Raw genomic sequence first — 72,089 nt, 5'->3', positions numbered from 1 at the left:
GAAACATAAATTTGATTGTGTTATTATTTTACTTGAAACCTTCAGATGATGTCCCAATTTCACTTGGAATGGAATAGAAAGTTCTTACAGTTCCAAGAAAGCCCTTTAAGATCTGGCCTCTCTTGAAGCCTTTGCACTTGCTATTTTCTCAGCCTGGAGTATTCTTTGAAGATGTCTTCATGGTTTATGTCCTCACTTCACTCACCTTTCTGCACAGATGCTAATTCATCAGCTGATGACTTTCCTGATCTCCATATCTAAAGAGCACGTTTCTTTTGCTATCCTCTTTCCCCTTAGTTTGCTTCATTTTCTTCCCTTTTATTTATGCAGTGCCTGTCTTTGTCCACTAGAACATAGGGTTCAAGTGTACAGGGACTCTCTAAGTGATGTATCGTCAGACCTGAGAATAATGCCTGGCCCATAAAGGAAATCAATCCTCAATACTCATTGGAAGGATTAATGATGAAGTTGGAGCTCCAATACTTTGGCCATCTGATGCAAAGAGCCTACTCATTGAAAAAGTTCCTGATGCTGGGAAAGATTGAGGGCAAAAGGAGAAGGGGGAAGCAGAGGATGAGATGGTTAGATAGCATTGCTGGCTCAATGGACATGAATTTGAGCCAACTTTGGGAGACAGTGAATAACAGGGGAGCCTGGCATCCTACAGTCCATGGGGTTGCAGGACTGGATATGACTACAACTGAACAACAACAACAACATGCTTTTATAGCTTTTCATTTTAAGCCCAACAATTGTCATTTTAGCAAATTACCTTAAAAATCATTGAAAAGAGGCCTCAGAGGCCTCTCTCTTAGGCAGACCCATCCATTTAGAAATTTATTTCTCTCTGGTTACCATCTCCAATGTTATTACTGTTGTTCTTGCTTTCTCTCCTTCCTGGTTCTGTTGTTAGGGTCATGGAGGGTGTAAGGTGATGGAAAACACCTTTATGGGATCTGGCTTGGCCATGAATACTGATCACAAAAGCAATCAGACATCCTGCACTCTGCAGCTTTATGTACCACTAAGATATCTAGGTTTTGTTATATTAATAGAGTGTCTGTCTCTTTCCTAGACATGGGGTTCTTGAGAACCCCATGAACAGTATGAAAAAGCAGAAAGATATGACACTGAAAGATGAACTCCTCAGGTCAGTAGGTACCCAGTATATACTGGACAAGAGCAGAGAAATAGCTCCAGGAGGAACTGAAGAGGCTGAGCCAAAGTGGAAACAACTCCCAGTTGTGGGTGTGTCTGGTGGTAAAAGTAAAGTCTGATGCTGTAATGAACAATATTGAATAGGAATGTTAGGTCCATAAAACAAGGTAAATTGGAAGTGGTCAAACTAGGAGATGGCAAGCATGAACATAGACATTTTAGGAATCAATGAACTAAAATGGACTGGAATGGGGAAATTTAATTCAGATGAATATTTTATCTACTACTTTGGGAAGGAATCCCTTAGATGAAGTGGAGTAGCCTTCACAGTCAACCAAAAAGTCTGAAATTCAGTACTTGGGTGCAATCTCAAAAATGAAAGAATGATCTCTGTTCATCTCCAATGCAAACCATTCAACATCACAGAAATCCCAAGTCTATGCCCCAACCACTAATGCTGAAAAAGCTGAAGTTGAATGGTTCTGTGAAGACCTATAAGACCTTCTAGAACTAACACCCAAAATAGATGTCCTTTCATTGTAGGGGACTGTAATGCAAAAGTAGGAAGTCAAGAGATACCTGGAGTAACAGGCAAGTTTGGCCTTGGAGTACAAAATGAAGCAGGGCAAAGGCTAACAGAGTTTTGCCAAAAGAATGCATTGGTCATAACAAAAACCCTCTTCCAACATCATGAGAGATGACTCTACACGTGGACATTATGAGCTGATCAATACCGAAATCAGATTGATCATATTCTTTGCAGCCGAAGATGGAGAAGCTCTATATAGTCAGCAAAAACAAGACTGGGAGCTGACTGTGGATCAGATCATGAACTACATTGCCAAATTCAGGCTTAAATTGAAGAAAGTAGGGAAAACCACTAGACCATTCAGGTATGACCTAAATTAACTCCCTTAAGATTATACAGTGGAAGTACAAATATATTCAAGGGATTAGATCTGATAGAGTGCCTGAAGAGCTATGGACTGAGGTTCATAACATTGTACAGGAGGCAATGATCAAAACCATGCGCAAGAAAAAGAAATGCAAAAAGCTGAAATGGTTGTCTGAGGAGGACAACAAATAGCTGAGAAAAGAAGAGAAGCTAAAGGCAAAGGAGAAAAGGAAAGATATATCCATCTGAATGCAGAGTTCCAAAGAATAGCAAAGAGAGATAAGAAAGACTTCCTAAGTGGTCAATGCAAAGAAATAGAGGAAAACAATAGAATGGGAAAGACGAGAGCTCTTCAAGAAAATTAGAGATACCAAGGGAACTTTTCATGCAAAAATAGGCACAATAAAGGACAGAAATGGTATGGACCTAAAAGAAGCAGAAGATATTAAGAAGAGGTGACAAGAATACACAGAAGAACTGTACAAAAAAAATCTTAATGACCCAGAAAACCACAATGGTGTGATCACTCACCTAGAGCCAGACATCTTGGAGTGTGAAGTCAAGTGGGCCTCAGGAAGCATCACTACAAACAAAGCTAGTGAAAGTAATGGAATTCCAGCTGAGCTATTTCATATCCTAAAAGATGACGCTGTTAAAGTGCTGCACTCATTATGCCAGCAAATTTAGAAAACTCAGCAGTGGTCACAGGACTGGAAAAAGTCAGTTTTCATTCCAATCCCAAAGAAAGACAATGCCAAAGAATGCTCACATTACCACACAATTGCACTCATCTCACACGCTAGCAAAGTAATGCTCAAAATTCTCCAAGCCAGGGTTCAGCAGTACGTGAACCAAGAACTTGCAGACGTTCAAGCTGGATTTAGAAAAGCAAGAGAATTTCAGAAGAACATCTACTTCTGCTTCATTGACTACACTAAAGCCTTTGACTGCGGAACATCACAACAAATTGTAGAATATTTTTAAAAAGATGGGAATATCAGATCACTTTACCTGCCTCCTGCAAAACCTGTATTCAAGTCAAGAAGCAACAGTTAGAACTGGATATGGAACAATGGACTGTTTCCAAATTGGGAAAGGAGTACGTCAAGGCTGTATATTGTCACCCTGCTTATTTAACTTATATGCAGAGTACATCATGAGAAATGCTGGGGTGGAAGAAGCACAAGCTGGAATCAAGATTGCTGGGAGAAGTATCAATAACCTCAGATATGTAGATGACACCACCCTTATGATAGAAAGTAAAGAGGAACTTAAGAACCTCTTGATGAAGGTGAAAAAGGAGAGTGAAAAAGCTGGCTTGAAACTCAACATTCAAAAAACAAAGATCATGCATTAAGTCCCATCACTTCATGCATGGTAAATAGATGGGGAAACAATAGAAACAGTGACCGACTTAATCTTCTTGGGCTCCAAAATTACTGCAGATGGTGACTGCAGCCATGATATTAAAAGATGCTTGCTCCTTGGAAGAAAAGCTGTGACCAACCTAGACAGCGTATTAAAAAGCAGAAACATTACTTTGCCAACAAAGTTCCGACTACTCAAAGCTATCGGTTTTCCAGCAGTCATGTATAGGTGTGAGAGTTGAACCATAAAGAAGGCTGAGTGCTGAAGAACTGATGCTTTTTAAACTGTATTGTTGAAGAAGACACTTGAGAGTCCCTTGGACTTCAAGGAGATCAAATTAGTCAATTCTAAAGGAAATCAATTCTGAATATTCATTGGAAGGACTGATGATGAAGCTCCAATACTTTGGCCACCTTGTGTGAAGAGCTGACTCATTAGAAAAGACCCTGATGGTTGGAAAGATAGAAGGCAGGAGGAGAAGGGAATGACAGAGGATGAGAGGATGAGATTTTTGGGTGGCATCACCAACTCAATGGACATGAGTTTGAACAAGCTCTGGGAGAGGATGAAGGACAGGGAAACCTGGGGTGCTGCAGTCCATGGGGTTGCAAAGAGTTGGACATGACTGAGCAACTGAACAACAACAGCAAACTCCTTCCTAGGAAAGAAGTTACATTCACAGAAGGCCTCTTCTCTTATCATACACTCAGGAAATGCCTGAAACCAACAAAACGGTTAGTGGTCATAGGGTGAGGAGTACATTCAGTCCCTGAAGAGTAAAGATGGTTATTGACATTAGATCCTGTACTGCTTCAACCAAAGGGCAAAGAAGTACATGCTCAGGAACATGAATATATAGCTAAATGCACTCAGCTGCTGAGAACAGACGTGTCCTACTTCATCAGTTGCATGATATGTTGTGGGATTCCTTTCTCATTTTGTGCACAGATTTTACCATGCTATACAGACTCTTCTGACTCTTGCTTTTAAATTCATCATATTTTGGAATTTGTTTCATAGTATTATATAAAGAACTTCTTACGTCTTTTCAATGGTGCTATAATATTTTATTGTTTTGACATACTATAATGTTTTAAAATATAATCCTCCATTATTGAATATTTAAATTACTTCCAGTATGCAAGTGTTATTTTTTTAGGGTAATGCTCTAAATAAATCCTTGTGCGTACATCTTTGTGTGCATTTGTAAGCGTATTTGTAGCATAATTTCCAGGAAGTGGAATTGGTGAATCTAGAGTATGTGAATAATCATTAATTCGAGAGATTTTGCTCTTCTAGGTTACAGAAGGAACAAGTTCTACCTCAGATAAGTGGTGAAGGCAAAGTTACTTATAATTGACTATGGAATGTGATCTAATAGTAGGTGTGGAGGGGCCACTCCAGGTGTCTGTCACTGGAGACAGAGGTTCCCAGGCTGTGCAGCCTCCTGATTCCAGAACTTCTACTGGACGTAGAAGAGGCAGCTCCCCTGGTGGCTAGCCTGGTTCCTGCAGCTGCATGGGCACGCTGCCTGAAACAGATAGGAACTCTGACACCCCTTGCACAAAAGAGACCTGGGAAGATGAACAGCTACCCGAGGCCTAGAGGTTGTAAGGGTGTCCCCTTGTGTCTGAACCCAGGTTCAAGGACATGGAGAATGGATTCTGAAGCAGAATATTCAAACCCACCAGCACCAACCAGGAGCTGATGTAATAGGTCACAACACCTGAGGGCAGGTGGACTTGACTCTTCCCCTGATGCAGAAACTTAGGAGTTTTGTCTCCCTCTGATGACCCCAGGACAGATATCTCAGCCGCATCTGCAACAGGACCCAAATGACCCTGAGTGTGAGAAGAAGACAACCCTGGTTACGGTGCCCCTGTGATTGGTGAAGGCAATCACCTGTGATACTTTATTGAGTTGATGGAGCCACTGTGAGATTTTCAAGACTATGGTGATCATAGTGTTAATGTTGATGAAACTGATATTGTGATGCAGGTTTGAAAAAACAAAGTAATAGCTTTTAACAAAACACAGTTTCTTCTCATCAGAAAACTGGTACCTAAAGGCAAGGTTTATTGAATTGGTTCCAATGACCACATACACCTGATTTACTCAACTTATATGCTAAACATTCTAACTCCTGGGCATAAGCCAGACTAACTGAGTAGGAATTTCTAGTGATGTAGCTGATTTTGATTAACCCCAAAATCTGGAAGTCACTGGTCATAGGCATTTCTGTCATCAAAGTCTGATGACCAGTTTTTTTTTTAACTTTTTGTATTGGAGTATAGTTGATTAACAGTGCTGCATTAGGTATACAGCAAAGTGAGTTAGTTATACATATACAAATATCTATTCTTTTTCAAGTTATTTTCCTATTTAGGTTATTACATAATATTGAGGAGAGTTCCCTATGCTATACAATAGGTCCCTGTTGGTTATTTATTTTATTATTTGGTCATGCAGTGCGGCTTTTAGAATCTTAGTCCCCTGACCAGCGATCCAACCTGAACCCTTGGCAGTGAAAACTCTAATTCCTAACCACATCAGGGAATTCCCTGATGACCAGATATTTTAATACCTATCTTAAGATATTTTCCAAGGGGTCTGAGGAATGATGAAATGGGCCCAGGCAGTCTTGAATGACTGCTCCAGGGTCTCATATGAGTCAGCTGTCTGGGACAGGAAGCATTTGGGTTCTTACAGCTGCACACCTGTCCATGAGCAACAGTACATCTTATGCTTAGAGGAAGTATATATGCATATATTTATACTCCACTTTATTCCAGTGGAATTTAAGATGTTGGGTTTATCACAATAGATTGTATAAACTTCACTTAAAAACTAAAATAATTAATTTGGAAGAATATTACCAAGTTATTTTTCATTAAGAACATACAAGTTTACACTTCCGTCTACATACACAGGAATACCTGTTTCCTCATTCTTTTTGCCAACATACCAACTGGATATTACCAAATATTTTGATCTCTGCCAATAGTGGTAACTAAATCATGGAGTCTTGCATAGTTTTTTATTTTTATTTCTTATTATTAATAATATTTAACATATTTTTAAGCATTTAAAAGATTTTAATTTTCTTTTCCTTGAACTGTCTTTTCATATCTCTTGTCAGTTTGTGCTTTTGCTCTTCAAAAAAATTAGATCAGTTAGTGGTTTATCTATTTTTGTTTTTTCAAAGAGCCAGATCTTGAATTTAATTATTAGTAATTTAATATTACTAACATGGTTAATTTTTTTTTTCTAATTTCCAAGTCACTGATTGCTGCCTTTATCTGCATTACTTCTTCTTTCTGTGTTGACTTTTTAAAAATATTAAATGAAAGAAGACTGGCAAAAATGAAAATAGCAGAGGCTCAGAGATAAGTACATGGGAGTTTATTATAACATCTTTCATACTTCTGTGTTTGTTAGAAGCACTGTACAATAAGTGAATATCCTAAATAAGTTCTGTACAAATTAATCTGAGAGGCTTACAAACTAAATGATTTTCTTGAAAAAAATTATTGCCGTTATTTAGTCGCTAAGTTGTGTCTGACTCTTTTGTGACCCCATGGACTGTAGCCCACCAGGCTCCTCTGTCCATGGGATTTCCCAGGTAAGAATACTGGAGTGGGTTGTCATTTCCTTCTCCAGGGGATCTTCCTAACCCAGGGATGGAACCCGGGTCTCCTGCTTGGCAGGTGGGTTCTTTATACTACTGAGCCACCTGGGAAGCCTCTTGAAAAACTAATTTGTGTTCTCTCCATCCATTTTTGCCCTCTTTTTAAAAAAAGAATGTATTTACCATAAAAAAAATACTTTTAATTGGAAAAAGGTACATTTACAGAGACGTGGCAAAGATAGTACAGAGAGTTCCTATATTCCCCTTACTCAGTAGCTCCCACTGTTAACATTGTACACTACCATGGTACATTCATCAGAACTAGGAAACCCACAGTGGCACATTACTATCCGTTTAAATAGCCAAATTTATATGAATTTCACCAGTTTTTCCATGAATACCTCTTTCTGTTCCAGGACAAGTTGGGAGTACCACATGTGTGTGGTTGTCAATCTCCTGATTCTCCTCTGGTCTATGACAACTTCTTAGCCTTTCCTTGCTTTTCATGACCTTGACAGTCCTGTGGAGTATTGGCCAGATACCTTATAGAATATTCCCAAGCTGGGTGTATCTTATGTTTTCCGCATGATTAGACTGGAGTTACACGATTTTGAAAAAAATAGCACAGTGATGAAATGCCCTTTTCATTGCATTTTATCAGTTCAGTTCAGGTCAGTTCAGTGGCTCAGTCATGTCTGACTCTGTGACTCCAAGTACTGCAGCACGAGCGTATATTCACATCAGGGCATTCCTGATAGCTCCACGACACCACTGGGAATGTGAACCTTCATTAGTTAAGGTAGTGTCTACCAGGTCTCATTACTGCCCTTTTGCTCTTTTGCTATTCTATCTTCTGGAGGTAAGTCACAGTCTAGGCCCCTCTGAAGGGGGAGGGTAGGTGGGGATTAAGCTCTACTTGCTAGCACCTTGAGGCCTGACGTGGGTGGCCCTTGAGCTCCCCCATCATGTGCTTGGGAAGAACTCTTCCCAGGTTTAACTGCTCCTCCCAGATTGGTGGTGGCTGTTGTTCAGCCACTAAGTCATGTCGGACTGCATCCCCGTGGACTGCTGCATGCAAGGCTTCTCTGCCCATCACTGTCTCCTGGACTTGGCTCAGATTCATGTCCATTGAGTTGGTGATGCTATCCAACCATCTCATCCTCTGCCGCCCCCTTCTCCTTTTGCCTTCAATCTTTCCCAGCATCAGCATCTTTTCCAATGAGTCAGCTCTTCACATCAGGTGGCCAAAGGATTGGAGCATCAGCTTCAGTCCTTCTAATGAGTATTCAGAATTGATTTCTTTTAGGATTGACTGGTTTGATCTCCTTGAAGTCCAAGGGATTCTCAAGAGTCTTCTCCAGCACCACAATTTGAAAACATCAATTCTTCAGCACTTTCAACTTTCTTTAAGGTCCGATTCTCACATCTGTACATGACTACTGGAAAAACCATAGCTTTGACTGTATGGACCTTTGTTGGCAAAGTAATGTCTCTGCTTTTTAAAATGCAGTCTAGGTTTGTCATAGCTTTTCTTCCAAGGAGCAAGCGTCTTTTAATTTCATGGCACCTGCAGTGATTTTGGAGCCCAAGAAAATAAAATCTGTCACTCTTTCTACTTTTCCACCTTCTAATTTCCATGGAGTGATGGGACCGGATGCCATGATCCTAGTTTTTTGAATGTTGAGTTTTAAGTCAGCTTTTTCACTCTCCTATTTCACCCTTATCAAGAGGCTCTTTAGTTCCTCTTCACTTTCTGCCATTAGAGTGGCATCATCTGCATATCTGAGGTTATTGATATTTCTCCCAGCAATCTTGATTTCAGCTTGTGATTCATCCAGCCTGGCATTTCACATGATGTATTCTACATATGTTAAATAAGCAGGTGACAATATACAACCTCAACAAACTCCTTCGTCTATTTTGAACCAGTCTGTTGTTCCATGTCTGTTGCTTTTTGAACTGCATACAGGTTTCTCAGGAGACAGGTAAGGTGGTCTGGTATTCCCATCTCTAAGAATTTCCACAGTTTGTTGTGGTACACACAGTAAAAGGCTTTAGCATAGTCAATGAAGCAGAAGTAATGTTTTTCTGTAATTCCCTTGCTCTCTCTATGAGCCAACGAATGTTGGCAATTTGATCTCTGTTTCCTCTGCCTTTTCTAAATCCAGCTTGACATCTGGAAGTTCTGGGTTCACATACTGCTGAAGCCTAACTTGAAAGATTTTGAACATGACCTTGCTAGCATGTGAAATGAGCACAATTGTGCAGTAGTGTGAACATTCTTTGGCATTGCCCTTCTTTGGGATTGGAGACAGGAACAGCTTGCTTTTCAGTGAATACCTGTTGGTTCTTTTGGGATTCTTGAGTTCTTGGGTCTTTAGACACTTTTCTGTTTTGCCAGATTTCATGGCTGCTGGTGGTTTTTCCCTACCCATTTATATTTTGGCATTTGTGGTTTGTTGTAATTGTTGCCTGTGAATATTTGAGTTTATCATCTACTTCCTCTGTTTTTATGTGGAGATTGTGAGAGATCCAAAAACTTATGCCTCCCTCTTGCTTCAGTGTTGTCTTTATGAGTTTTGTGGATGCTGTATTACTAGGCATAGATACTCTGCCTGCTAGATCTTTATGGAGTGTAACCTTTGCAGTAAGAAACTTTTTAACACTATGAATACATTAAAAATATTGAGATCATAACCTTTTGTTCTTCTTCCTCCCCTTCCTCCCTCTCTATTTTTTTCTTTCTTTTCCTTCTTTCTCTCCACCACCATTCTTTTTCATTTTCCAGGTTTTCTTTTATCACTTTGAAATTGCCCTATTTTTTAAATTAAGAGGTTGAATATTTTACTATTAAACTGTTTCTTATTTTCTTTCATGACTCTTGCTTCACTGTATAAAAATAGCACCAGCAAACACAGTGTAGAGCAAATTTTTTAAAAAATAATTTATTTATTTTTCACTGTGCTGGGTGTTGCTTGCTGCATGGGCATTTCTCTAGTTGCAGAGAAGGGAGGTTACGTTCTAGTTACAGTGCGTGGGCTTCTCATTGCAGTGGCTTCTGTTGTTGCAGAGCACAGGCTCTAAGGTCTGCAGTCTTTAGTAGTTGCTGCATATGGGCTCAGTAATTAGGGTTCCTGGACTCTAGAGCACAGCTCAGTAGTTGTGGTGCAGGGTTTTAGTTGCTCTGAGGCATGCAGGATCTTCCCGGATCAGAGATAGAACCCATGTCTCCTGCACTGGCAGCCATTCTTTACCACTGAGCCACCAGGGAAGCTCCTAGCAAAATTCTGATAGTATTGTTCTTTATCTAACAGCGTGTAACTAGCAAAAACTTCCCTCCACTGCCAGTTATTTCCAATGGGAAGATCATTAAGTATTTTGACTGTAATCCAGGAATGTATATAAGCACGTTACAATATTATATAAGGCTTAAGATAACAGTGTTATCCTTGAATTGAATAATTTTTATAACTGGTTTTTACCACAACTAATTTCAGGAATTCTGAGTATTACAATGGGAGCCTAGCCTAAAAATCATAAGGTACTGTGAAAAAGACTCATACTGTTTATCTGAAGTCATTAGGAATTTAAGGAGTATTTTTTTTTTTTTCTGGTACCATTTTGTTGCAAGTAGTTTCTTTTTGCAAAAGTTGCTTTTAAAGAGACCTCTTTCCCCCACTAATTTAAGTATGCTAGATTAAGTTCTTTCAAATTAGTTTATTTCATTTGTGTAAATAAACAGTCCTAAATAGATTTTGTGTATTTTTCACATGCTTCTTCACTTATTAGTTCTGAAGGGTTAGTGCTATCTTGATCAGTCAGACATTTTCCTAGCAAGATCTGTTGACAAATCCTGAGTTTTCTGCTAGAGCTTCATTGATTTCAGTTACATCTGATAGAGGAGAATAAAGTTCACCAGCAGCTTTTGCACTTTGCAAAGCACCAAACTCCTCTTGTTCAATTTTGTCCCAAATTCAGGCAGCCTACATTAAATGACATTTCCCAAAGCTTCCTGTGCCAAATTGCTGATTTCTATGATTTAACACCTTTTTTTTTGTTGATATCATTCAGGTGTGTGATTTACCCCTGGAGAGCAGAGCAGGCTGATGCTCAGCATCCAGATGTCACCAGTCCTCAGCCCCACAGCCTGCAGGGTATGGCAGAGGCCCATATGTGCAGGCTGACACCACGACCACAGCTTGTGGGCCCTGTTGGCGAGAGTGCCTGGAATGACTGTTTCAGAGGTAGGTCTTATATCCCACTTACGGCTGGATTTTGCCTTGTTATGAGTATCTGAGTGTATTTTGAGTATATAAGATTATAACATGTACACTTATTAATGACATTTTTGGGCTTATTGCTGGTATAGCATTGTGCTGTGTGTGTGCAAAGTTGCTTCAGTCATGTCTGACTCTTTGTGACCCCAAGGACTGTAGCCCACCAGGCTCCTCTGTCCCTGGAATTCTCCAGGCAAGAATACTGGAGTGAGTCATTCCCTTCTCCAGGGGATCTCCCTGACCCAGGGATCCAACCAGAGTCTCGTGCATTGCGGTAGCTTCTCTACTACCTGAGGCACCAGGGAAGCCCATATTATATGGTAGAAAACTTAAAAGTTTTCTTTGTTTTGTTTCTCATTTATTTTCTGGTCTGTTTGCTCTTTGCTGGTTATATATTCAATTCATATGATAATTTGATGTTTTATGTTATTTTCAATTTGTCATGATTATCCTTATAGTTATAGTCTAAAGTGATATAATTAATTTTCACTTTTATGAACAAAGAAATAAGTATTCCTGCAATTTTTATTGACCTTATCTTCTTCCTGAGTACCCTGATTTTAGCTGATTGTGATATCTTTTTCTGTTTTCTTAGTGTTTACTTTGAACCTTTCCATAGGCATATTTCTATTACCAGATTAATCAGAATTAGATTATATATTTTAATTTCTACCAATGTATTTGCACTCCATTCTCCATTTCAGCCCTTATCTCCAAGATTTTGTTATTAAATAAAACCAGAAGAAATTGTTTCATTTTTTACAGGCTAAAATGACAAAATATTGGCAGTTTCATGATTGCTATTTTTGGATCACTACCCAAATAACTATTTCTTTAACTTTAATTACATTACTGAAGTATGTCTTGATATTTATCTCTCTGATTCATTATTCCTTGGTATATGGTATAACCTCTCAATCTGTAGTTCTAACTCTGATTTAAGATAATTGACTAGTTTTCTGTGAGTATGGTTTCATCTTACTTTTCATGACCCAGATAATCACGATGGTGTGATCATTCATCTAGAGCCAGACATCCTGGAATGTGAAGTCAAGTGGGCCTTAGAAAGCATCACTACGAACAAAGCTAGTGGAGGTGATGGAATTCCAGTTGAGCCATTTCAAATCCTGAAAGATGATCCTGTGCAACTGCTGCACTCAATATGCCAGCAAATTTGGAAAATTCAGCAGTGGCCACAGGACTGGAAAAGGTCAGTTTTCATTCCAATCCCAAAGAAAGGCAATGCCAAAGAATGCTCAAACTACTGCACAATTGCACTCATCTCACACGCTAGTAAAGTAATGTTCAAAATTCTCCAAGCCAGGCTTCAGCAATACGAGAACCGTGAACTTCCTGATGTTCAAGCTGGTTTTAGAAAAGGCAGAGGAACCAGAGATTAAATTGCCAACATCCGCTGGATCATGGAAAAAGCAAGAGAGTTCCAGAAAAACATCTATTTCTGCTTTATTGACTATGCCAAAGCCTTTGACTGTGTGGATCACAATCAACTGTGGAAAATTCTGAAAGAGATGGGAATACCAGACTACCTGACCTGCCTCTTGAGAAATCTGTATGCAGGTCAAGAAGCAACAGTTAGAACTGGACATGGAACAACAGACTGTTTCCAAATAGGAAAAGGAGTACGTCAAGGCTGTATATTGTCACCCTGCTTATTTAACTTATATGCAGAGTACATCATGAGAAATGCTGGACTGGAAGAAACACAAGCTGGAATCAAGATTGCCGGGAGAAATATCAATAACCTCAGATATGCAGATGACACCACCCTTATGGCAGAAAGTGAAGAGGAACTAAAAAGCCTCTTGATGAAAGTGAAAGTGGCGAGTGAAAAAGTTGGCTTAAAGCTCAACGTTCAGAAAACGAAGATCATGGCATCTGGTCCCATCACTTCATGGGAAATAGATGGAGAAACAGTGGTAACAGTGTCAGACTTTATTTTGTTGGGCTCCCAAATCACTGCAGATGGTGACTGCAGCCATGAAATTAAAAGACGCTTACTCCTTGGAAGGAAAGTTATGACCAACCTAGATAGCATATTCAAAAGCAGAGACATTACTTTGCCAACAAAGGTTCGTCTAGTCAAGGCTATGGTTTTTCTGTGGTCATGTATGGATGTGAGAGTTGGACTGTGAAGAAGGCTGAGTGCCAAAGAATTTATGCTTTTGAACTGTGGTGTTGGAGAAGATTCTTGAGAGTCCCTTGGACTGCAAGGAGATCCAACCAGTCCATTCTGAAGGAGATCAGCCCTGGGATTTCTTTGGAGGAAATGATGCTGAAGCTGAAACTCCAATACTTTGGCCACCTCATGGGAAGAGTTGACTCATTGGAAAAGACTCTGATGCTGGGAGGGATTGGGGGCAGGAGGAGAAGGGGACGACAGAGGATGAGATGGCTGGATGGCATCACTGACTCGATGGACGTGAGTCTGAGTGAACTCCGGGAGTTGGTGATAGACAGTGAAGCCTGGCGTGCTGCAATTCATGGGCTCGCAAAGAGTCGGACAGGACTGAGCGACTGAACTGAACTGAACTGAACTGAAGATAATTATCTTGAATTATATCTTTGATTGTTTTTCTCTTCAATTGATACTGTTTTTTTCAAGAACAAAAATATTTAAATTTAGGATCTCCCTGGTTTTATATTTTCTGTTTCCTCTCTGCTAAGCTGCTAAGTCACTTCAGTTGTGTCTGACTCTGTGCAACCCCATAGATGGCAGCCCACCAGGCTCCCCCATCCCTGGGATTCTCCAGGCAAGAACACTGGAGTGGGCTGCCATTTCCTTCTCCAATGCATGGAAGTGAAAAGTGAAAGTGAAGTCGATCGGTGTGCCCGACTCTTCGGGACCCCATGGACTGCAGCCTACCAGGCTCCTCCATCCATGGGATTTTTCAGGCAAAAGTACTGGAGTGGGGTGCCATTGCCTTTCCTCTCTAGTCCTATAAAAATCTTTAGTATATACATTTTATTTTGTTCTCCTTTCTCTGTTCTATTTTTTCTGCAGTGTGAATTGCACTTTTGATATTTCCATAACAGTCTTGACTTCTCTGATGGTTTTTTTTTTCTCTTTGACTTCTTTCTTGAGTCCTGGATATTTCATATGTATTTTCCTTCTGATGTCTGATCATTTTTTTCCCTTTTGAATACTTGTATCTTTTCTTTGTGCTCTTGTTCTAAAATGACATTTTTTCTATTTAATTCTCTGAGATCCTAGATATGTATTTGATATTTCTGTCTGCTTCTTTATAATATTTTTTATGATGTGATTTTTTTTTTCTCTCTTTTTGTGTTTTTAAAAAAGTTTTAATTTTATATTGTAGTATAGCCAATTAACAATGTTGTGTTAGTTTCAGGTGTACAGAAAAGTGACTCAGCCACACCTGTACATGTATCCATTCTCCCCCAAACTCCCCTCCCATCAAGGCTGCCACATAATATTGAGCAGAGTTTCCTGTGCCATACAGTAGGTCCTTGTTGGTTATCCAGTTTAAATTTAGCAGTGTATATTGCTGTATCTGATAACAATATATACTACTATATATAGTGTATATATATGTACACTGATCTCAAACTCCCTAACTGTCCCTTACCCCAACCCTCCCCTCAGGTGATCATAAGTTCATTCTCTAAGTTCGTGAGTCAGTTTCTGTTTTGTAAATACATTCATTTATATTATTTCTTTGTAGATTCTGCATATAAGGGATACCATATGATATTTCTCTTTCTCTGAGTTCATTCAGTATGGTACTCTCTAGGTTCATCCATGTTGCTGCAAACGGCGTTATTTCATGGTGGAGTATTTTTCATGGCTGAGTAATATTCCACAGTAAATGTGTACCACATGTTCTTTATCCATTCCTCTGCTGATGGATCGGAGAAGGCAATGGCACCCCACTCCAGTACTCTTGCCTGGAAAATCCCATGGACGGAGGAGCCTGGTAGGCTGCAGTCCATGGGGTCACCAAGAGTCGGACACGACTGAGCGACTTCATTTTCACTTTTCACTTTCCTGCATTGGAGAAGGAAATGGTAACCCACTCCAGTATTCTTGTCTGGAGAATCCCAGGGACGGGGGAGCCTCATGGGCTTCCGTCTATGGGGGTCGTACAGAGTCGGACACGACTGAAGCAACTTAGCAGCAGCAGCAGCAGCTGCTGATGAATGTTTAGGTTGTCTCCATGTCTTAGCTATTGTAAACAGTGCTGCAGTGAACACTGGGATGTGTGTATCCTCTCGGACCATGTTCTTCTCTGGATATATGTCTAGAAGTGGGATTGCAGCGTTATCTGGTAGCTTTATTTTTAGTTTTTTAAGGAACCTCTATACAGCTCTCCATAGTGGATATTTTACTACAATATTTTTGACTAGATCTTTTGCAAATTCCTTTTTATTATCACTCATTTTTGAATGATGAGCCAGATATTTGGAGGTGTTTCGTATTAGCAGTGTTCTGGGGTAGCAGGAAGCCTCACTGGTGCACAGTAAAACTCCTTATGATTTAGGGTTTTGAGTGTCAACTAGTTGATACTTTCATCTCTGAGGCTGACCGGAGTTTAACATCTACTCAAACTTTAGAACCTCTTTTCTCTCCTGTGTTAATACCTTCAAGAAATGATGGCAAGTCCATGTGTTCCCTTTTTATCCCAGTCTTTCTTGTTATTCTTGGCTGCTAAAAAGGGTCCAGGGAAGGTCCCATCATCGCTGCACATCTTGTTCTGTTGCTTCTCCCTTAGAAGGCACCACCTGGTTTGGATTCTGTGACCTCCAGGTGCAATTGTTCCCTAGCATTGTTCTGTGCTCTGGCCTACTGTTCGCTAAATTTGGGAGCTCTTTCTCATACAGTTTGGTTCTCAATTACAGACTTCATTCCAGTTGAGTTCTCTCAAGACCTCTCAAATGTCTTGATTTTAGGTAATTTCAAGGAGGAATGGAAGGTGGAGATATCTTAATTTTTTAAAAATTTTATGATTGCTTACTATTTATTCATTGCATATGTCATAATTTATACATAACTATACATTTGGGCTTCCCTGATGTGTCAGTTAATCTTGCCATTTAAAAACCGGAAATCTTTGTATCATTGACTTGAAATTTGTTATGTGAGTGTAAAATTAGATTGAGAAGGAGATTCAGAATCATTTTCCTAAACTACTTTGAACAGACAGATGACCATTCAAGATTAGAGATACTCAATAAATAGGTCAAACAGCTTTTAACTGAAAAATGGCCTATTTGGCTAATTATGGGATGGGCTAGCATACTTGACTCAGTGAAAGGTGTAAGGAAATCTAATATGGATACATTTTAAAATTTATTTATGAACAGTTTTTAAAAGTGAAGCTTTACTCGAGTTTTAAGAGATATTTGGAAATTAATTTAACTCTCCTATTTTTAAATGGGAAAACTAAAGATTAGAGAGCTTTGTTGTTTCACATCTAGTTAATATCAGAGTGAGTTCTAGACTATCTGTGTTCCTAAATTCAGTTGTAGGTAATAGTTTTATTGTTTCCAACATATCTGCATATTATTTAAAACTTTTTTATATAATATTTTTCTCTAATTTGACTCATACATTTCATTAAAATACATTTATATAAAGAAGAAACTGTGTTTAAATATGGGTACAGAGTCCCAGTGTTTGGTAAACATTAACTTCCAACATCATGCTCTTTCCTCCACATCCAACTATCTGAGAATCTACTCTCTGATTTAGAGTCTGTCTATTCTGGCCATTGGTCACCATGACATTTTGGTTCCTGTGTCCAGAGATGAGGTTTTCTTGGACAGAAATGCTTTATATCCTTTCCATGAAGAATAGCTTTAATCTTTTCTTTTAAATTTATTTATTTGGCTGCATTGGGTCTTAGCTGTGGCATGTGGGATCGTCACCGTGTCATGCAGGGATCTTTTGTTGCGATGCACGGAATCTCCAGTTGTGCTCAGGCTCAGTAGTGACCGTGCAGCCTTAGTTGATCTGTGGCTTGTGGGATTTTAGTTCCCTGACCAGGAATGGAAACTGTGTCCCCAGCATTGCAAGGTGGATTCTTAATCACTGGGCCACCAGGGAAGTCCTGAGCGTCTTTGATCTTTATCTAATGAAATCATCCCACCTCTACTTACTTTCCTCCTGACATTCAATTTATATGTCTTCAAAGGCATTCAGTCCTTTCACTATGGAGCTAGAAGCCATCTTGGAATTCAACTTCCTTCATTTTACAGGTGAACAAACTTATCAGAAGATTAAATTGGCAATAAAGGATCGTGCAGCCTAAGGCTAAGACCTAGGTGCAAATCTCATCCTCTTACTTGTTGTGACTTTACAGAATTTACTTAACCTCTCTATAATTCTTAGTTTCACTACCTGTAAAGTGAGGATAATAATACCTATTTTAGAGGGCTTATTGAGGATTAAAAAATATAATGAATATGAAAACTAAGCATGATGCTTGGTAAATAATAATTGATCAACAGAGTGCCATTTGACTCTCGCTGCTATTGTTATTATTAGTAGTAGTAGTATTTGTATTTCTGCTACTATTGCTGCCTCTACCACCCGGTTTCAAAGTTAGTGTGACTCATTGAACCATACAGGCAAATAACACCTCAGTTTGACATAACATTTAAGAGACTTATGTCTTCTTCTTGACAATGGATTCTGTGATTAAAGGTACCAAATTGACGCCAGAGAATTATCTATAGATGTAATACGAAGCACTCCAAGGTCAGTATTATATAGGGTAATAAGATGTATCTACCAAGTGGTGTGGTTTGAAGTATCTAGAAATATATCTCCCACATTATGTGCATCAACTTGGAAATTGTCCTAGACTTTAGAGAGATAGTCAGGTATAATAATTAAGACATAGGCTCTGGAGCTAGACTGCATTACTTCAAAACCTGACTCATACACTTAGTTGTGTTACTGTAGGCAAAATACTTGAATACCTCTGTGTCTCAGTTTCCCCATCTCTACAATGGGGATGATAATAACCCACTTCATTAGATCTGAGAGATCAAGTGAGCTACTATATGTAAGACGCATGGACTAGATCCTGACACTGTATTCACATATCTGTTTCTCCAGCTTTGGGGGCAATGCTCTGATTGTGTCCTCTTCTCTCTTACGGATCCAGATCCAAGAAGAGTTGCTGATTTTTCAGTCTGTTCAGCTTGTATTTATTGTTCAGACAGTGTCATGCCTTCCAAGCTCCTTACACACAAAACTGGAAACCAGAGGTATTATTAAAGTATTATTATTATGTTTAAACAACAGAATATTATATCCTCATGCATATATAAGTATGCACACACAGCCATACGCACACACCTCTGATCTGAATGTCATTTCTGCCTTGGTGTTCAAAAATCCCTTAGTAAGTGGTCATTAAGCATAATGCTCTGCCTCTCCCACCCTCTTCTTTTCCAATACATTCTCTTGGCAGCAGATGACAGAAATATCCCCAAACTTTTGCACATTTCAAAAATATGCTGTACCCTGAATAAGTCTCAGAAAGAAAATGTTGACAGACTTTGAATCAGGCCCATAAAATTCAAACCTAAAAAAAATTATGGGCCTGGGTCAAAGGAGCTATTTCCAAGAAAACAGTTGGACTCCAAGCAAAGGATTTTTGACATAGAACATACTCTTCTTTTAGACAATCAGTGGGAGACTAGCTGGTCCCCAGCCATGCATAAATCTGTCCATGTACAATTGGTAGCAGTTCCTAATTAGGGAAAAGGAGGGAGGGGTATGGACTGAGCAGAGCAGGCTGAGACTGGCAGGCAGAGAACCAGGAGGAAGTATCCCAGTGCTTGCTGCCACCTTTCCTGAAACCTCTACCACAGGCCTATACCAAGAATAAATCACCACCTTTTCTAGAGTTCAGGAAAATAAGACTATAAATAAATAATGTGTGGATGTGCCCGAGTACATTATGGATGCGCTGGATGTGACAGAAGCAGGAAGAGCAGGTCCAGGCCAGGAGAAGGGCAAATGGAGCAGCATTTGCTAAATACGGTGAAAAGCTGAATGGCCCAATTAATTTTTATGAAAACTCTTCCCCGTACCCTGGCTATTCAGCCTGTGCTCTCTGATAGGGAGAAGAAAATCAATGCCTGTGATGCCTGATGGGTAATAAACTGTAAATAGCCAGGACGGGGGCACTCATGGCTCTCTGGAAGGCTTCTTTTCAGGGACTGGGTTCACTTCCTTGACTTCTCCCCCTGAACTTTCTTTCTCTGGGTTAGAACACAGTACCACCATTGGAAAGCCTTTTTTGTAAAATTTTACTCCATTATATTGCAATTTTAGCATCTCACGCATTTGGCACTTAGGACATTTTTATAATGGTCTTTGGTTTATTTTTGGCCCAGTTTTAGGGCTCTCTGCCAGGCCCAAACTTCTGCTATGTAGCTGACCCAAAATAGTTTCAAAGGCTCAGATGCAACTTGATACCGAAATTTTCTCCTCACATGTTTAAGTTAGCCTTGTAAAATTTGATGACCCCACAAAGTTTCTCTAGTTAGTAATTAGACTCATAGGACATGTCATCTCATTGCTATGCAAGGTGAGACAGTCAAGTGTCCATGTCACTCGCAGGTAAGTCCAAACAAAAGATGCCTCTGCAGTGATGCCTCTGACTTTTTCTACAAGTCAGAAAAAGTTCCAGATGCATAGAAATAGAAATTGGACTGACATTTAAAGGGATCTAAATATGCTCCATAGCTAGCTAGGCTGGGAGAGTCCTCATGAGTCTTCATCGTACCATGGCTCACGACTTCCGCCACCACCAGCTAACAAGGCTGAATATTATTCTCAGATCATGTATAATATGCCAACCTTTTACTGTCTATGATCTTGTTAAAATGTTTCATTAGCTGTTTATAATTGGGACAATTTTCACCACTGTTTTATAGAAGAGGGAATTTGTATTAATAGTTTAGAGGAATGATTTCCAAACCCAATTATAGAATTCCCTGGGGAGTTTCAGAAATCTTGGTGCCTAGGCAGCAACCCATACCAGTACATCAGAATGCCTGGGGGTAGAAGCTGGGCATTAGTATTTGGGGAAAAAAAACAACACACTAATAAAAATGATTCAAATGTGCAGCCATGTTTTGGAACCACTGGTTTAGAGAGATTTAAGAGATTAGTTCAGTGTCACCAGCTAATATATGGTAAAATGAAGGGGCCATTTGAGTGCAAACCTTGTACTTTTTCTAGTACACCAGGCTGCCTTTCGTCCTCCTGCTGGAAAAAAATGTGAAATGTGTACAAAATAGAGTCCATGGACCCTGCTTCAAGGAACTTATGGTCTGAGGCAGAAAAATGATGTAGGTAAAGATAAAATCAATGTTAACCTGTGTGGTGTTGCTTGTGAATTTAGCAAAAGCTTGGGAGCTACTGAGCTAGCCAGTCAAATGAGTGTACTTGGATATGCCTTCACCTCTGGAGACTCAATTTCTCAAGTTACCTCCAGGATGTGTGTTAAGTTGGTAAGTCGTGTCCGACTATTTTGTGACCCCATGGGCTGTAGCCTGCCAGGTTCCTCTGTCTATGGGATTGCCCAGGATACTGGAGTGGGTTGCCAGTTTCTTCTCCAAGTGATCTTCCTGACCCAGGGATCAAACCACATCTCCTGCATCGCCTACATTTGCAGGCAGATTCTTTACCACTGAGCACCTGTACCACCTGAGAATTAAGTGAGTTAACTCTCCAAAACAAAAGCCATCTGTGGTGTCCATATGAAAGTACTTAGGGGGACAGGAAGTTTAAAGTAGCGAACACATAACAAAATCTGGGACACTCAGTGGTTGTGCCCACTGACATGACTAGTTCCTGAAAGAAGGGACTTTGATGTGCTTTGGGTGTGCCATACCTCATACTACATACCTCTGTGTTGAAGATATGGAGGTACAGAGAGGTAAGGAACTTGTCTTCTGTGGTGAGTATCAGAGCTGGAATTTCAACTTGAGTTCTCTTCTCTAACTCCCGTTCTCTGCTCTACAGTGCCTTCTCCACAACCCAGGGGAGACTCTATCTCCATAGGAGGTCAGTTCTTCTCTTCATCCATTGTATGACTGTAGAAGAAGGCTTGCATACACAATCAGGTTCCAACAACATGACTTCGTTCTAAGCATCTGCTCTCACCACCAGGATATTCCTTACCCACCTCACCCCCCTCAGAGTATAATACAGTTCCACCATAATGGTTTTCTGTTCTACTGTAAGAAATTGCTATTAGATTCATCTGAACCATGAAAGCAATAGAAGGCTAGTAACAATAGGAGCAAATCAGAAGGAAACAATAGAATGGGTATATTTATTATGAATTATAATTTATCTTAGCTATATGTTTACATCTCTGAAAAGTTTTATTCTCCCTTTCCTTCACATCAGTAAGACCAACATCTGATCTTGGGAGTTTTAGATGTTCCTTGTTCAAATAAACTTTCTTGGTAGTAAAGGCTACCATTTGAAATGCTACCTAAATGTCGACTATTTCACAAACATTCAAAGCAGTCATATATTCATTTTACAAAACTTCTTCCTATGGTTGTTGCCTTTGTTTCACAAATGAGGAAATTGAGTCTGGGATAGATTAAAAATGTCTACAATTCTTTACTACCCTTCTATCAAGAGGTTGGGTATTGTTCTCTCTTCCCTTAAATCTGAATTGGCCCTTGAGACTGGTTGGTTTGACCAATTATGTGTGATAGAAGTGACATTCCCTTTTCTGGGTCTAATCTTTAAAAGACCTGATAGTTTTTGCTTCTGTTCTAGATGTCATGTAAGAGGTTCAAATACTCTGAGACTGTCATGCTTTGAGTAAGCTCAAGTTAACCATATGGAGAGGCTACCTAGCTGGGGGAGGGGCAATGGGAAGGAGAGAGGGGCAGAGGGAATGAAAGAGGAAGAGTGGGAGAGGGAGAAGACAAGAAAGAGGAGGAAGGGGCAGTAGAGGAGAGAAAGGGTGAGAGACAGACAGACAGACATACTTGGCCAGCACCAATCTTCTGGTCATCTTCACCCAGAAGTTATCTTGGACATTCCAGCCCCATTAGATATTATTTGGAGAAGAATCAAAAAGACTAGCCAAAGCCAGAATCCGGGATCCCATCTGTGTCCAGAGTGGGGTCATCCTAGTCATTCCCAGCCCTCTATGCTGTCCTATCTGAGACCAGAGACATTGTGGAGCAGAGACAGTCTGTCTACACCATGCCCTGCTCTCATCCTAGACCCACAAAACTGTGACTCTGGTCAGATGGTCATCATTTTAAACCAGCGAGTTTTGAGGTGGTTTATTATGCAGCAAAAAGTAACTTAAGCAGTTTTGCCCAATGACAGAGGAAGGAGCAAGTCTGGATGGAAACCCGCATCTGCCTGATTACAGAGCTTTCTTCTCTGTGCGGTCTCTTCTAGGGCTTTAAGACTGGTGTTGCACTTTCTATCCATCTCCTGCTGAATCTCTCTCAGCTTAAATTCTGAGCACATAGGAAAGGGACAGACATGGTTGTTCTCCTTCATCATTACAAGAAAAAATTAAATGACAGGCAAGTTCTGAGGTTAATTCCGGGGCGCCTGTTCACTGTTCTTTTTTCTGCACCTTAAGATGTAATTTGGTAGCAAACGCAGACAAAGTTCCCGCCCTAGCCAGCTCTTCATTCCTGCCACTCCAACTTCTCAATTGTTCAAGTGAGACCATATTTTCCCTCTCTTTCTCTCTTTTTTAAGTTTTAAAGTAAAACACAATGTTGGTAATTTTGCCAGAGGAAGGAGGCCAAAGAAGAGCTGTGCAGAATGAATGATTACCCCCTGTTCCAAATTACCGTGCAATATATACAGTCATTTTTTGGGATCTTTAGGAAACGGCAGGGATTCAGCTTGCAGGATGAATAGGGGATGTTCCTACAGAAGAAGTTCTGTGTTTCTGTGGTAGCAAATGTACCATGTGGTGATGGCCCTGTGAATAGCTGTGTTTATCAAATTCCAAAGTAAATACTCAAGTGAAACTCCACATGAAAGGCCAGACCACAAGCTAGAGGTTCCCCGTGGCACTGGTGAGTTTACAAGAATGTCTGTGGTTTGTGAGTGTGTGTATGTGTGTTTAAACTGCACATCATTTATACATGCCTTTATTTCTGGTGATTGCTACACACAACTAGCCGAACGTCTTACTCCAGGTCTCTCACCTAGGGCTAAGTAGGCGACAGTGGTTAGACCTCATGCAGGTTTTGTTGTGATGGACAATTTTCTGATTTGTAGAAGCATTGTGTTATCTAACTTGTAACTCTGGGCAAGGAAGACATTAATATTGAGATGCAGGGAAACACTGAACATACAAGGAATAAAGAAAGGGTTGGCATATGCATAGGTGTTGTGAAGTAGACCATGCTTGGGTGTGTGTGCAGTCGTGTCCAACTCTTTCCCATGGACTGTAGCCCACCAGGCTCCTCTGTCTAATGGGATTTTCTTGGCAAGAATACTGGAGTGGATTGCCATTTCCTCCTCCAGGAGATCGAACCCCGTGTCTCCTGTGTCACAGGTGGATTCTTTACTGCTGAGCCATAGGTTAAACCCTGTGGAGTAAACCACTATTGAGCAAATATTCCTTCTCTTGCTCACCACTGCCTCCATTGGAGAAATATACTTCCCACACTACCAATGTGGACTTGGCATTGTGATTTGCTTTGGCTAATGAAATATAGTAGGAAATGACAGTGTGTGAGTTCCAGTCCTGGGCCTTTAGATGCCTTGTGCATCCACATGAACCTCTGGGGGCTCTGACCTCTTCCCATGATAATGGCTGCTGCCTCCTCAGCCAGGGACCCAGGATGAGTGCTCATGGAGTTGTCCCACCTGCCTTCAGTCTAGAGAAGAGCCTTATGGTGTAGTCACTAAGTTCTCCTTGGTTTGTGACTTAGCATTATTGTGACAGTTGCTGATGGATACAATCATCAATGTGTCTCAACTTCTGTGCAGTTTTTTTCTCCTGAACTTGTGCTTATAAATTGAAGCTGTTTGGGGAGTTGTAAGTTAGGTGAAACTCTAGAAAAACTGTTAGAATTAGGCCTTTAGTTTATTCAAAACAGTGAATTTGTGATTAGGAAGGAAGACTGTCATCTGAGAGCAGGACAAGATTATGTATAAGGTTGTATTCTTAGTCGCTCAGATGTGTCTGACTCTTTGTGACCCAGTGAACTGTAGCCTGCCAGGCTCCTCTGTCCATGGACTTCTCCATGCCAGAATACTGGAGTGGGTTGCCATGCCCACCTCCAGAGGATCTTCCCAACCCAGGAATTGAACCCAGGTCTCCTGCATTGCAGGCGGATTCTCTACCATCTGAGTCACCAGAGAAGCCCAAGGATATTGGAGTGGCTAGCCTATCCCTTCTCCAGGGGATCTTCCTGACCCAGGAATTGAACCAGGGTCTCTTGCATAGCAGGTGGATTCTTTACTAGCTGAGCTACCGGGAATCCATGTATAAGGTTACAGAATGACTGCATATGAGACAAGTGGGCTCCCAGACCTGCATTACAGGGAGATGGGGCAAATACTCCACTATGGGGAGTTTATAGCCACTGTTTAAATTAGGTCAGTGAACTGACTGTGTGCATTTGAGGAAGAATGCTGTCATGGGGCCTGGTGGAAGAGGAGGATGAGAGCGTGCAATTGCTGCTGCCATGGAAGGTTGTGGGGGGCACTGATCTAAAATGTCTTATGTGAAGGGAGGGAGCTGAGTTTCCTTCAGAGTTGGTTGAATTCACCTGCTTGAGGAGGATCTGTGTGGCTGACTCCCTCTACAAATTTGAACCAACAGAATAAAATATTTTCTAAGATGCCAACATTTTCCCTAAATCCCAAGAGACCACCAGGGGAAGAGTGGCCTGGGCAGATAGTCAACTGTGACCACATAAAAACTCTGCCATTTTTTCAGATCATATTTTCTGGAGGGCAATAACTTTGGTTTTTACTGTGGACACAGCAGTGTCCTAGGAAAAACATCCTGAATTTAGTCATAGACAAGAAATTCATCTTCAAGACCTTTCTGGCTGCTGCTGATTCTCTTGCCTTGGCTGTGTAGCAAGGTTAGAATGCCAGGAGAGTACTGTAGTGCTACTTTGTGAGGTTGAACGTGAAAAAAATGTGAAAAAATAATCCAACCAATATTTACTGAATGACTAACATGTCCTGGGGTAGATGTTTTAAGTGGCTTACTTCATTTTATCTTTATGCAATACCCCTATGAAGTAAGTATTATTTGAATCATTTTACAGATGAAGAGTTAATTAGTTTACTTCTGGCCACTCAGCTAATTGGTAGAACTGTCTTGTTGACCTGGACATTTTCTTTCTCAGTCCTGTCCTCCTTTCACTATGCTTGAGACTTTCCTGAAATTTCACTTTTGGCTTTTGAGATAGAATTTGGTAGAGAGATGGCAGTTGACTCTGTTAGAAACAGATTAGGGTCAAGTCATGCTGTACATCTTAAACTTACACATTGTTATGCATCAATTATATCTCAAAAAGCTGGAAGGAAAAAAAAATAGGGCAATACAAGAGAAGGCAGCTCAGACTGTCTCATGGAATGGGAACAAAACAGGTGGACAGATGAAGCTGGGACTTTTCTCTCAGCCATAGGCTTTCTGCAGGCCCTTGAAACAGGATTAGGTGGATATTTGCAGCAGGAAGAGAGAGGGAAAATGTATCCTCTAGCCTGCAGACCTTTCTCCATCATGTGGTTTATGCTGTGGAGAAGACTCCTGTTGTCTGGCCTCCAGGGACTTCTATGTGATGCTGAACCTCTATAAAACTGCAGAGGCCAACCCAGTTCTGAGCATACATATATTTTCCATTGGCACCTTCTGTTCCAAGTGTTCTGTTCACTTCTCAGTCAAGAGAAGGATGGAATGGACTGGGGCTCAGAAGAACTGGATTCTAACATCTGCTCTGCTATGTGATGATGGGCAAGTCCCCTAGCGTTTTTTCAATCTTCTGCCTTTCTATAACATGAAGCAGTTAGATAATATCAATGTCCTTTTCTTCTTTTTAGCAGCAAAAATCTTAAAAAAATAAGGTCCCCAATGGAATCCTTATAGGTAATGTAGAGTAACTCTTCCAGATTAATCAAGAATTAGGGGTCCTAATCCATGCTCCTTCTGGAAGTCTCCGGGCCACCTCTGAGAAAGCAGGGGCCTTGTGGATGGAGTTCAAAAATGCTGTTCTGGGTGATAAGGGTCTTTTCCAGAAGTAACATCACAGGATTACAGACCTTGGTGGTCTAAATGGTCTTCTAAGTGTTCTCCCAGAGTTAGCATCATAGACATAGCATCATAGACACCCCCAAATCTCCTAGTCTTTGTGGAGTCATCCTTTATTATTTATTTTTTTCTTGTAAGAGTCAAATGAGCTGGCTCAAGCCTTTACCCCTAGGTTTCCCACCCGCCTGCCCCATATCTGAGAATTCTTGAGGCTTGTCCTTACCCGCAATGAATGCGTTACTCTGATTCCACTGAACACACATCTCTTCTTTGGACTCCTACTTCTGCCCACATTAACTCAGCATAAAGAGCAGCTGTCTCGCCTTTGGTTCTCTTCCAGGAACCACCCACATATGGCTGTGTGGGCAGTTGCTTTTACTTATGGTTTGGCACTAATGAGGGGTTGGGGGATCATATCACCTAACAACACCACAGATACTTCAAAATTGAAATTTAGCCATTGCTGTTCTAAATAGCTCCACAGTCATGGCTAGCACTGCTGAGTTCTTTATGGACACTCTTTCTTCCTTAAAAACTTTCCTCCAGAATGCTGGGTTCCTTCCCTGTCCATGTACCGCTCTTCTTTCTTTTAAGGCCACTCACCTCTTTAGAGGCTCCCTGTGCACCATCCAGATTCTATTCATTTTAACAGAAATATAAAAAGGCATTTATTTTTTTCTTTTACTCTCTTTTTCTAGATGACCACCATTGCTCTACCTAAATGGCTCATTAATGTATTTTGCTTAACAAAAGACAATTCTGTTCCTATGAGAAATTCTACCAAGATCCTTTGAAATAATATTCCCCCATTTTCCAACTCTTGGTTATAAAATTTCATAAAGTATTTGTGTTAAGAAGTAGCAGAATGAAACAGAAGCTTTGCATTACTGCCCCTAGGTTGATCAGAAAATTAGTGTTGAACTTACTCTGAAAAATCATCCTTTTAAAGACATGGACTGAAATATAAGTTCTGCTGGCCTGTTCGACATGGCTAAGCTCAACCTGGCTACCTCTCCTCCAGCCTTGTGATGTCTCTTTCTTTAGCTATAAAATAGTCAAGTGTTTCTAAGTTTTGATATTCACCTGAGAAAGAAGATATGTTTATATCTTAGGTGCAAAGTTTGGGGATATTTGTAGATGTTCTAGAATTTTGAACTTTTTATTATTCTTACACAAATGGAAGAAATATTAGTACAGAGAGGACCCACGTTCCTATCACCTGTCCTGATCAATTTTCAACTCATGGCAAATCCTGCTGCCAACTGCAGATGGATCATTTTGAAGCAACTCCAAGATGTCAAATCATTCTATTTATAATATTTTAGTATGTATCTCTAAATGCTAAGAACTCTTTTAAGACAGCATAATCACATTATCATACCTAAAACATTAATAATAATTTATTAATATCAACAAATAACTACTCAGTGGTCACATCTCCCAGATTGCATGACATTTTTTTTAAACAATTGTTCAAATCAGAATTCAAGTAGGGTTTGTGCATTGCAATTTGTTGATATGACTCTTAATTTTCTTTTAATTTACAGGCTCTCCCCTTCTCCCTTTGTTGTTTAATTTTGTAACTTATTCATTGAAGAAGCTAAGTCATTTATTATGTCTAGGCTTCCACATCTTTTATTTTGCTCATTGTACCTCAAGCTATCATTCAACGAAATCCTTTTTCCTTTATATCTATTAGAAACTGAAAGTTAGACCTAGAAACTTTTATTTTTAGATGATCGTGTCTATTTATGGTAGGGGGCACATACCTGGTTATATCTCTTTTGGTGACGTTAGAAGCCATTAATGATATAATATTTTCATGCATTTGCTAGATTATCAGGCTTGAAAAATAATGATAATTTAACTCTAAAACTGCTTCCTAATTTATAAGCTGGAATGATTGTATAAATAAATACTTGCCCTCATCAACTGTTTGGTTATCCCCTAGTAATTTTAGTATAGGAAAGGCAAGGTAGGAATTCCCTGGCTGTCCAATGGTTAGGACTCTGTGCTTTACTCCTACAGGCATGGTTTAGTTCCTGGTTGGGGAACTAAGATCTTGGAAGCTGCATTGTTGTTATTCATTCCTAAGCTGTGTCTGACTATTTGGGACCCCGTGGACTGCAGTGCATCAGGCTTCCCTGTCCTTCACTTGCTCAACTCATGTCCATTGAATTGGTGATGCCATCCAACCATCTCATCCTCTGTCGCCTCCTTCTCCTCCTGCCCTCAGTCTTTCCTAGCATCAGGGTCTTTTCCAATGAGTTGGCTCTTCGCGTCCAGTAGGCAAAGTATTGGACCTTTGGCTTCAGCATCAATCCTGTGAATATTCAGGGTTGATTTCCTGTAGGACTGACTGGTTTGATCTCCTTGCTGTCCAAGCTGCATAGCCAAAAAAAAAAAAAAAAAGAAAAAAAAAGCAAGATAAATGCTTGATTCTGTTTTGTTGTTGTTTAACAGTTTTCAGAGTATTGAATTCATTCCCTAGCATAACAATCTAATGCATTTAAATGTATATGATGTTTTAATGCCTTGAAGTTATAATTACTATTAATGTTCAAATTGTCCCATCTTTTGCCGTGGAATCCTTTTCAAGTTGGCTCCTGGGCCATTTTGACAATTGTGATACTCTTTAATAGTTTCCTTGCCTTCTAGCTTGACAAAATGTTCCAAGTTTATTTGGCATATTTCATGCCATAGGCATAGAATGAACTTTGGTGGGAAAAGGTATTTAGAAACTGCAATCTAAGTGTTAGAATACCTGTTGATGATGGAATAGTGGTTATTTCTAAGCCTTTTCAAAGTATGATAATTTATAAAATTATAGTGTTATAAAAGTACCATATTATTTTTGGCCTGGTATTTTAAAAAGTGAATGTATGCGGAAACTTAAACAATTTGCTGTTGTTTTAGTTCTATTCTTTTGTTCAAATTGTTCTATTTTCTCCTAACTGTATCTGTTTCCAGTTGGCTTACAGACAGAGAGGACCCTTGGTCCCACATGACTTTTGCACTAGACGTGTTTGCGGATTTGTAAATAGTAATGAAGAAGCTGAAAAGCTGAGCAGACATTTCAGCATGCTCACAAGGCTGGGATGAAATAGCTGGAATTAAGGCCTACCAAGAGAAAAGGCTTCTCTGGTGGCTCAGACAGTAAAGAATCTGCTTGCAATGTGGGAGACCCAGGTTTGATCCCTGGGTCAAGAAGCTCCCATGGAGAAGGTAATGGCAACCCACTCCAGTACTCCTGCCTGGAGAATTCCATGGACAGAAGAGCTTTACGGGCTATAGTTCATGGGGTCACAAAAGAGTTGGACATGACCGAGCAACTTTCACTCACTCACTCAAGGGAAAGAGTCTTAGCGGCCACCTCAGGCTTTCATTTTAGATCTTGAAGGACTATATCTTAAATGACCTAAAAATAAACCATCCACCACAGGGACTGTATTCTAGTTCTGATCACCTCTATCCACGATACATTAAAATGATCTGCTCCCCACCCTGATGGCTGGACATTATAAAACAACAAAAATGAAACCACTGCTACACACAACACAGACGTAACAAAGACTGGGTTACATGGAAAGTAGTCAGACACCCAAGCATTTAGTATATTATTCATTTATGCAATGTTTTAAAATAGGCAAAGCAGGGCTGTGTTGCTGGAGATGAGGATGGCAGTTAGCCTTAGAGAGGAGGATGGAGTTGGGATTTGGAGGAGGCATGTGGGGGCCCTCCATGGGCCAGTAATAATTTGTTTCATTACTTGGGTGATGTTATGTTCATTTTGTAATTGAGCTTGACACTTTTGATTTATGCATTCTTCTTTATGTATTATCATACTTCAGTAAAAAGCCTATAAAAGAAAATTTTGTTGATTTTTCTCATTGGACTCTGTTCCATTTGCATATTATTATCTTTTAGACCTATATACTAGTTTATTGACCTCAACTCTAAAAAAAACTCTGATAACTGTCAAAGATAACAATAATGTCAAAAGTTTAGAAGTTACTATTGAGAAAATAATAACCAGAAAGATGAAAACCAGTTAGAGGCAGGTAAAGTTAGCAGACAGAACAGCAATGATAGCAATTTGCTTGAGCTTCGACATAAACATACTTTTACTTAACATTAGGCCAAAAATAAAATGATGCTTTTTCTTTTATTTCATTAAAAATAATAAATATGTACCTACTACAGAAAATTCAGAAACACAGGAATACATTAAAAAAAGAAAAGAAAAATAGCCATATATTACCAATAGTCACCCTGAAGCAATCTGTGTAAACATGTTGTCGAATCACCTTCCATCCAACACTCTCTTAAAATGTATTTACAAAACTTCAGTGCTACCTACAGATTTTTCTCTTTTGCTTATGTCTGCTAAAATGATACGTAGGGAGTGCATTCTCCTTTCTAAGTTATCTAAATCGAGAACAAAGATAATCAACTGTGATGAGCTATGTATTGAAGACCTGGTGACTGTAAACCCAGAGAGACCAACCACAGAGAATGACATTAGGACTACCAGTGTCTATAATCAGAAGACAAATTCCCCTTAGAGAAACATACTTTCCTCCACTGTTCAAGTTTCAGAGTTGAATACTTTGGAGGCCAGTAATTAGGTTGTTAGGGAATTCTCCAAATTCCCCAGAAAATAGCTTCCTTTTTTTTTCACATTCCTACATTGTCAGTTCAGTTCAGTCACTCAGTCATGTCTGACTCTTTCCGACCCCATGGACTGCAGCACAACAGGCTTCCCTGTCCATCACCAACTCCAGGAGCTTGCTCAAACTCATGTCCATCGAGTCAGTGATGCCATTCAACCATCTCATCCTCTATCTTCTCCTTCTCCTCCTGTCCTCAATCTTTCCCAGCATCAGGGTCATTTCCAATGAGTCAGTTCTTTGCATCAGGTGGCCAAAGTACTGGAGTTTCAGCTTCAGCATCAGTCCTTCCAATGAATATTCAGGACTGATTTCCTTTAGGGTTGATTGACTTGATTTCCTTCCAGTCCAGGGGACTGTCAAGAGTCTTCTCCAACACCACAGTTCAAAAGCATCAATCCTTCGTTGCTCACTGTTCTTTATAGTCCAACTCTCACATTCATACATGACTGCTGGAAAAACCATAGCTTTGACTAGATGGACCTTTGTTGGCAAAGTAATGCCTCTGCTTTTTAATACACTGTCTAGTTTGGTCATAGCCTTTCTTCCAAGGAGCAAGCATCTTTTAATTTCATGGCTGCAGTCATCATCCACAATGATTTTGGAGCCCAAGAAAATGAAGTCCCACACTCTTTCCACTTTTCCCCCATCTATTTGCCATGAAGTAATGGGACTGGTTGAAATCACAGGGCACCTATTGTGGTCATCACCTGCCAATCTATGAAATTTTCCAGACAGTGTGTGAGGTTTAGTAACCTAAAACCCAGTGACATTTAGGAACCCACACTGTTCAAATGTCCTTGCCCCTTTCCTCTACTCATCTCCTCATCTAAGGCACAGAGTAACTTGAGATGCTGTTCTTGACCAGTTTTTCCTGTTGACACACACTTGGCTCTATCTGTAACTTCAATGTAGGAGTGAGGCAGAAGGCTGCAAAAGCACCACCAGGTCCATGTGTAGCTTACTGACAAGTGCTTTTCTTCAGAGTTCTTGTAGGATGTGGCAGAGTTTGAATAAAAAACAACATACTTCTAAAGCACTTAATAAAATCGTGTTAAAATCCACGTCATAAAATTTACCAATTTAACCATTTTAAAGTGTACAATTCAGTGGCATTAAGTACATTCACAATGCTGTACAACCATTGCCACCATCTAGTTCTGGGACTTTTCATCACCCCAAAAGAAAACCCTGTACCCATTAGCATCACTTCCCATTTCTGTGGATCCCGGCTTCCTCCCCAGCCCTGACAGCTATTAACCTGTTTCTGTCTTGATAGATTGTAAGGGACATTTCATGTGAACGGAATCATACACAAGTATGTGGCCTTTTGTGTCTGACTTCTTTCACCCAGCATATTTGTAGGATGTATCATACTTCATGGCTTTCTATGGCTGAATAATAGTCTATTGAATAAGATATACTGTATATATTCATGCATTCATTGATTGATGGGCATTTTGGTTGTTTCCACCTTTTGGCTCCTATGGATGGTAGTGCTCTGAGCATTCATGTACAAGTATTTGTTTGAACACCTGTTCTCAATTCTTGTGGGTGTATATCTAGGAATAGAATTGCTGTGCCATTTGGTAATTTTATGTTTAACTTTTTAAGGAACCACCAACTGTTTATCACAGTTATAGAGAACTTAAGGCTGGAAATTTCAATACTGGAGTCTGTCTCTGGTTAAATTAGGAAGTAGTTTCAAAACTTTTCTTCCGTTTACCTCTCCCAATCCCCCACACTCCTTCCGGGACCCAGTTTCTTCATGTTGTCCCCTTGATTCTCAGATTTTTTTTTCCTGAAGCAAAACATTCTGTCCTACTTTTTCTTTCCTAACTGCCATCTCACCATCAAACTTCCTTATGCCTTCTATTTTGTATTTTTTCATGACACTCAAAAAAAAAGATGAACCTATTGCATTACGTTTGGATGCTTAATGAGGAATTATTGCAGTGCATTGGAAGCTGGGACATCAGCGTGGCTCCGTGGGCTTTCTCCGCATGCCCTTCCTCTTAGCCCTGCCTTCTGAGCAATACCTTCTGGAGGGCAAAGCTCAGTATATATATTTTGAAAACTCCACCGGATGGTTCTGTTGCATATCTCTGCTTAATAATCAATGGATTAACATGTTGCTTTCACTAGTTACAATTTAATAGGGTTTTTCATGGTGTAATGCTCCATCCCTCCAAATTAGGACTAATGATGATGTTTCTGGCAATTAGGCAGGTAGAAGGGAAAGACATGTCATTTTGGAGCGTAGGCAGGGCTTGAGATGCCTTAATTCACATTGAAGAGAGTTTGTGGATTTTAGGACTATTCATCATGATTCTAGGGACATGTTGTTGTGTTTGAAAATAAGCTGCCCCTGTTAGGAAAGCAGATTCCTGAATCTTGCAGAGTTGGTAGAGAGGGACAGTTGATTGGAAACTTGCTGTGATTGTTTTGTATAAAACAAAGTAGGGATCTGGAAAGAACAGTTACTTGTGTTTACTTCCAAAAGAGGGAATAGACCTGAGTGGAAATTTGCTTCTTAGAGAAACAAGAAGAAATGGCTTGAATATGTGACGCCCCTTTCAGGTGTAGACTAGTTAACTGGCATATGAGCATGGCAATGGTTGAGAGACTGAGAGGGCATCATTAGCAGTCAAAAGATGAGTTGGAACCTATAATGTTCTTAAATTAAAACATTATAGAGGTTTGTGATTATTTGGCATTATTTGGAAAGGGACAGAGACCATTCTGTCAGTTTTGAGACTGCACACACGTACTGCATTTCAGACTCTTTTTTTGACTATGAGGGCTACTCCATTTCTTCTAAGAGATTCTTGCCTGCTGTAGTAGGTATAAGGGTCATCTGAATTAAATTCGCCCATTCCAGTGCATTTGAATTCACTGATTCCTAAAATGTCAGTGTTCACTCTGGGTCTTAGGAAGCACCGCTATGAAAAAAGCTAGTGGAGGTGATGGAATTCCAGTTGAGCTATTTCAAATCCTAAAAGATGATGATGTGAAAGTGCTGTCAGTATGCCAGCAAATTTGGAAAACTCAGCAGTGGCCACAGGACTGGAAAAGGTCAGTTTTCATTTCAATCCCAAAGAAAGACAATGCCAAAGAATGTTCAGACTACTGCACAATTGTACTCATTTCACATGCTATCAAAGTCATGCTCAAAATTCTCCAAGCCAGGCTTCAAAAGTATGTGAACGAAGAGCTTCCAGATGTTTAAGCAGGATTTAGAAAAGGCAGAGGAACCAGAGATCAAATTTCCAACATCCATTGGAACATAGAAAAAGCAAGAGAATTCCAGAAAAACATGTACTTCTGCTTTATTGATTACACTAAAGCCTTTGACTGTGTGGATCATAACAAACTATGGAAAAGTCTTAAAAGAGATGAGAATACCAGACCACCTGACCTGCCTCCTGAGAAATCTGTATACAGATCAGGAAGCAACAGTTAGAACTGTACATGAAACAACAGACTGGTTCCAAATAGGAAAAGGAGTACGTCAAGGCTGTATATTGTCACCCTGCTTATCTAACTTCTATGCAGAGTGAGAGAGTGAAAGCTCAGTTGTGTCCGACTCTTTGTGACCCCATGGATTGTAGCCTACCATGCTCCTCTGTCCATGGGATTTTCTGGGCAAGAATACTGGAGTGGGTTGCCATTTCCTTCTCCAGGAGATCTTCCCCACCCAGGGATCTAACCCAGGTCTCCCACATTGTAGACAGACGCTTTACCGTCTGAGCCACCAGGGAAGTCTTATGCAGAGTACATCATGCGAAATGCTGGACTGGAGGAAGCACAAGTTGGAATCAAGATTGCTGGGAGGAATATCAATAACCTCAGATACACAGATGACAGCACCCTAATGGCGGAAAGTGAAGAGGAACTGAAGAGCCTCTTGATGAAAGTGAAAGAGGAGAGTGAAAAAACTGGCTTAAAACTCAACATTCAAAAAACAATGATCATGGCATCTGGTCCCATCACTCCATGGCAAATAGATGGGGAACCAATGGAAACAGTGAGAGATTTTATTTTCTTGGGCTCCAAAATCACTGTGGATGGTAACTGCAGCGATGAAATTAAAAGACGCTTGCTCCTTGGAAGAAAATCTATGACCAGCCTAGAGAGCATATTAGAAAGCAGACATATTACTTTGCCAACAAACATCTGTCTAGTCAAGGCTATGGTTTTTCCAGTAGTCATGTATGGATGTGAGAGTTGGACTATAAAGAACACTGAGCAATGAAGGATTGATGCTTTTGAACTGTGGTGTTGGAGAAGACTCTTGAGAATCCCTTGGATTGCAAGGAGATCCAACCAGTCAGTCCTAAAGGAAATCAGTCCTGAATATTCATTGGAAGGACTGATACTGAAGCTGAAACTCCAATACTTTGGCCACCTGAAGAGAACTGACTCTTTGGAAAAGACCCGGATGCTGGGAAAGATTGAAGGCAGGAAGAGAGGGGGCAACACAGGATGAGGTGGTTGGATGGCATCACTGACTCAATGGACATGAGTTTGAGCAAGCTTCTGGAGTTGGCGATGGACAGGGAAGCCTGTTGTGCTGCAGTCCATGGGATTGCAAAGAGCTGGACACGACGGTGCAGCTGAACTGAACTGAACTTGCATTACTTGGATTCTGTATTTATGCTGTGTTTAATAACTTGCTTTATTTTAAACTTTTATCTTCATATAAATACTAATCTAATATTCTCCATGGATTTCTCCTACCCTAGAACTGGTCATTCTTAAATTGTCCACCACTTGCTGGGAGCATTTACTATGAGTCTATTCACAAGGAAGACACTTTAAAAATGTGCTTAGTTGAAGAGTCTTAAAGCTTTGGACATTTTGACCTTTGTTCCCAAGCCTATACAATGGAGATAATGGGAAGAATATCTTATGGAAGTATATCAAAGATGACTTAGTTAACAGTTTGTAAATCTCATGAAAAATTACATATTTCTTGATATAATATTACCCATGAGGAAAAACATTTCAATACTGTCTTCTTTGAACACATATCAGAAATACTACTAAGTATATTTAATGTAATTCAAGGTATAAGTTAGTTGTTGCTCAGTTGATATCCCAGGTAGGAAAACAGCTGTGTTATTTTGACAGTGCTGCCAGATTCACACATGAGCTGAGATATGAATAGAAGCGCTAATTACACTTAACAGAACTGGTAGCCAGTTAATGTAATAGAGAATCCCACTAAACTTAACTTCACATTAGCCATGCTAAAAATAATACAATCCCAGTGGTGACTGATATGCTGATTTTATTTGCCTGCTTAGCTGTCATAAGAATATATTAGATTATCTTACATTCTCTGACTGTACCTGTTAATAAAATCAGGATAGAACAAATACAAAATTGAAAAATTATAGTTACTTTCTTCTGTAATACACATTCTTTTTAATTTTTTTTGTTGGAGTAGAGTTGCTTTATAATGTTATTATAATACACATTCTTAAAAATCACTCTTAAAATCTGTTTTATTTTATAGCCTGGAAAGGAGGAGTTATCTGGTTAAATCACGTAGTAAATGAGTTAGTTCATTGCCACATGTGAATAGGTGGTAAATAAAACTTTTGTATTCTGTATATTAATTTGGAAGTTTATGGCTTGAAAAATGGACAAGCTTAGCTCTTAGAATATAAGTATATGAATATTCTCTCTGCCTTGACCATTTTGCACACCTCTACTGTACCTCTACCATAAAAGCAAGCCAGGAGCCAAATGTTTTCCAAACATTAGTAATGCAGGGGCCCAATTCAATGAAAAAATATTTCACTCATTCTTCTGTCATCAAATTAACTGATATCATTTTAAGATGGTAATACTTACATTTGTGCAAATGAAACCAGGTTGCACACATCATACTTACAGATGGCAAACAGTTATAAAATCAAAACATTTACAAATTAAATATCAAGAAAATTATCAAACTAATGAAATCCAAATCTAAATGGAGTTAGGAAAACTTAGTTGCTTCTTACAGTGGTCTCTGGGTTTTTAGTGCTGCTTAGTTTTGGATCATGGACTCAATTCCCCATTTCTTTAGCAGAGCCGTTAAGAACTTGTTGTTCATTTAGAGCAGCAGAATTTCATTTGGCTTCTAACTGGGAGAGATACGTCATTTCTATACTACTTACTTCTCTGCATTTGCCCATGATAATTAAAATGGTACTATTTGGTGTTAATACAATAGGAAAACGAAAGCAACTAAAATAGAGCAGAAGAACTCCTCATTTATAAGGAGACCCAAAGTATACTTCCACAAGTTTTTAAGATTATCATCAAAAAGAAAACACAGAGTTAAAAAATTCCATTCTAGACAGTTTGGAAGACTCTCTTCCCACCCTCGAGTTTCTCCAAAATGACTTGATTTGTGCCTGTCCTTATTTTTTTGGATCTAGACGTCTAGCTCTGTAACTTGATTTCAGTGTCCATCTCTGACCCCTTAAAATTCTGTAGCTCCCTAGAATTCACATTTAGCATTGAGCTTCATGAAGTTTGGATTTTCTGACTCCTATATTCAGAAAGGGGAAGAAAAAAATAGGTTAAGTAAAAAATGACACACAGAGCCATTCTTGCTGCTCTTCAGACTTCTGTGTTCATTGCAGTCTTCTGGGAAGCCCACTAACCATCTCATGTGTGGAAGAGACAACCGTAACTCCTCCATGGCCCTCTCTTCACCTCTATTCCACGTTTCACAGTCTGACGAACTGCTGTTAAACACATTCTGATAAAGACAGTCACTTTTCCCTCAGTTTCCCACCAAGGAGATTTTACTCTGTAGACCTGCATTGAAAACCTTCACAATTTAACCTCAGCTTACCTTTACGTCCCAAGCACACCCCCTGCCCAGCCAATCCAGTACACACGGTCCAGCCAAATTGAATCACTGTTTGTTCCCTGCACTTTTTACTTCTGTCCTTGCTCATGCCATTCCATCTGCTGTGATGCCTCATTCCCCCATCTGTGCCTTCTGAAATCTGACTCGTGGCTTCATGCCCGACTCACATGCCTTCTCCTCTGTGGTGACAGTGTTCCCTGACCAGCCCCACTGGAAGCGAGGCTCCCTTTGAATTCCTCGGTTACTTGGTCCTTCTTTCCATGACCTGCATTTCATGCTGCCTTACATTATAGCCAGTTATGTGCATGTCTCACCTATCCCTGTGCAGAGTGTCAGATTCCTGGAGGCAGGAACCAGGTCTAATTCACTTTAACCTTTTTCCCACTGTCTAGCCCAGTGCTTTTGGCATAAAAGAAAAAAATACTATTTTCTGTGTAAATAGGAAACTGAATATCACAATTCTTTGAAGAGGTGTGAATAAGTAGTTTAGTACAGCTCTAAGTAATAGATGGTATTTTACCTTCAAAAATAGAATCGACTAGTAAAGTCTGATAAATTTTTCCAGGTTTCAGGCCAGATAGTTATTTTCATGCATGATCAATAACAAATTTAACAATTTGTTCAAAGGTAAAAAATGGTCATTATAAAGAATAGGCAGCCAATTCGCACTCACTAAAATGAGAAGAGACATTTTATGCACTTGCAGGAGATCTAATGGGAAACCAGAGCAATGGCCCAAGACTCTGGTTCAAGGACATGTTATTAACCGTCTAGAAACTCTGTTTACAGAAAACAGCTGACCTTGGGGATCTATGAGCCCCTGTACTTTCTGGCAATTATTTTTTGTTGCCAACTTTAAAACATGAATAACTAATTCACATTAGTTCACTGAATTCCCTGACTTATTTTTACTTATTTATTTTCTCTCAGTGTAGCATATATTAATGTGAAAATATAGGGAAACATTCTTCTACTAAACTCTGACACAAAACGGAGGTCAAACATCATTCAGAGAAATGTTTTGGCTTTAAATAAATACTTTTCCTCTGCTGGGCCCTATTAGTGTAAACATCTTCATGAATGGGCACATTTTTCCCCTGGTGGAGTTTATTTTCAGTACAGTCTAAATACACGGCTTTCCCCTTGTTACATCACTATTAGCTGCCAAAGTTATAATAATAAATTTATCAGAAAGAAGTGTTTGCCATGCAGACATTCTTGGTTATGAGAGGTTATAGTATAGAAGTGTCCTAGTTACGTTTAGTTACCTCTTGACGCTGTCACATGACCAGCATGAGTTGACCAGGGAATCTAACAGGTGTGGAGATGGCTATCTGAATTCTGAGAATCTGACCATTGTCTGTGAAAGGTAATGGCAGTCCTGGAGGCAGTGTGAGCAACATGTTTCAACACTTGGAGATATGGTTTGGCATCCCAAAGAAGTTGCAAAAAAATGGACTTACCTCAGAAAATTAAACTTGCATGCAGGCCAGTAGCAGTGATTTACAGGAGCCTAAAAGAGACAGCTTTCCCTCCAGGACTAATTGAAGCCAAATTTAATGTCATAATATATGTAAAGAAAACTAGCATGCCAGTCAGAAAGAGGGCATGTTTTTTCATCCAAGGATGAACCAAGGAGAATCAGTGAGACACACATAGACTGTACCTTTCTAAAAGCCCTGTGTGGGAGAACGTTCTAGTCAGTGGCTGTTTAGTTCAGTATGCTGGTCGAATCACCTAAGCTCTTGTCAAGATTACATCTAATAAGGAGAGGGATCCAAATAGTTGTAGCTAGAACACTTTGGGTACTAATTGGTACAACCACCTCTACCACTGGGAATTCCCCTGGTGGCTCAGAAGGTAAAGAATCTGCCTGCAATGCAGAAGATCTGGTCAGGAAAATCCCCTGGAGAAGGGAATGGCAACCCACTCCAGTATTCTTGCCTGGAGAATTCCATGGACAGAGAAGCCTGGCAGGCTACAGTCCATGGGGTCACAAAGAATCGGACATGACTGAGCGACTAACACTTTCACTTCATTTTTCACCTCTATTCTTAGCTGTGGACATCTGCTGTCTTGACTTGATACCATTTCCTTTTGATTCATTTGATGGGTACCTTCTTTCTGATTAGAACTTTCCTTCTCATATAATTTTGCTTATAATAAGGAGATGAGCTTATTGTGCTTTTATAGAGGATTCTGATTTTCATGACACATATTTCTTGAGACAAAATAATAAATTCAATAATTTAGTGACTCCAGTCAAAGCAAACGGATCGGTCTCCATTGCTGACAAAAATCTCCTTTCTGAGGCTGTGACACTGAGAATCAGACTTTGGATTGTGATCAAATAAATTCACAAAAGGATTGCTGTCTTGTGAGGCTGCTGGGGCTACTGCCTAGAAGTTTAGCAGATGGAGGCAGGGGGCGTGATGGCTCTGAGCACAGTCTCTGAAAGTGGAACGTGCAGGGCCCACGCGTTTGGACGTTTAGGCAGTTTCTTCAGTGCATGAGGGTATCTGCTGAGGGCTGAGGGGGGCTGCAGTCCAGCCCCCATTCAGTTCTCAAGAATGTAATTTTCAAGCAAGTCCACCTGGAAGAAGGGCTCATTTTTTGAATTTGCAGAAAGGTATGATTTGGTCCTGAATTAGAGCCTTTGCAATGGTTATGATACATATGAAAAGTGTTTTAGGGCAAGTCAGTTTATACAGGTATTTAAAACATGACTGATCATAACCTGAGACTCTGAGCAGGGGTCTCCCAATATTCATAATGATTCATCGTTATCATGAAAACATCTAAGTATGTAAATATGCTATGTATATATAGTTATATGTGTTTATATAAATATATTTTATACCTAAATTAGATCTTTAATGTACTATACTCATCATTAAATATATACAGTAGTAAAAAGGAGTAAATAAAAATAAATGTAAATAAAACATTTTGTGTACATCATTCTGGACATCACTAAAGTAAGGAAAATGATCAAAGCAGACCCTCTCTTGCCCTAACTGCCTATACATCTAAGAAGAAAATTGCAGGGATATCCCTTCCCACCCAGAGATTCATCTTTCCTACTCACATCACCCCAAGTTCAGAAGGTCTTCTACTTGTCTATCTCAAATTCTAGTCACACAAGCTTAACATTTTCAAAGACACTAGAAAGTTTTCACAATAATAAATTCTAGCACTTAGTATTTAGGTAAGATCTTAGTCCTGACCATCTGTAAGTAAAGAATGGAATCAATTAAACAGCAAAAAAAAAAAAAAAAAAAAAGTTTAATTTAATAAATACAATAATTTTATTTCTAATATTTTGATTTTATGTTCTGAAAGGTATCCTCAAAGCATACAGCAAAGATAAAGATTAGTAAGTTACTGAAAATGTCTGTTACTACCAACAAGAGCTGCAATCATACATTTTATCTTTTAACTGGTTTTAAAAAGGACCCCAATTGACCAAGTCTATTGCAGACTGGTCATTGAGATAAACATTTCCTGCTGCTGTGACAGATTTCCAGAAGTTTTGGTTCATTATCATTGATTACTTTATCTGGCTGTCAGTATAGGGTATTTGGTGGTACAACTACAGTACCTTTCTTGTCTATGTTTATATTTTTTTTAGCATTGGCACCAGACTCTGTCTGCCAGAGTGATTCCATGGAGAGGATTAATTAGCCTGGTTATGACTCCAGAAGGTCTGTTCAGAGACAGAGCCCTGTATAAATAGGGTTAACCCCACAGAAGTTACTGGAACTTCCACACTCACTTTGCATCTTACTGGAATGATGTTCTTCAGAGGCCAAAGGAGTGTTCATTATATCTACAGGAAATTCTAACAGGAAAATGCTTATTGTTTCTGCTTGGAAAGTATGATTCTTTGGATTAGTGTGATAAGGAAAGTGAAGTAAAGGCTAAGAAAGAGTATTTTTCTATAGACTCTTGTTATCTATTGAGGAAAGTTCTAGTTTTTGACTACTTAATATTTACTGTTATTTGACATACACTGGTGAGCTTTGTTTGGCAATTATTTTGGTTACTCTCTCTCAATTCTCAGCACCACTTATATGTCTATTTCTTAAGTCTCCTCAAAAATACCAAGTGTCTGGTGGGAACAGACATGTGGAAATGCTAATCTAGAGCCAGTTACATGTTATAGACTCACAAAGGAAGAATTCTCATTGAATTAACATAGATCAGTCACTATATCCATGACAACCACGTGTGAGTATTGCTGGTAGGAACTTGTGTAAAGGATTGCTTTTCATTGAAATGCCATATATTATCCATATACGCATATTCATACATTCATGTGGATGTCTGCAAAGTGCTTATCCATATAGTATTTCATTTTGATCCTCACAATTCTATGAATCAGGAAGGTAGATATTATTATCCCCACTTTGTTTATGAAGAAACTGAGTCTCCAAAGGGTTAAGTGCCTTGCTTCATGATGATGATGATGATCAATGGACAAGATCGTTCCACTGATCTCTAGATGTATATATTTCAGTGCTTATTAGACATATATTCTTGGATTTCTCTTTTGCAATTTAATTTGTCAAGAATAAATTGTTGATTCTATCCCCCAATTTTTCCTTCTCACTCACCAGTCTTCACAAATAATGGCATCACTCTCTTTCTGTTGCATAAGGTAGAAACCCAGATGTCATTATTGACTCTTCTTTCTTTTTTAGCAATCCCCACATCCAAACTGTAATCAATATATCAAATATTTGTCAGCACTTCTGAAATATATCCTCTCTCCACTTCTGCCCATTGCTACAGCCAGAAGCCTAACTGGACTACCACTATCTCCTGCTAGGCTACAGAATCATCTCCTACAGGCCTCCTGTATTTCACTCTTACTTCTGGTCAGATCTCCGTGCAACATCTAGTGTGATCCAAGAGCCAAGTAGGAAATGTTTCTCTCTTTTCATTTTCCCATCTGAATCCTCCTCTATTATAGCCTGCAGAAATCCCTTCAAGGATCCTTCCAGCAGGAACAGAGATTATTCTCAAGGGAAATCCAATGATGGGGTGAAACTCTTGTGGCTAACCTGGACTGAGTGTGGGGACACGTGAGGACACCAAGGCAATGCTTGTTGGGCCTAGTCTTACATTTGTATTTCTCACCTGCACAGCGCCTTGTGCATGGATGGTAGTTGCTTTATATTGTAGACATTGTTGGTCCCATCCCTTTCTAGGGCCAGTGCGTCTGTCTGTCACTGCTGTGAGAGTGGGCTGCTCTTGGCCTGGGAAGCTATTTCATTTAGAAGTGCTTGGGAGGTATACTGACATGACTGAGCGACTTCACTTTCACTTTTCACTTTCATGCATTGGAGAAGGAAATGGCAACCCACTCCAGTGTTCTTGCCTGGAGAATCCCAGGGACAGGAGAGCCTGGTGTTCTGCCATCTATGGGGTCACACAGAGTCAGACATGACTGAAGCGACTTAGCAGCAGCAGCAGCAGGGAGGTATACTTCCTGCCACCCCGTCCCTATCTGAGGGCAGCCCACAGTCAATGACTGCAGATATGACGGTGGAAAAGCCTGGGCTCCTTGCTCAAGGTGAGACACCTCTGTGGTACTATTCATGCTCTGAAGTTCCCTGACAAAGGCTAGACTTCAGCAGAACCTGCATCTCAGCTTCTTCTGTCCCATTCTTCCGTTCCTCCCTTACAGATTTTACCTGCAAGTATGCCCTCCATATATCACTTTCACAATGATCCCTGTCTCAAACTCTGCTTCTAGGAAACCTGACCTAGAATACTTCGTATTGGAGAGCAGTTGTAAATGATATGGTTGAGGAATTCTCTGGGTGCCTCACAATACAGACATTCCTATTTCCATACTCCAGGGTACCAGTGAGAGTCTCCAGGAGTGGGGTGCACCACAAAGTTCTTGTTTTGAATTTCAGCTTGGCCCATCCTAGCTGTTAAGGGGATTGGTACTACACATATGAAGTGCTGTGTGTACTTGACAACACCTCTATCTCCAGGACTGAAGTGGAAACAGAGTGGTCTTTTGAGCACCAAGTTGTGCCCTGTGCTCACCTTCCAGTTAATCTCAGGTTAAGCACCCTTGACATTCTTATTTTATTTATCCCCAAAGAAGTCCATCTTGTAAGAAAATAATACACTTAGTGCCCATTTGTATGCTACTGTTTCAGTTCTTTTCTTGCCTTCGTATAGACTCATTTTTTCCTTATATTTTATTATACTAGTCTGGGCAAATTTAGTCCTAGAAATCCTGACTCAACCCCAAAGAACCAGAAGAGGTGGGCATGCTCCTTGACCCAGAGAATTGTTAAGAAGTATAGTGACTGAACATGAGCAAGACTGAGCTGCCTGGGAAGCAGACTCAGTAGAAATAAGAACAAATGAGGTTTCTTATGGAATGCTTTAGGTATCAGAAGCTGTGAAAGTGAGAGGAGGAAGCAGGATTGGACAGAGGGAGAAACTGAACAGCAGCGCATTCTCAATGGAAACCTCAGCCAACCCATGGGATCTCTGAATTTGGGCAACAGGCAGGGCCTTTACAACCACTACAGCAGTTTTTCCCTAGATGTGGCGCACCCTGAAAGAGGAGATGGTCTTGAGTGTGGAAGGTCTCTTCAGCAGAGGCAGTCCTTGTAGGGGGCTGACATCTGAGGTCTGTGTGCCTGCAACACCTCCTGTAGTGGCAGACCCAGTCCTTCGTTTTTAGAGAAGAATCTTTCTGGCTCAGGTACACATATACAGTCACTTCTAAGGAAATCCTGGGACAGACAGACATCCAGTCTACTGCTCTAAGATTTACTGTATGTGGCTTGAAGCCTCTTGGGACACACTTGACCCAAATGCCTGTTTCCAAGAATATAATTGCAAAACTCATGCAGGTGGGATAGATGTTGGCTCTTACTACCTCCAAGTTATCATGGTTGGTTGGGGCTGGAGATGAGCATAGGCTTATTTCTCTGTTGCCTTCTAGCTTTTGGCCCAAGAAGAAAATAGAGTTGTTTGAAATCCTGTGAATTCTATTAGAGGATGGTGTTTTAGTAACACAAGGTTATGAATTCTGTTCCTAGTATCGTATGATTTAAATTTAGCAGGGAGCTGGCTACATGTCTTGACCACATATCTATTAAAAGAAAGTCCTGGGTTATACAAGAAGGGCTTATCACAGCTTCTCATGTTTTGGAAGCCTTGAAAGAAGGAAGAATATTTGGGAAGTGAGAAACTTAATGGAAATACGAGTAGATGAGGGACAGTTAGACTCAGGAAAGTTTCAATAAAGTGAAAGCTCAAATGATTTGATCAAATATAAAACCTACGACACTGTATTTTTATTTCCATTTTGTAAAACATGCACTTTTCCTTATAGGTCTTGTGTTTCTTTTCTGATGAAAGTATGTCTAGAATTAGTATCTCTTTCTATAAAATGAAAATGACAGATGAATCAGCCATGATATCTTAAAATATGGGTTATAAAGTAGTTTACAAATTAGTACTCACACAGAGCGCTTGGATAAATGGTACGTGTTTTGAGTAGCCTATCAAATTCAGCAGGATTTAATCGAATCTCCAGGCTTCTTTAATGCTCTAACTAAATGTCTGATAGACTAGCACAGATATGAAAATGGGCTATATGTTGTCAAAAACCCCAAAGCGGGTGTCTGTTCAGTGTAACTCAGTAGTCCGTTTAGCAAAAGGGATTTCACAATCTTTTCAGGAGAAATAAAACCTCTTCACTTTAATTTGGACAGTACCTAAGGTACTGTTAGACAGTAAGTGACTCCTTAATCCTGTCATGACTTATGGTCCTCTTGCTGAAACATGGGAAGAAGACCTCAACAGCAGGAATGGAGTTGAGAAAGGGACTTCGAAAATTCTGGACTTCAGGGTGCCCGGGAGAGAGGTAGACCCTTGCTCCTGGTTAGTGATCTTGCAGCAGAGCACTAAACATGGGGTTCTTTCTTTCTCAGTTGATCTTTTCCTTCAGCTGGAAATGCAGTGGAAAAGAGATGGTTTTGCCACTTTGCATATCCATACCAAAGAACCAAATAAAACACTGAAGACCTAATAAGATTTAGTTTTCCAGCAATATAAATAATTTAATCAGATTAATGACATTGTTCTACCTGAGGGGTTCCATAATTAGTGGATTATTGAAGCCACGTGAAAGTTATCTGCCATTAGCACCTGGAGGAATTCCTGTTGTCTTAGGCTGCAGAATTGAGCAATATGAATATTCCTGTCATGCCAACTGTAAAGATAATAAGCCCCTGGCATTTTGTAAGCTGTATAAATCCACAGATTTCACATTAAATATTTAAGGCACAGGAGGAGTTATTTGTTAGGATATAGATAAAGGGAGTTTGACTGTATCAGCCCTTATTTCCCCTTTTGGGAAGTCTCTTGCTTTGTTGAAGGTACTTTCTCGCCTTTATCATTGTGTTTCCCCCCTTTTGTTGTATTTTGTTTCAGTTCCTCTGGAGGTATTCTTTGGGCTTTTGTATGAGAAACATTCAAAATATTTTTACAGAAGGTTGGTTTGGCCTTTTCATATAAAGAAGAAATACTTACCAGGGGTGTAGAAGGAGATGAATCAGGCACAATCTCAATATATGGCAAAGGCTAGACATCTGTGGAAAGACCATCTCATTACTCTGTCCCTAAAGTATTTGAAAGCCAAGTTTTTTCAGCTTTATGTGTTCCATCCCTCTTGTTTATGTGTTATTTAGCTATGGGAAAAAAGACTGGCCTTTAATTGCAGACTTATTATTTTGCTTGTATTTTTGTAAAACTTTTGTATGAAAAAATGTATAAATCAGAAGTAGGAAATACTGTGTGAGGCCATGTTTAAAGAGTTGGAGCAGAAAACACTGTCTTGTGGTTGCCAGAGGTGGGGGTGGGGCAGTGGGGGGGGGCGGAGGGGGGGCGCGGAATGAAATGGGTGAAGGGTGTCAAAGGTACAAACTTCCAGTTATAAATGTCATGGGCACGTAATGCACAGCACGGTGACTGTAATTAATACTACTACATTACCTATTGGAAAGCTGCTAAGAAAGTAGATCTTGAAAGTTCTCATCACAAGAAAAGTTTTTGTAACCACATGTGGTGATGAATGTTAACTGGACTTATTATGGTGATCATTTTGCAGTGTACACAGATATCAAATCATTAGATTATATACCTGAAACTAATATACTGTTATACATCAGTTATACCTCAAAAAATCCCACTGTTACCATATTTTATAAAGAGTCGACACAGCTGGTTTAGTTGAAACTGGACATGCTGCTGATGTGATGTATTTTCAGATTAGAGCACATTAAGTGAAGATGATATTTTCTGAGTTGGTTTCATTCACTTAATAGATCAGTCAGGTTATGTCACACTCAAACGGGTAAGACAAGGAAAGATCGATGAAAGGACTTTGTGGACACACAGGCAGGGTTCAGGGAGCCAGCAAGCAATGGTGACACACCCCAAGGTAGCAAGATCAGAGAGCCCTTACAAATGCAGGCCAGAAGGGGAAACGAAGAACGTGGTACCCAGTCTCCTACAGCTGCAGAAGAGCAGTGCCCAACTAGAATTAGCGTGAATTATCACCGTCAGCAATGGACCCAAGCTAATGCCAACCCAAGGCCTGGCATGGAAGCGGCTGGTGGAATAAATACCCCCAAACCTCTTTCCTCTCACCCTCTTTGCTGTTACTTCTCATCTAGTGAACCTAATTGGAAGCTAGAGGACAAGAGATCATGGTGTTACTCTCCATGGAAGTCAGGTTCCTAGGCCAGAAAGCAGGGTGGGGGTAAATGAAGAGTGGATCAGAGTGACAAATGAGAATATCCAAAATGGTCATATTTAAAAAGACTTGGCCAGCTTCTTCTGATATGAGGCTTTATGTAGACAATGAAAGCATTTTAAAGAGAATGATATAATTTAAATAATAACATGTGCTGTGTGAATTTAATGCATTGTTAGCTTAAGAGGGAAATATATATATATATATATATATTTGTATTTAATATAACTATATAAAGGGTATTGTTGACAAATTCTCTGTTGACAAATTCTCTCTGTATTTGCATACACTGCAAAACATCACTCCTGTTTCCCTAGATAATTTATAAGATTATTAGCTAGTTAGTGATAAGGGAATGTCTCTGTCATAATCGTTCTCAGATTCCTATTTCCTTTTCTCCTATATTATCGGCTGATCTGATGTGATGTGTGAGACTTATTCTATGACAGCCTCTGTTGGAGTGAACATGACTTTGAATCAGAGGTTTTATGTTAATTAACACATATTCTCTGCCTCTATATCTATAATTGCTCAAAGTTCATAGATCAAATACAGTTTTAATAATATTTTGATAGCCCTGGCTATCTTTAGCCCGGTTTTTAAACAGACCAGTACAATGCTAATATAGTTGGTGAAATCTGCTCTCCAACCTAAGCTTTGAAATTATTAGTTAATTAATGGTATCTCCTCTTATGTTCTCTCTTTTCTTCAGTGGCAATAGAAGAGAATTTACACACATCCCAGCTTTTTTGAAAAGGAAGGTGTTAAAAAGGTCTCCTACTACCTTAAAAATTTCCCTGCTTTACTAGAGCAATGGACTCTATACTTCTATGTACATGTCCTGATAGTCTTCTTTATACTCCTTATATACTATTCAGGATATTGTCCTAGGCATGGCACCTTTTAGTTTACCCTTTGTCTATTTCTTGCCCTCTTTCATGAGGGCTAAGCATTGAAACAGACCTTTTTTTTTTTTTTTGAAAGAGGAAAATGAAGGTACTTATTCACACAGAAAAGACTCTGATGCTGGGAGGGATTGGGGGCAGGAGGAGAAGGGGACAACAGAGGATGAGACGGCTGGATGGCATCATTGACTCGATGGACATGAGTCTGAGTGAACTCCAGGAGTTGGTGATGGACAGGGAGGCCTGGTGTGCTGCGATTCATGGGGTCGCAAAGAGTCGGACACAACTGAGCGACTGAACTGAACTGAACTGATTCACACAGAGCAGAGGATTTCACTTAATTTAGACTATCATCCCAGGTTTCCTTGTATGGGAAGTATGAATATATAAAGCAAGGATAAGCACTCAGGCTATTGTTTCCCTGTACAATTAAATTCATACCTTTGATATAATTTGCAAATTATTCCATGGAGTTAGCCAACACAGGCAACAAGCAAAAACAAAATGCCTATGAGAGATGAGTACACTCTGTATTTCATGGGAACAGCAGGAGACCTTTTGAAACTCCTAAACTTGCTCAAATGTTTTAACTGAAGAACTTTAAGATTGCCACATCATGTTAAAACTTTGGTGGAGATAACCAGCAACCTTGACCTACTTAAGACAAATTGTGGTTTGTGTGCTTAAGAGGACAGTGCAATTAAAAATATTTATATAATTGCTCTTCAGAGAACCCTGACATTAATATGAGGTTATAAATTACCAGAACTTTCAAAAATGCAGGGAGAGGGGAAATTTCTCAGAGGGGTGGTCCTGGAATTTATCTACATAATTGTTGCATCTTTAGCGACAATGAAGTCACCATGAAGACATTTAGGCAACTGGGAAGTTACTGGCGGGCTGATAAAGCAATTGAATTATGATATGGATCTAATTCTTTCGTCAGCAGCAATTGTAAGATCTATATCAGAAATCTATCACCTCTTTTTTGAGAGATCTTGAACTAAACAACTAGCCCTGCTATCTTTAATCTTCCTGGCGTCAGTGGTAGTCTAAATAACTCATTTCTAAACAAATATGTTTAAAACATTTTATTCTATTTAAAATGATAGGCTTGACTAAATGAGTCCTTATCAAATTATAGTGGTGCCTTTTGCCCTGTTGCTGTCTCCATTAGAAACCTCTATTTTTAGAAATTTGTAACTCAGATTTCCTTAAGGGAGGAACCTTGGCACTCAAACTACTGAGAGAGAAAGTGACGGTTATTCATTGTTATTGCTTGCTCCATTTCTTTTTTTTAAATTGCTTTGTTTCCAAACTGAATTATGGGAAAGCAAACAAAAGCCTGAAGTAAGTTTAGGGCACCTGTGGTTTTTTTTTTTTTTAAACCAATATCTCTAGCTTTAATCACATATCTTAAAGATCAAAATTATACACTACTGAGAAAATACATCCTGTCTGTGCTGGATATGGAAATATTTTCTGACTCCTTTTTCATGGAATCAACCAAAATTTTTTCTTTCTCTGTCTCTCAAGATCTGAAGGATTTGTAATTTTATTTGACTTAAGTTCTTCCTCAATTCGCTCTGCTATCTATATTTTTGGATTCTTTTATTAATCTCTAAGATCATGTGGATAAAAGTGTTTAAAACATCTTAGATAATTTGAAGCAAATGGTAATTTTGAGTTTAAACATTGCATTGTTTGAACACTAAATAATTTGGAAATTGTATAGAAATGTTTATCTCCTGTCCCTTGAGCAACATTGTATGGGAATCAATGACTTCATAAGCCTGTCTAATGGAGCCAGGTAGAGTTTTACCTGTGAAGTAATTCTTATCCAAGACCATGCAGTCGGACAAAATGCCAGAGGTTTTATACTGGCAGCGGTGCTGTTGTGAAAGTCGGTTCAAGCGAGTTCTCGATCAAGAGGATTGGTTAAGAAATGGGAGGCAAGAAACAGACATAAACGCGTGAAGTTGAAGGTAGAGATGGCATGAGAAAAAGGTAAGGTGAGAGAATAGACATATATTGATTGTCTGGATGAGTTTTGGAGATAAGGCCAATGCCTAGGCTGCTTTTCCTATGTTCCAGTATGTATTTCCATGAGGACCTAGATTCATTTAAAGTTGTGAGTGTAGGCTAGGCACTGTTTATTTTTTCCAAAACTTCAAATTTCAAATTGTATTGGTACTACCACTTTTTTTTTTAGATGGCAAGTCGGTACAATGTGGCTTGTCAGGGTGTGTGCATGTATGTGTGTGTGTGTGATGTAATGGTTTGTGGGGAAAAGAACCTATAATAGCATCAGTTTTTAACTGAGTCTGTCATGTCAGGCTTGTTGAGTCAGTGACACAAAGAGAAGGAAGTCACAAATGCAAGCGTTAGGACAAAGCTAAATCAGTGCCCCAGTTCTTCCAACTAGGACAACTGGAAAAATTGGACAGAAGATTTTTTCAAAAAGTCTGCTTGTAGGCAAAGGGAAAAACAAAACCGTGAAAGAGCAAAGAATATACTGCGCTAGGATATAGAGTTCAGAAGCCCAGGAAGAATTTGTGACTGCTCTACTCCTAGGGCAACTTGCTTATTCTTCAGGGTGTAGCAGAGAGACTTGACGTTGTTTTGACAGTGTCAAATGACAGGGGCAGACACTGGAGTCCTCAGTCACCAGTGGTGAGGTGGGACACAGGTGAACTCTTAATATTTTGGATTAGGAATTTAAATAGACAAATCCTAAGAATAATGGAAACTGGGAAAACTCATGTCTTTTTAAATCTGCAGCTCAGCTGTACATCATTTCAATTTCTCAAATTAAAATGAAGTGAACCCATGTTGCTAGTTCCCCTTGCTGCACACCAAAGTTGATTTTAAATCCTTTCTGGAGAAAGATAACATATTCTATACTTAAAATTTTTTCTAAAAACAATTTTGCAAATCCAGTGTTTGGCAAACAGTAAAAAGTAACTAGATACTTAAAATGACAAAAAAACAATAAAACATGGCAGAAAAAAGCAGACCATGTAAATGAATCCACCAAGGCTCTAGATACTGGATAATAGTTCAACTGTTGTTATGAAGGGCTTTCCTGGTGGATCAGTGGTAAAGAAACCTCTCCCCTCCCCAGTACAGGAGATGTGAGTTTATCCCTGGATTGAAAGACCCCCTGGAGAAGGAAATGGCAATCCACTTCAGTATTCTTGCCTGGGAAATCCCATGGACAGAAGGAGTCTGGTGGGCTACAGTCCATGAGGTTGCAAAAGAGTTGCACATGACTTAGCAACTAAACAACAGCAACAGCAATTCTTACTATGTTTAAGAAGATACAAAACAAGACAGAATTTTTGCAGAAAGAAAGAAACTGAAAAAACTATATGGAAATTCTGGAACTTAAAGTTATAAAGTTAAATTTATGGATTCAGTGGATGGGGGTACTAAACATACTAGACTCAGATGAACAGAAAATTCATAAACTGGAAAGAGGATCAGAAGAAAGTATCCAGAAGGAGGTAATGACTGACAAAACATGGAAAATACATAAAGCAGCCAGAAACATAGAAAATAGATCTAATATATTTATAATAAGAGTCTTAAAGAAAAGGAGAAACTGGACAAAGCAGTGTTTGAATAGATGATAGTTGACAAATTTTCAAACCTAATTAAAGATCATGCTCAGTGGCTCAATCATGTCTGACTTTCTGCAGTCCCATGGACTGTAGCCTGCCAGACTCTTCTGTCCATGGAATTCTCCAAGCGAGAATACTGAAGTGGGTTGCCATTTCCTTCTCCAGCTAGTTAAATACACCAAGCTAAATATTAAAGAAGTGCTGTATTAGCATGATAAAATTTAAAAAACCCAACTGTCTCCAGTCACAAAAGTGACAAAGTAGGGCTTCCCTGGTGGCTCAGATGGTAAGGAATCTGCCTGGAATGTTGCTATGTATGTGCATAATGACTGTATTTGTGGACTTTCCTAACATGTTTTTTAACACTTAAGAGTGTACATTGGCCACAGATTTCTATAAGTTGGATTTGTATCCTTGGTCTTTAGTGATTTTTTTTATTCAAGGAAAAAAAGGTGTTACATAGCATTGTTCATGACATTTTCACAAGTAATATTAGCTTACAGGAGTCTTGCTTTCTTAAATTTTTTTTAAATTAAAGTATAACTGACATGGGGCTTTCCAGGTGGCTCAAATTGTAAAGAATCTGCCTGCCAGTGTAGGAGACACAGGAGTCTCAGGTTTAATCCCTGAGTTTCAGGAAAATCTCCTGGAGTAGGTAATGGCAACTCACTCCAGTATTCTTGTCTGGAAAATTCCATGGACAGAAAACCCTGGAGGGCTACAGTCCACAGGCTCACAGAGTTGGACATGACTGAGCATGCACATAGCTGATTTACAATATTATATGTTTCAAGTGTACAACACAGTGATTCACAGTTTTAAGGGTTATACTCCACTTATAGTTATTATAAAATGTTGGCTGTATTCCCTGTGCTATATACTATATTCTGGTAGCACATTGATTTTATAGATAGCAGTTTGTAACTCTTAATCTTCCCTATTTCTATGTTGCCCGGCCCCCTTCCCTCTCCCTACTAGTAACCACTAGCTTATTCTCTATATCTGTTCTTTTTTGTTATATTCACTGTCTTTTAGATTCTACATATAAGTGATATCATACAGTATTTGTTTTTCTCTGACTTATCTCACTAAACATAATACCCTCCAAGTCCATCCATGTTGTTAGAAATGGCAAATTTCCATTCTCTTTCTATGACTGAGTAGTATTCCACTGTATAAATATACCACATTTTTTTTTTATACCACCTTTTAAAAAATCCATTCATATGTTGATGGCCACTTAGGTCACTTCCATATATTGACTATTGTAAATAATGCTGCTGTGAGCACTGGGGTGCATATATCTTTTCAAATTAGTGTTTTCATGTTCTTCAGATACATATCCAGGAGTGGAATTGCTGGATCATAAACCACCACCATCGTAGTTCTATTTTTAGTCTTTTGGGTAACCTCCATAACTCTTTTCCACAGTGGCTGCACCAATTTACATTCCCATCAAAAGGGTTCTCTTTTCCCCACATACTTACCAACATTTGTTATTTGTGGTCTCTTTGATGATAGCCATTCTGACAGGTATAAGGTAATATTTCACTGTGGTTCTGATTTGCACTACTCTTTGGAAGGAATGATGCTAAGGCTGAAACTCCAGTACTTTGGCCACCTCATTCGAAGAGTTGACTCATTGGAAAAGACTCTGATGCTGGGAGGGATTGGGGGCAGGAGGAGAAGGGGATGACAGAGGATGAGATGGCTGGATGGCATCACTGACTCGATGGACGTGAAGTCTGAGTGAACTCTGGGAGTTGGTGATGGACAGGGAGGCCTGGTGTGCTGCAGTTCATGGGGTTGCAAAGAGTCAGACACGACTGAGCGACTGAACTGAACTGAACTAACTGATGATTAATGATGTTGAATATCTTTTCATGTGCCTATTGGTTGTCTTACATGGGTCTTTTCATAGTTAATGATGAAAGAAGCATGGACCTAGGCTTTGCCTTACTTGATGCAAGAGAACATGGCTAATCACTATCTGATATAAAGCTAATCCAAAGCAGTCAGTATCATGCTATTCAGAACTCCAAGACAATATCATATGACTATGAAAAAAACTTTCTATTTAACCAAGCAGAAAGGAAATGCATTCAAAAACCCAAGTCAAAAATATTTAGCATAAAAATATTTTTAAAATGTTGTGATTTGTATATTATAACCAAGAAATATATCTTTGAGTTCAGCAGTCCTTGAAGTCCAGAATTGATCCTGTGTTAATATTTGCCTATAAAAATGGAAAAGTTCTTTCTCCTCAATAAAACCAGTGATTTGTTACCATATTCTAAAGAAAGTCTTCTCAGCTGTCAAAGTGCTAAAAGCAGTCTCTCAGTGTTTATAACAAGTCATAGGAAGAACTAGTATGTTACATTTTAAATATGTGTCATGAAGAATATCAGGCTTGTTTCAAATCTTTTAACAACTTTCCACTGCATCTATTCTCATCCTGTTGCCCCCACAAATGACATGATTTGGCTCTCTTTAATATCACAATAAAGAAAACAAGCCAAAGAAAAGATTCTGGCAGATAAATGGCATAATTAATGAAGGTGTTTATGTTGAGACCTTGGACAGCATGATACAACTGCTAAAAGTTGTATCTGAAATTTGAGATGTCCTGAAATAAAGATAGACTCTGTGAACATTTCCTAAAGAGATCCAGTTCAGACAAGGACAAATGAGTAATACCTGAACGAGTTGTAGAAAAAAGATCCAGAATGGGTATAACTAGGTACCCTGACCTAGTCATGAAGATAAGTAGGACGGATGTAATGAGCAGGTTCAGGACATGGGCCACTCTTTGGGCCTCTTACAGCCTGAGAGCAAGATTTTCTTTCTCCTTTGAAGAGCATGCAGTTTTGCATGGAAACGCTTAGCCAGAAATAAATATGAGTACACATGAGTGTCTTAGTTCTATTGGGTAGCTAACTGATTAATTGTTTAAGGAAAAAAATGAGGAATTTATTGAAGCAGACAACCATTTAATATGGCATCCATTGACCAATATTTTCTTTCTGTAAATCCTTCATGCTAAAGGGATTGGCATGAAACAGGGAAACAGAAACCGTTCTATATTGATCATTAAACTAAGTGATAATCTTTATAATCCCTTGGAATATAAATTCTGTGAGATGTAGGGTGATGGGAAGCAGAGAGGAAAAGAAACTCAAGTACTCTTTGCAGGCCTTGGCTTTTTACCATCTGCTTGTTGATTCATTGGTCCTGTTCCTTCCTCATCTGTTTATTTGCATAGGAGCACCAGCTGCCCCCTCAAATTTGAATTGCCTGACTTAATCAGACAGGCCCCTGATTGAGAACTGAGTTACAAATTGGCAGATGAATACCAAATTGTTTTTAATAAGACACAGAGTTCTGGGTGCTTTGTGCCCGCGCTATAACCGTTTGTTGGCAGCTACAATAACCAGCAGCGTTCCTTTCATCTTGAAGAGAAAGGCAAAAGGCATTCAGAGGAAGCCTTTGAATTTTGTACTCAGAATTTCCACTCATCTGCCTAATGTTCTTTTTTTAATTAGAAGGATACACATATGACTTAATTAATCAAGCCTGTCTTAGAGAATTATGCATTTATTAATGGCTTCTGCACTCAAGCACATTATTAAGGGATTTGTGCTAAGCACCTGACATAAAGCAGACTAATTCTGCTTGCTTTGCTTAATGTATTGAGAAACGGCATGTTGATCAGATTTCAAAACAATCAAGCTATGAACTAATGTCCTGTTTAGAGGGTTTAAAAATTCAGTGTGTGGGCAATCTAGCCTTATAATGCGTTCTTCACAAGACACTCTACAACAGGAAAGGGAGAATAACTTGATGAGAGGAAGAAGCACTTCCTTCAAGTAGAAAAAGAAAGAGTAGAAGGGGAAGCCCCTGGGTGTAGGGCAGGGCCTTTAGAAATTGAATTTGTGGTCCTTTGCTTTCCATAGTTTTTGGTAACTATATCTGAATTAATCTTGCAAAGCCCCCCACAAGGTGTATGAATGACTGAAATGACTAGGATTGTTATCTACCGTGTCATACCATATCATGCCATATCATATAGACCTTGTCAGAGGACTGAGTGTGTGAATCCATATTCAAGTGGCTGATGATAATTTATGTTGAGCTCCTTACATTACTGACCACTTAAAAATATTTAAAAGTTTTAATTTATCACTTTTCTATTTCTTCTCAGGAATCTTCAAAAAGGTAGCATACAAGTAGGAATGAATTGAATACAATTGCCGTATTCTGTTTATTTAGCCATATAAACCTGAGTTGTCTTTTCTATTAAGTCTCTTAAAAGTGAGCATTTTTATAATTTTTATTCATGATAGTGATTAAAAACTTATTATCTGGTATGGTCAATATCATTATTAAAAAGACATTATATGTTGAACCAGGACTCCTCCACATAAACCATAAATATTTAACACATCAAAGTTCAAATTCTCATGGCTTCAATAACTGAAAAAACAACATGAGAAACACATCACAGAATTCTCTGTGCACATCTACAGTGAAGAGGAGCCTGGTTCAACCAAATGGAAAACAAATTTGTGAATTCAGGAAACTTTTCAAGTGTTTCATATATACCAAGCAGTGACTCAATGATGTCAAGGAAGAGTCACTGTTCATGAGCTGCAGGTGAATTAAAGTCCTGTCATTCAGCATTGTTCTAAGAGAGCAGAGAACACAGAGGACCTGAGTTCAGTGTATGTGGTGGTTAAGAGAGGGCCTCTGGAGCCAGGTGACTGGCCTACATTGGAATCTTGACCCTGTCATTTAGCAGTTTAGCAACCATGCACAGCTCATGTAGCCTTTGTAAACCTCACCTCTGAAATCAGGTAATAGTAACAACTACTATAGAGACTTCTTGTGATGATTGAATGAAAAGAGACAAGGAAGCATTCAAAGTATATCTTCACATTATTATTAATCAGTCATTAGCCACGTGCTAACAGCAATATGTCTTGGTGTGTTTCTGTTTTATGCAAATTCAGTTATACCATTGGTAATGTTTTCCTCCCTGTATTGGTTGGTAGAAAAGTCATTTTAGAACTTGTAACTCACCTTTGTCAATTACATAGGACTCATTGCATGTATTTTCTTGACTGTTTTCTTTACAGCAAAGCTGGATTCATCTTTATTTTCTTATCCTTATTAACATTTCACCCTAATTTTCTTTCTTTTTTACTAAAAAAAAATCTAAATATGTTACTTCCTTTCTCTAGAATGCTCTCCTCTCATGTTGACGTTTAACTTCTATTCATTCTTCAGATAGTCCAGGAAACACTTTTCTGATCCATTGGATTGGTTCTCATTACTTGTTTTACACTCTTATACTACTCCATTTTTCTTTCTCATCTTTTCTTACTATTAAAAATATATAACAATGTCACAAGGTGGAAAAATATCTTGTTACTTTAATAGGTAGCCACAGCAGTCTCCTTAGGAAGAGAATTATACGTGGGAGAATACTTCAATATGCATTTGGAGTTGAAGCAAGCCTCTTAAAGGATTGCAGCAGAAGGGAAAATCTGTCCCATGAGATAGAGGAAGAAGAATTTGGAACTTTTGCTGAATTATCATACTTTCAGTTCTATAATCCATAAATTCTACTCCATAAGGGAATGGAAATAGGAGGAAAATAAGGGACACTGGAGACTTGAGACTGGAAGAAGGTTGTATATTATTCAAAGGGACCCTTCTTGGGATTCATCTGAAACCTTCGGTAGTGACCATCAATCCTGCAAATGCTTGAGTTAGATGATTTTGTTGTAAAACCTGAATAAGGTGGTCCAGTTCAATTTAGGGATCAATGTGGTGCATGAGTTAAGGGAATATAAGAAAACTGGTCCCCAAGAAGCCAGGATAGTGTTTCTTCCCTTTCCCACACAGAAAGGGTGGAAGAATTTAGTCAGTTGTGATCATGGCAGGGGAGTGAGTGGGAGGGTCAGTTCAAGGCAACTCATTAGGAGCTCAAAGGGATGAAAACCTCAGCTGCCAGATAAACTGCATCTCTGCCTATGACTATTATTTAATATCTGTCTTCTTCCCATGAATGCTGAGATTGTGTCTATTTTGTTCTTTTTGAATTCCTGAAAAGTAGCTCAGTTTCTGGCATATAAAAAGTTTTCAATGAATATTTGTCAAATGAATTATTGTTGTACATATCCTTAGGTTCTTTTAGGAATACAATCTGAAAGAAGGCAAGCTGGGAGGAAGGAACAAAGGGAGAAAAGTTGTAAATAAATTGTACAAGGTCACACAGCTAATAAGGTTGGAGTCAGAATTTGAGCACAGACTATCCTTAAAAGCCTTTTCTCTTATACAATATTATTATTTCTGTTTTTAGACGAGGATTTTGAGATTCAAAGAAATTTGTCCAGTCAAGGATATATTTGTCCTATACAAGGATACAGGAATTCAGGGAGATGGGAACATGAATCTTAATTTGACCTCGTATTCTATTTTTTCCAGTGCATTATTTTATTAGGGATATTTCAGTTGTAGGTGTCGGGAGCTTAAACACAACACATTAGAGAACTGATTGGCTTTTTAAGTCCTGAGGAAGATAGTCTCAGGCATGGAGTTGTAAATTATGATGATTGATCTCAGATAGAATTTCTCTATATAATGGAAATCTTATAACCCCAATACCACTATCTTAGAAGCCTCCAGGGAAAGAACATAGTTTTCCTTCATATGCCAGCTGAGTGGCCCTTGAGAGCTGTCAGAGTGGTTCAGCTTGAGTCATATCCCACTTTAAGGGGCCTGATTGGTCAGCTTAGGTCATGTGCCATGTGCCTGATGCTTTGGCAGAGAAAAGACATCTCATATAGTCAGTCCCACCATAATCAAATACACTGGGAGAGAGCTTCTGAAAGGAAAGAATATGAGAAAAATGAATAAATGACAGATACTCACCCCCACTTGTTTCTGATGCTGTGTAGAAAAGTGCTAAGAGTATGGGTCTTTGGATTATATACTTACAACTGATTCCCAATCACTTCACTTTCCACCTGTGTCTCTTGAACAAGCTATTTACCTCTGAGAACCTTGATATTTCCTTCTATAGATAATGTTTCATATAGTGTTATTGTGGTGAAAAAATGAGTCAATGAATGCAAAGCACTTAACATAATACATAGTTATAGAATCTCAGTTTTATTATTACTATTAGAAGCATAAGAGAAGAAACTAGAGGGTGTTCTTACATCTATAGTGGTTTTGAGTGGTTGTGAATATCATGGATGAAAATTTTGAGATGGCATTAAATTAAGGAACTATTCATTATGGAATCTGCTCATATAACAGATTATCTCTATTGATTCCTGATTATGATTGCCGTTTTTTTTCCATCATTAAATAAAGTATGCTTACCTCTTTGAGATCTTGCTTAATCAATTGTTTACTCAATCATTTTTTGGAAACTCTTAGATGACTTTGTTTTTTTCCCCTCAGTCTATAATAATTTGAAGGTTTCTCAGGTGGCACAAGTAGGAAAGAGCCTGCTTGCCAATGCAGGAGACATAAGAGACTCAGGTTCAATTCCTGGGACAGGAAGATTCCCCTGGAAGAGGGCCCGGGAACCCACTCCAGTATTCTTGCCTGGGAAATCTCATGGACTCAGGAGCCTGGCAGGCTACAGTCCAGAAGGTTGCAAAGATTTGGACATAACCGAAGCAACTTAGCACCCAAGCATGCACACTTTAATAATTTAAACTACTCTCTTTTTAAAAACAAATGTGACAATAATCACTGCCACCCTTGTTTTACTCTTTCACGATATCACATCTTATCATGAAAGACTTCTTGAAGGAATAATTTAGTGTTTCATCTCAATTCTCAGTGATGCTTAAAACAACTTAGTCTGGCTTCTGCATCATCTAGGTTGCTCTTAGGCAGGTGATTGACACCTGGTCTGATGGTTGGGGACACTTTTGAGAACTAGTTTTACTTGACTTCCAAATATGTATCTCTGTACAGACAAGCCTTTTTTCTCAACCCCAGATTGGCCTGAGAGCCTATTACATTCCTCATCATGAGAGAGGCTCTGTGGAAAAGGGGACAGACATCCTGGAACAGATTCTGGGCATCCCCATCTTGCATGTGTGCTCAGTCGCTCAGTCATGTCTGACTCTTGTGACCCCATGGACTGTAGCCCACCAGGCTCCTCTGTCCATGGGATTTCCCAGGCAAGAATACTGGAGTGGGTTAGCACTTCCTTCCCCATCTTACTGACGGTAAATTCAGGAGTGGTAGACAGCACTGAAAAGCTTCTCTAGGCTGCCTTAGTGTCTTAAGTTCCCATCATTAGTCATTAATTTGGGTTCTGGCAAGGAGAGATGCCCTCTGAAGGAAATCAATTTATAGCATTATCAGCTATTATTAGCTCTTAAAAGAGCTAAGTTATGGCCCCAGGATAATGGGACATAAAAAAGATGTATTTTGAATACTTAAGGATAAGGAGGTATTAGAATGACTGGAGCATGTTTCTGGTTATGGGATGTCAAGATGAAGTAAGGATCCTAGGAAGCAGGATGACAGAAGTAAATTATTTCATATATTTCATCCTCCCCTTGTAGCTCAGTTGGTAAAGAATATACCTGCAATGCCAGAGACACAGGTTCAAATCCTGGGTCAGGAAGATCCCCTGGAGAAGGAAATGGCAACCCACTCCAGTACTCTTTCCTGGTAAATCCCATGGACTGAAGAGCTTGGCAGGCTACAGTCCATGAGGTCACAAAAGTCGGACACAACTTGGTGACTAAACCACCACCACCTACTGCTATCTAACAGCAGCCAGAAAGACAGAGGCTACCACATAACTATCACTGCTTATTGAATTCTTTCTACATAAATAGGCACCCTGTGTGTGTGCGTTAGTTACTCAGTCGTGTCCGACTCTTTGCAACCCCATGGGCTATAGCTTGCCAGACTCCACTGTCCATGGAATTCTGTCCAAGGGTTGCCATTCCCTTCTCCAAGGGATCTTCGCAACCCAGGGATTGAACCTGGGTCTTCCCCATTGGAGGCAGATTATTAATCGTCCGAGCCATCCGGAAAGCCCAATTAGGCACACTTTACCAGGTGTATTAAATGTCAACCTGATTTAATCCTCACAACAATTCTGTAAAGTAAATAAAATTAACCCTCTTTCAGAGGAAACAGAAGTCATAGGAGATTATGCAATTGGCAGAAATTCACTGAATAAGTAAATGATAAAACTTAGGTTTGATTCATTCATTTATTTGTTCATTCAGCAAATTTGAGTAATATTACATGGCAGGCACTGTGCCAGCTTTGGGATATAACAGTGAGGAAAGCATACTCTCAAGGGGCTTCTATTCTAGTGGGTAAGATAATGAGTTTTCACAGCACTTGCAAATGACTGATCATTCATTGGATCAGACAAGTTTTAAACCGGTTCAGTTGATCAAAAACAACTTGGATCAGTAAATATACTTTAGAAAGCCAACCTTTGCTTCTGAAAATCAGCCAGTCCTAAACGTATTTACTCTATTAAACCCAACCTGAGTGACAACTAAACACCACTCTAACCTGAGTACTGATGTTTTAATAGATGATATCAACCCCTTTAAACATCTGAAAATCAGTCAGTCCCCAAACTTAGTACTTCTCAAAAATTCTAAGAGCAGCAGTATGATTTGTTGAGGGTGATTGGGCCTGGGCTGTATAACTATCTGGTTTTCGAGAAAGGAATAATTGCTTTGCTAAACAAGAAAGCAGCTGTATAGACATTGAACTTAAATATTGGTTTAAAGTTGCATTATAAGCTATAATGAGAGATTTATTCTAAGCATCAGAAATACAGAAAATAAGTATTTATTGCAGAATTCAGGGTTTTATAAAACACTTCTAACGATCAAATTTGGAACAGTAGATTTGTACCAATTATTTAGTTTATTTCTAACTTCTCAGTCAGGGAGAAGCAGTTAAAAGAAGCAAGAAGGGAAAGGCCAGGAGAGGATCTGAGTAATAAAACTGTGTATAATTGAAAAATTGACTTTGAAAGAATAAAAAAAAAAGAAAATATGATCCTTGAGTGACGCTGTCAAAAATGAGAAATTATAAATAAAATCAAGAAAAATAAATAGGTGAGTTTAAAATAGAATTCAAGAAATTTTCAAAAGCAATTGTAGGGTATCTTGTACAGCTAAAATAAAATAAACTTTGTCCTCTCATTTCTTCAATGGACTAAGACTGAAATAATAAAAAAAATACATTGGAATTGAAAATTGCCAATTTAGAAAATCTCTAAGTGTGGCAGACACTTATGAAGGATAACAATAAAGCAAACAATCTGGAAATGGAAATAAAAATAAACTTTGACCTCTTTAGATAAAACCACAGCCTCTGAGATAAAATTAAGAACAAAAGTTTTTTATTATCTAAGAATTAAGAACTCATAAATAAGGACACTTACAAGACATTGAAAGGAAAAGATTCATTGGAAGAGCCAATGTGTCCTATTAGTTAAGAATCAAAAGGTCAGCTCTCCAAAATATGCCCAGTGACACTACTTTAGGGGAAACATTAGTACCCAATCATTTCCTGTCCTTCTGAATTCACAAGGAGCATGACCCAGAAATATAACTGAACAACACTATAGTTTCTTGTTGATTTGGTTGTGTTCTGTTATTATTCCTACTATCATAGACCATCAGTCCCCTTAGAGTATTGAAACCACTCAAGTAGTGTGAATTTATAACAATTCTAAGCCTTTCCCATGTCTCTACTACTTTGGGATCATTATCAGAACACTTTTTTCCTTCTCTGTGATTCACTCCTTGTACATGTACTAGAGATTTACTCTGCATATGGACTGCCAGATATAATGTACTGCATAAATATTCTTGTAAAAGTTCCAGACAATTCCTCCTCACACAATCAAATGATAGCTGATCTGGATTTTATGGATAATACACATACTATATATGATTTAAAAAATAGCTGGAGAATTAGCTGTGGCTCTAGAATTACTATGGGAAAAAAGACTCTGTGGATAGAGGCAACATATTTATAACATAATTCAGATGAGTTCAGAGGGATTCTTCTAAACTTTTGCCTAAAATGCTTCAATATTCTCTTAAGACTTAAGCCAAGGAAGGATTTAGATGATTTGTAAGTAGTTTAATAAATAAAGGATCAGTTATAACTTGGATCAGTTGTTATCACCCTCAAAACTATGAAAAACTGGAATGGACAAATGGAATATCAAAGCTGAAATTATCTAAACTATCAGATGCTCTTGAATTCCTTGGCCTAAAGTAGTATCCTTAGCTCTTACCCTATACTCTTCCTTCCCAGGAACTTGTAGATTGTTTTCCTATGAACTGGTCATTGGCAGGTTTATGTGACTAGCAATATTTCCTCCATATATATTTTTAATTGTGGCAAAATTTACATGACATGATATTTATATTTAACTATTTCAAGTGTGGGCCTCGCAGGTGTACTAGTGGTAAAGAACCAGCCTGTCAATGCAGAAGACATAAGAGATGTGGGTTTTAATCCCTGGGTTGGGAAGATCCCCTGGAGGAGGGCATGACAACCCCTCCAGTATTCTTGCCTGGAGAATTCCATGGATAGAGGAGCCTGGCAGGCTACGGTTCATAGGGTTACAAAGAGTCAGACATTACTGAAATGACTTAGCACATGCACATTTCAAGTGTACAGTTTGACAGAGTGCCAAGGATTCTAAGGGGGTACTAGAAACAATTTTTATCAACAAATTAGATAACTTAGATGAAATGGATAGATTCATAGAAAGATGCAGACTATTGAAACTGACTCAAGAAGAAATGGAAAATCTGAATAATCCTTCACTGAGTAAAGAGCTTGAGACTTAGAGACAGAACATTGCAAGTAGATAGATTAGCCAGTCCCTGAGTAGGAAGAGTATTCAATATATTCAGAGAATGGCATGGAGGCTGATGTGGCTACACAAAGTGAATAAATGAAATCATCACTAGGTTAAGTTTCCACAGCATCTTTAACTTCAAATCCTATTGGATTAATGAAATGAAAGTTTATTTTGTGCTGTTTCCATCTTGTGGTTGACAGTCCTTGTGGTTGACAAGGACTGTACTCCACATCATTTCTTATGGATCTAAGCTGATGATCCCTTGTCATTTTATAGTGGTGCTATTTGGAATGTATAGACACTTTGATTGTTACAGAAGTGAAGTAGGCAGGTAGAGTATTGTACCATAACTGTCCTATATTTTGGCCTCACTTAATTCTAGGGAGTTTGAGGAATGTAGCGGAGCAATAGACTTTTTGGTGAGCCCCATTTTCTTTGCAATAGGAAGGGAGGGAGCAGGATCTTTGAAGGTCATTGTAGGGAGTGAATGTGATCAGCAGCCATTGGATAATTTAATTTATACATGCCAACCAGATTGCTCTGGCTGCTATGGTATATGGAGAATAACTGAAGAAAATAAAGGTAGAAGCAGAGAGAAAGGAGTTCAGAGCCTATTGTAATAACTTGGGCATAAGATGATGATTCCTGCAATCACCATGGGAATGGTGGAGATAATTGAATTGGTCAGATTCTGTGTGTATTTGAGTGTAAGGCCTATGAAGTCTATTGTCTAAAGCCTATATGTAAGAAAAAAGAGGGTAATTTTAACTATTTCAGTTTTTGTCTTGAGTTACTAAAAGGCTGGAGGTGTTATTTACTGAGATGGGGAAGACTGCGGGAGGAGCAGATTTGGGGGGGAAATACCAGTTGTTTGACTTCTGACATGTTGAGTCTGAGATGTCTGTTAGATATCCAAGTTAAGTTGTGGAGTAGCAGTTGGATATGAATTTGGAGTTTGGAGGAACTCATAGTTCAAGATAAATTATTGGTCCCATTACCCTTTAGAATTTGAACTTACGTCCTTTCCTTTTAAAGCCCAGTCTCTAAATTGCTTTTATGACTGCTTGGAAAACTAAATGAAGCAAATGTTTTTGAAATCTTGGACTTAATAAAAATATTATTTATATTGTTCTGTAACTTGCCTGAATTCACACTTACTTTACCTAAAATAATGATATCCCAGTATCAGCTAACCAATGATCGTTTCCATTTTGTGTTAAGTTTTGGTTTGACAGTAGTGCGTCACATATGACAGCCTCCATGTTTTATTTTTTTAACCTCAAAATTAGAGAATTGAGAAAAGAATGTCTGTCCTATTTTTCCTGAAGGCAAAAAGTAATTTTGGAGGCATTAAATACAAATTATTGACCAATCATGTATAAAAGAAGAAGCTCCTCCAACAGGTTCTATAATCATGTCTGTTTTTTGAAATAATCTCTCTCTTTAAAGGAACGATTTCCTCTTAGTATTTAAGGTTGAACTCCTCTTAGATATAAAATGAAGTCCTACATAATTTGGCTAGAATTATTTAAACAGATACATGCTTTTTAATCAAGAGCCCTTGCTCCTTACAAGAGGAAACAAATGAAAGTCCATTGAAGGCAAGCAAATATTGGGCATTGTTTTACCTGTACACAAAAGTGTATTCATTTGGAAATGATTTCAAGAGGTGCCTGTAAGTGGCTGTCCAGTCAATATGGAACTTAATTTTTCATAGTAGTAAAACTATTATGTCAAGATAAACCAAAAATAGGGCTTTAATTCCTCTAGTTTTTATCATCAGAGATCTTTTCCAAGACCTGTGCTCATAAAAAGATGAGAATTTTGAATCACGACACAAAGTTGATGATTTATAAATTACACATGTCTGCATTTTCATGAAATTGTGCTGTGCTTTTTATATGCTTAATGTATTCTCAGTGTCCATAAAATAATTTCATCCTTAAAAGAAACCAAAGTTTCAAAAAGAAGCCATGCATACTCTGTCTTCATAGAGAGTTCGTTTGCTTCCATTTATGTCTACAATAAAGGAGGTGATAGCAAAGGAGAAAAAGAAAAAAAACAAAGAAAGCTGCATTTTTCTTACATCTTTCAGGCCCCACGTATTTACTCAGGTAAAGGCTTTTCATAGCAGCAGAGATTGAATTCAGTGGGCCTACCTACTGTGAGATTTAGGATTGGAAAGAAATTTAGGAAGACATCTGCTTTCAAGAGACTCTCATCTCTTCACTCTCCTGAAAAGGTAGCTTTTCCTGCCTGACATGTTTACCTTGTTTTCCCCTGAGGACATACTGTTCCTTCATGCCTGAAAAAGTAGCATGGATCACTAATTCTTAAACTATTTAATTTTCCTGACCATTTGTGAATTTAAAATCTGTGGTCACTTTCCCTTAAAAAGTACTTAATTAAGGATACAATTGTTTATAAACGATATCGGATTCACATCTATGGAGCTCAAATTTCAACCTCAGGTAGGGCACATTTGTTCTTGACTATGATAGATTCTGTATCACTGTTTGTGTTACTTAGAAGGAACAGATAGATCTAAAAAATAGAGTTACTTGAAGCAAGAGTACAAAAAATTTTCATTATATAAAAATATATAATCTCATTATATATAAAACGTCACTGAATATATGTATACATGTATGTGTGTGTGTTTGTGTATATATTATATATATATATATGCACAATTATTTTATGTATACAACGTTTCAATGAACTAGAGGTTGCATTGAGGTCAAAGAATTGTGGCCAGAGGGTTTTTGAGCAGGTGAGGTAGTAGTACTGTTTATAGTGGACATAGTACGGGTGTTTGACATGGACGCTTTGAAGGTGGGGATGAAAAGATCTAAGATCTGTTCATGGAATGGGTGCTTGAAGAGGAGTGAAGGATAATACTGTTTTAAGTGCAAAACTCAAGAAACTGAGGTCAGAGTATCATCTGATTCATCCACATAGACGTGAAAGTGACTGAGGGTGATACCAGATGTAGTGGTTGAGAGCTAGGGGAATGAGAGGATGTTGTCTGATGGAAACTTCAAGGCAGAGTACTGGATAGTAGAGTTAGATGGTACAGGCTTCAAAGAGCTGTCTTTGTTGTTGCTGTTAGTTTGTTTTGTTTATTCACTTGCTTTTGATGGAGGATGAAAAAACAGAAATTGAAAGTGGCCACAGGGAACAAAAAGAACAACGAAATCTCTTGTGACCAAGGTGTAAGTATTATGAAAGTAAAAGTTTCTACTTAAGAGCAATGTCTTCAAGGAATGGTCAGGTTTCAGTTAACAAAACGACTCACATTTATAGAGTAGTGAAGATGTATCAAGCATTATTCTAAATGTTTTATAAGAAGATTAAAGACACACTCAGTGAGGGTTTAGAATGGAGAGAATTTGTAGATCTCATATTTAGACTCCTTCAAATGACACAGTAAAAGGGTTTGAGAGTGGTTGAATCATCTTGGGAGAAGGAGAAATGCCTCCATAGGGGGATAAAAGCCCTTATGACTAGTACTTGCTGCTCAGAGTGGGGTTCATGGAACTGCAGAGTCAACACCACTTGGGAGATTTGTAGAAGTGCAGAATTTCATGTCTTATCTCAGACTGATTGAATCAGAAGTTGCATTTGTAAAATGTAACCCTAAGTGATGGATATGTACGTTAAAGATTGAGAGACACTGCTTTAGAGGACTATTGAGGCCTTTCAACTAAAATGTATAACCTAATCAGGAAAACAGAGGATGAAATTTTAGGGAGAATGTGAGGATTCACATCCAGTTTAAAGAAACTTGTAAGTCTTTGTGTGTATGATGTTAACGTGTTGAGCAGAAACAAAGGCATAATGGAAGCATATTTCAGTGAATTGAATAGAACTTAAGCTGCACTCTAATGAAACTTCTGATTCACAGTTAATTGTTTTGTACCAGCATCTCCCCAGGCACAGCATCATTCACTCTGCAGTTTGAGTGACTGAATGTGTTGAGCCTGGGTAGAAATTTCCAAGATAAGAAAATTGCCCTGTGATGATAATTAAAGATTTGAAAATATTATGATAAATATCACTTCTAATATTCTCTTTTCTCTACTCAATTCATCATTTAGACTCAGAGTCTTTGAATGCAGAAAACAAAAAAATGATTTGCCTTAGATGAATTTTTGTGTTTAGGGTCTCTAATATAGTATTTACGGATACTTGATGGGTATTTGCTTAGAATAAAAAAAAAAAAAGGAATTTTGAAGGTTTTTCTATCTATGCCAAAAGCATGCCTCAAATGCTTTATGTATAATCATATGTGTGTGTGTTTAGTCACCCAGTCATGACTACAGCTTGCAACCTCATGGACTGTAGCCTGCCAGGCTTCTTCTGCCTATGGGCTTTTCCAGACAAGAATACTGGAGTGGGTTGCCATTTCCTTCTCCAGGGGATCTTCCTGACCTTGGGATCAAATCCGTGTCACTTGTATTTTCTGCATCGGCAGGCAGATTCTTTACCACTGCACCACTTGGGAAGCCCATATAATCCAATAGGAATAGTTAATAAAAATGGAGTTATTCTTGTTTCATTGTAAGGATTTATAAACTAATGAGATGTTACAGTATAGTTTTAAAGATGAAGGTGGCAGATAAGCTCACTATTATATTAGAAAATACTTTTAAACCCTAGGAAAATGCCAAATTGACTTTTAATTACTTTGACAATTACTGAAAAATCATATAATCTTTGATTATTTTGGATTGTTAATGATACTCTCAGGTTTTCTTAGGGAAAGACAATTTAAGAATTGGAAAGTGGCATGTTTAATCAGAGGTTAATCTACTTCATGTAGAATTGAGTGAGAATGTAGGAAAACAGAAATCTCTCAGTTACTATTAATAGCAGACACTAGAATTTAAATTATTTAAAAATAGACACAGGCAGCTCAATGATACAAGGGTACTGCATTTCAAGAGAGAAACATTTGTCAAATTAAAAACTCTAGTGATTATGAAACAATGAAAATGAGTCTAGTCCAAGAAAAGAAAGTGCTAAGATTTATGAAAAGTGTGGTAGAGGACTGCACGGCCCCAGTTAACGGCATCCCTCTATCATGCTGTTTGTCCTATATCTTTGTAGTTCCTCCTACACTGACTCTGGGCTTGGCTAAAACGGGATGCTACGACAGAAAATACAGAAGTTTTCAAGATTGAGCTTGCTGTCTCTTGCTTTTCTGCCTCCATCATAGATAAGTGCCTGGGTAGCCTGAGGGATCATAAGACATATAGGATAAAGTTGAATATTCCCAGTTGTCCCACTGAAGCCCCAGACATGTGGAAGAGCCCAGCCAAGTTCACAAAGCCGCCTATGAAATCCAAAGTTGACTCCTAACCAGTAGTTGTGCTCTATCCAGTGCAGCATAATTTCAGGGCAATTAAAAGGCTGATGAGTAAAAGTAAATATTTATTTTTATATACTCCTGAGGTTTTGTGGGTTTTTGTTATGTAGTATTATCATGGCAACAGAGAACTGATAACATGTGGAAAGGATAAACATCCCCAGTTTACTTGTAAGATGTCACACTTTTTCTTTTGCTTTAGTTTCTGTTCAAAAATAATGTGGACACATAAATGCATACATGTGGATTCAAGCTTAATAAAATTCCATCAGAGTATTATCAAGTTGTTAAAAATAAAAATTATAAGAAGCATGATAAATGTAGGAAGTGGCTTTAATGCAAGAATGAAAGAGATACCTATTTTTGGTAATACTTCTAGGCTTCAACATTTGCTTACATTTGTGTTGATATGTATTTCCTGTATGGGGAACTCTCACAATAGTGTTATTTCTACTATCCATGGCATGCATATAGGCTAAAAGAGTCCAGTTTATGATGAGTCCTGTGTGTTCAGTTTGTAATAAGATAATTTGGTAATTGATGTTATTGGTGTTATAAAATTTACCTTAATGCCAATACAATGAAAATAGTAGTAGCTAACTCATAAGACACTTTTTGTATATCAGAAACTGTTCTAAGTTTCTTACATATATTAACTTATATCATCTTCATACGATGTAGTAGTTGCAACAGTTTTTACCGTTGATAAATGAGAAAATCAAGGCACAGAGAGGTTGAGGGACTTGCTCAAGTCCACATAGGGTAAATGGTACAGCTGGGATCCAAACCCAAGTAGTCTGGCTGCAGATCCCACACTCTGCACATCAGATCAGATCAGATAAGTCACTCAGTTGTGTCCGGCTCTTTGTGACCCCATGAATCGCAGCACGCCAGGCCTCCCTGTCCATCACCAACTCCTGGAGTTCACTCAGACTCACGTCCATCGAGTCAGTGATGCCATCCAGCCATCTCATCCTCTGTCATCCCCTTCTCCTCCTGCCCCCAATCCCTCCCAGCATCAGTCTTTTCCAATGAGTCAACTCTTTGCATGAGGTGGCCAAAGTACTGGAGTTTCAGCTTTAGCATCATTCCTTCCAAAGAAATCCCAGGGCTGATCTCCTGCAGAATGGACTGGTTGGATCTCCTTGCAGTCCAAGGGACTCTCAAGAGTCTTCTCCAACACCACAGTTCAAAAGCATCAATTCTTCAGCGCTCAGCCTTCTTCACAGTCCAACTCTCACATCCATACATGACCACAGGAAAAACCATAGCCTTGACTAGACGAACCTTTGTTGGCAAAATAATGTCTCTGCTTTTGAATATGCTATCTAGGTTGGTCATAACTTTCCTTCCAAGGAGTAAGTGTCTTTTAATTTCATGGCTGCAGTCACCATCTGTAGTGATTTTGGAGCCCAGAAAAATAAAGTCTGACACTGTTTCCACTGTTTCCCCATCTATTTCCCATGAAGTGATGGGGCCAGATGCCATGATATTCATTTTCTGAATGTAGAGCTTTAAGCCAACTTTTTCACTCTCCACTTTCACTTTCATCAAGAGGCTTTTTAGTTCCTCTTCACTTTCTGCCATAAGGGTGGTGTCATCTGCATATCTGAGGTGCTCTGCACATATTACCTTTCAAATTAAGGACTTCCCTGTAGCTCAAATGGTAAAGAATCTGGCTGCAATGCAGGAGACCAGGGTTCAATCCCTGGGTTGGGAAGATTCTCTGGAGAAGGAATGGCAAACCACTCCAGTATTCTTGCCTGGAGAATCCCAAGGACAGAGGAGCCTGTCGGGCTACGGTCTGTGGGGTTGCAAAGAGTCAGACACGACTGAGTGACTAACACACATACCTTTCAAATTTATACTGAGTAGGATTATTTGTTCACTTACTAAAAGACACACCCAAAGAAGGAGAGAGTTTAAGTGGAGAAAGCAGGGTCTACCATATTTGCTCAACTTGAGACAGATTTTTTTCTATTAGTTTAACTTAGAAAAGAAGAGAATTTCACATGCATTTTGTAAGAGGTCATTGATCAGGTTTCTTCAGAGTAATAAGTCTTTCTTCTATTTGTCTCATTACTATAATGATTCATGCTAATTCATGTGGTTCAGTTGTAATGTGTGACATAGCTGATTTGGTAAAAGTAATAGGCCAGAATACAAGAGGAATAATCAAAAGGCACAAAAGTAGTTAGATTTAAAACTTTAAGTCTGTAGTGAGATTATGTTAAGGACTTCATCCTTTCATATGGAAGTTCTCCATATTGAGTACATATGATTCATCGCTGTGGACAGTGACTGCAGCCATGAAATTAAAAGATGCTTACTCCTTGGAAGGAAA

General features: G+C 38.9%; 1 long non-coding RNA gene across 1 annotated transcript; it reads right to left on the bottom strand.

The window, feature by feature from the left end:
• Window positions 1-27,982: 27,982 nt before the first annotated feature.
• LOC113897146 lies at window positions 27,983-38,318 on the bottom strand. The gene is made up of 2 exons (XR_003512276.1): window positions 38,131-38,318; window positions 27,983-28,989 (listed from the first exon to the last, which is right to left on the bottom strand). It is a non-coding gene; the product is annotated as an uncharacterized LOC113897146 (long non-coding RNA).
• Window positions 38,319-72,089: the final 33,771 nt, after the last annotated feature.

This window comes from Bos indicus x Bos taurus, chromosome 8 (assembly GCF_003369695.1).
Source record: "Bos indicus x Bos taurus breed Angus x Brahman F1 hybrid chromosome 8, Bos_hybrid_MaternalHap_v2.0, whole genome shotgun sequence".
In the NCBI taxonomy this organism is placed as follows: domain Eukaryota; kingdom Metazoa; phylum Chordata; class Mammalia; order Artiodactyla; family Bovidae; genus Bos; species Bos indicus x Bos taurus.
The sequence above is the reverse complement of the archived record's forward strand: the minus strand, read 5'-3'. Positions and strand labels throughout refer to the sequence as shown.